Source organism: Anastrepha ludens, chromosome 2 (genome assembly GCF_028408465.1).
Source record: "Anastrepha ludens isolate Willacy chromosome 2, idAnaLude1.1, whole genome shotgun sequence".
Lineage (NCBI taxonomy): Eukaryota > Metazoa > Arthropoda > Insecta > Diptera > Tephritidae > Anastrepha > Anastrepha ludens.
The window spans coordinates 126,151,798-126,207,910 of record NC_071498.1 but is presented as its reverse complement, the minus strand read 5'-3'; the positions used below and the strand labels follow the sequence as shown (position 1 = coordinate 126,207,910).

Genomic DNA, 56,113 nt, shown 5'->3' with positions numbered 1-56,113 from the left:
CCCAATTATTTTGGGAAGCTTCTAAAAGTGATACAACAATAATACAGTTTTTCATTGCAGGACCGAAATAGTAGTAGGCTTTCCGCATAAACACGATTTGCAGAATTGTTGCAAGCCATGTGGTAATAATAAAGTAGTGCATAGAACTTTGCATGGAATAGTCAGTTTCTCCTCCAATCTGTGATGTTTAATAAGAGAACTGGGTCTGGATGAGGTACTGTGATGAGTAGATGGCACAAAATATCATGACGACGAAGTGCGAACCTCCAATAAATCTAATCTGTGCGGAACTCTGTAACTTTTTACATATTCCGAACAAATAGTCTTTCGTGCTTTTTGGTGCCAGAAAAGCAGAAACACTGTATTTAAGATGCCTCATATCCACAATAGCCGTGCATAGAGAACAATACTTGAACTTAGAGCCTTCCACTTACATACATACATTTCATGCATAAGTATGAACAGCTATTGTGGCTACCACACAAACCTTAGGTTGTTTACGAATATATGTTGAATATTAAATAAATTCCATTTATTGTGGGGTTTACATAACATGCATAAGAAAGCCATGTCAAAACATATTTTTTGCCTAAATTTATGCTTTACTCTCAGGCAGAGTTTGAAAATTTCTATAGAAGATCGAAATAGGTCGAAGTCACGACAGTCGGTTCTACGTAACCAGAACGACCCGGATTTATATCCGGCCAAGGACCGTCACTTCAGCAGCATTCCTCGTATATGCACAGGGAATGTTTATGCTGCTACAACAACAACAACAACAACAACAGGCCCAATCAATTTGCATATTGGAACTAATATTCTACGAAGAATATTTCAAATTTGTGTTGCATATTTTGATAGATACATTTGCGCCTGTATTACCCAATATCCGTGTGCATTCTATATAATATTCACTTTATCCGCAAATAAATTAGCAATTATGTCCTTGCAAACTTGAAATCTTATCATTGAACGGAGAGGAAATCACTGACTCATAGTACAATTATGTTGTAATGGCCCATATATTTATACTATGTAAAAAACTAACTTTTTTACATGAATACGAAAGCAATATTAGTTTCGTCACTAAAAAAGTGTGATTTTGTTTTATAAAATATCTTAAATAATAAATTTAGTCGCATTTTTTTATAAAGTATTTTATATTATGAATAGAACTTTTGTAATTACTCTTCCATTACAAATAAAGAACAAGCATAACGACTGTATTCCATCCATTTTACTTCTTAGCGGGGGCTGCCTTTTTAGCGACTTTCTTGGCACTTGCCTTCTTCTTACGTTCAGCCAAAACCTTTTGCAACATTTTAGTGCGGTTGGCTTGTGCCTTAGAAGCGACAGCAGCAAAGTGTGATTTCGCCAGTTCCACATTCTTCTTCTTAGCAACGGCCAATTTTTTGGCAATAGTGCGCTTTTCAGCTGCTAGCGCAGCGCGGCGTCTCAAAATCTCGGCATATGGGTTCAATTTGATCAACTGGCGAACATTGGACAATGGATTCAGACGACGCACACGACGGAACACCTTCTTACGTGGATCACGCAATACTTTGCGGATTTCTTCCGATTTCAACAGACGGGACAAATCAGTATTGGCCATCTTGGGTTGTGGCAAATTGTAACCTTTCTTCAAGGTGGATGGCTTCGTCCATGAACCAAACAATTCGTTTAGACGTGCGAATGCCGATTCAGTCCAAATAACGAAACGGCCAACATGACCACCTGGAGCCAATTTCAACAAATTCATCTTATCCACATTCATTGTCTCAATGCCGGGGATGTTACGGAATGCACGACGCAAACCCTCATCCTTGTAGAAAACAATCAAAGGACCACGACGAGCTATACGTCGGCGATCACGCATTGTACCACGGCCAGCACGGAAACGCTGCGACTTGTATACCTATGATAAAGAGAATACATCACCTTTGTCAGTCATTGGTGAAAAAATAAAATTTATTTGCCGCAATTATCTACGGTGCAAAAGGAAAATTGATTTTTTGATTTTGTTTATAAATGTGCTTTTCAAATACCCCAACTAAAAAGCATTAACTGCTTAGCAGCGGAACGCCTATGAAAAGTATTTATTCTAGCAGTATTTTTCTTCTTATAAAGTCCAGCGAACACAAAATATGTAGCTTCATTCGCATTTGCACGGAATACTGCAATATTGTTCCAATATATTTCAAATTACCTTTTGGATGTCAGCCCAGATTTTCATGCGTCTCAGAAACACTACAGCCTGCTTGGTTTTTTGTAATTTCTGAACTTCATCAGACACCACCAAAGGGAATTCCGAAACACCATCAATGATGTGACCTTTAGATTGTACAAGGGCTGGAACTCCGGACGCAGCAATAGCCGATACAAGGGCGTAACGGCGTTGGTTGACATTCACCTTGCGGTGCCAGCGACGGAAGGTCTTGGTAGGGGCAAACATGCGTCCACCACGACACATATTACCGAAAGCACCCTGGCCAGAACGATGAGTACCACCACCACGAACACGAGGAATACGGGCAACGGCACGACCAGTACCCCATGATTCAGCAGACGTTTGATGACCTATTATAATTAATCAAAAAAAACTATTGTAGGAATTTCACAATAATATATTATTTATCCACACACCTGCTTGTTCACTAACGGCGTACGGCTGACGGTTGTTACGGCGGATAAGTTGGTGCACTTCATTCACAATATCCGGGCGAATGGGGGCTTTGAAAACTGTGGGCAAGGCGATATTTTTATCCTCGACTTGCTCATTTTTGTCCGAATAGACAGAGACCAAAGGTCTTGCGTTGGCCAAACTCTACACGTAAAAAATAAAAAACATACAAATTTACAATTACTAAGTACTGAAATGACAAACGTGCTGCGTCGGAAAATTGACAAATCTTAACACGTGTACCACGTTATTTACTATTGGTAACGATTTCTGTTGAAACTATTATCACTTTAATGTTCAGATTGACGCACTAATCATTTATGAACATGAACTCACCATTTTCCACTTCAATTATTTGGAATATCGCATAAAATACTGCCGCAAAAGCAGAAAACGTCTTCCACCAACCAAAAGGGGAAAGAAAAAGACAGCATTTAAACGGAAGTGCAAGATGGCGGAGAAATTATGCTCATTCGAACTTATAGATGGCTCTACTGCATATAAAACACTTACACAGTTTCAATAAAGTTTACGACACTCAGTGCCATCTAGATGTGAAGCTAGTTAATTTGTTACTTCAATTTTATTAAAAATCGGATCGAAATGTAAAAAATTTAAGTAATTGTGCGGTGCGTAATTAAAACACACTCTATTGTAAACGTCTAAAAACAATTGGCGCATTTTTGACGTGATAACGTCTTATAATTCGATTTAACAGGCTGCACGCACGAAAAAATGTGTCGTTACCTTGCTCATTAGTGTTACCTTGCTCATATGTCGTTACCTTGCTCATTGTCGTTACCTTACTCATTTGTCGTTACCTTGCTCATTGCATTGAATGAACTGCAAGCGAAAGCGCGGAACGAACGACAAAGCAAACAAAGCAAACGAACGGCAACGTTCGACATCTTGCTCTCTCCTACTTAAGTGAGCGTATATATGTATGTATATGCGCATATGTACATATATAAATTCACGTATTTGTATTTGCATATGCCTTCTTATTGATTATTATTAATTTGATTTACTTGAAGAATTTAAAATAAAACCAAGTTTGTTAATAATACCTGTTGTTTTAATGTTATTATTATTATTATATATGAAGGAAAAAATGTATGGTAATATTTACCATATACCTTATAAGATATGTTGTATACTAATATATGTATATAAACATGCATATACATATACAATTTCGCGCAATTTTCAAAACGAACAAATATATATGTAAAGATGCATACAAGTCATATGGACATATCAAATATACGAATCTATTCCGTACGCAAGCAAATGTAAGCTTAACTGAACTGCAAGCGAGAGCGCGGAACGAACGACAAAGAGCACAATCGGCCCCCGCGTTCGGCAACGTTCGACATCTGGCTCTGTCCTACTTGAGTGAGCATATATATGTATGTATATGCGCAGATGTAGGTATATAAATTCACATACTTGTATTTGCATATGCCTTCTTGCTGTATGCATGGTAATGAACCATTTCTCTGTTGAGAATAGGACGATGATAGAAAAAGTAGGAAATGAAAGGGAGTGTTTCGAGTGTAAAGTGTCTTGAAAAAGGCAAATCGATGATGTTGTTGACTTATTAACGTCTGATGCACAATCGAAATTGAAGATATCTTTCATGAATTTGATAAATGTTTCCTAATTTTTCACGTTTGTGTAAATGCAACTTGACCTATTCCATTGCAATTCCATTTACATCCTCCTCTATATCCATACAAAATATCTATCAAACAAATAAAATTAAAATTTTGTTTTGAAAATTGCAACCATTCCATCAATATTTTCTTATGACGTTGTCACGTTAAACTATCGTCAGTAAACCGACTTTACAGACAACCTCTTTTTTTTTAAATGAATTGCTCTCTTAAATACAAAATGTTTTTATTATAGATTTTTGGTAAGCTATGAGCACAGTCGAACACTTTTCTTGTAGAGTCCAACAATTAAAAAAGTATCAGCTAATCGCAAGTTTTATACAAAAATAATTAAAATTTATTAATCATATTTTTTCACAAACAAGCATTTCCAATAAAAAATAACTGTATTACCAATCCTTTCTTGCCAAATTGAAAAATACTAAAATTTAGACAATGTACATACATACACGATAATGAATAAAAAGTATTACAGTTTAAACACAACTTCCATCAAATTGTTGACGATTCCCTCAAACACAAATCTGCAAACCCTGTGTTTGACTTTTGTGGTAATGTATTAATACGAGTAGTATTTGTAGCGACATTTATAAGCGCCGCAATACTGCCGTTTTTTATTAAGTGTCGAATAATCTCTATATCAAACGGAATTAGGACCGACCAACAATAGTGAGCACTGCTTCTTTGCTTGAAAACAAGAATTATTCTGCCGAGAGCTCAACAGTGATAAATATAAGGTGTTTTGCGCTGTAATAATTGCGGCAGCGTCATCTTTTATGAGATAGGACTGGTACTACCACATGATTTCTGCAACAATACCAACGTTCTCTCAATAAAATTTTGACTATCTGATGGATAAAAATTTTCACTGCGGAGTAGAAATGGAAGGGGAAAAGTAAGTTTTTATTTAATAAATATTACTTTGAAGTTTAATATTGCTTATTTATTGTTTTGAAAATTAAGTTCAAATAAAACGAAGTTATTGGTCCCTATTTCCATATTTTCAAACAAACAACACGTTCGGCGCAAAATAGCTTCTTCAATATTGCAACAGCTAATCAGCCGAATATCAGCAACGAGCAGAGTCGCAATATTTATGTAACTATTGATTGCCGTGAACACAGCCATAATTTTATTTAAATATAGCATCGTTTGTTAATACAACTGTCGGGATAATGTTCCTTTTGTTCAAACTTGTCAGCTAATTTTCGTAATTTAAAGCAACAGCAAAAACAGAACAAATCCTAGTATACGATGCGATAACGATTTTCATTTATAAGCAGGTAGAACTATCACTTCGCTGCTTTAAACGAATGTTCATGGTCTGTTAAAACTAATGTACAAGGAACAGGTGGCAGTACAGCAAACATAACAAGAAGTTATTTGGTACCCAAAATGCCAAAACCTGTAAACAAAGATTGACAATTTAGAGGCCAATTAAGAAAAAGCAAAAATAAAATTGCTGCTCTACTGATATGGGTATTTTTTTAAGAAAAATAATAAAAAATCTTCACATTGTTTCAAAATTACTGTACATCTCCCCACTTCTTGAATAAGCGTGCATACTTACTTACTTACTGAAGAAAAAAAAAGTTTATTCTCAATTCGAGTAATTTATTCCAGCGCGATTTGTACATTAATAATAGTTTAACAAGCAATGTGTAATTACAAAAAACATATGTATATGCATATGGTATGTTGTGAGTCCACGTAATTATATATGATACCTAAACTTTATAAATTGATGCGGGAAAATTTATATGCATTTTATGTATTATGTTATGTATTGCTTTCTAGCACAATATGCCCGATTAGCTAAGCCAAGCGATAAATTAATGCGATAAATGGCACACTTGAATGGATTAGATTAATATAAAATTTAAGATTCAATTTGGCGTATGATAGGCTAGAATAATAGGAAATTGAACTTAATTGTAATCTATTTGTTGCAAACATTGTTCTGCTATTTACTATTCTAAAGAGTAGTCTCAGGCACGATCTCTTGTATTTGTAGTTGCGACTCATATGACTGCGATAGTTCTTCTGAGTTTTTTGATTTTATACGTTGTGGCTGCTGTTCTACGCGGTCACAGTCTATAGTACGAGCAATACAGCAGTTATCATTGGCATTACATTTTTCTCCAATAACTTTCTGATCAAGCCCAAATGACATTTCTACAATTTTCTGCTCCAATCTGCGTACTCGTGCTTGATATCTGCGCTTGTTTTGATCCAAAAGTTGTGTTAAATTTCTATAAATTTCATACAAAAAAGTTCCATGGACTTGAGCTTTAATTAATTATCGAAATGAAAATACTCACAAATTTGATTTTTGCAATTCCTGAATATTATTCTGTAGCTGGACGTGTCGTTCATCGGCGTTAAGTTGGGAAGCGCTCACTGATGCTATTAATGTTTGAATACGGCTTTTGAGTTCGGATTCTCGTGTTAGCGCTTCTACTAATTGCTGTTCTGTGAGTGCGACATGTTCGGACTCGGAGTAGGAAATCCGATTTTCTGCGATCTGCTCGCGATGGAAAAGTGCACTGCTGGCATCGATGCTAATTTGTAGTTGCAATTGTAGCTGCAACTGCAATTGTTGCAATGCTTCTTCAAGAGAGCTATTGCGCTCAGTAGCGAGACGTTTTTCTGCTTCAGCTGATTCAACCTTTGATTTTAAAGTGATATTTTCTTCGCGCAAGTTTAATAACTCTTGCATCATTACTGCCATTTCGATATCAAATTGTGCGTTGTTCTCTTTTTCAGCCATTCCGTTACCACTCTCAATAGCTTTGCGGGATTTTTCGTACAAATCGCTAAAAGGCGACTCCAGATTGACAATTGTATTTTGTACGGTGGAGCGACGACCTTTCAATTTTGAAACATGGTAACGCAAAAGGTTATCATCATCAGTAGTCCATGGTGTGTAAACCTTGTCGGGAATACTGAAGCTGTAATTTTATATTGAATGAATTAATTGAGGTCGTCAGTTAAATGGTTTAATAATTTACGTTGATTGCCAAGGTCCCAAGCTATTTTCACAAATATTTTTCTCACTTTCCAGGCGATCTAGGAGGTGTTGTGCAACTGTCTCCACAGCTCTTCTACTCTCTTCCGCGCCAAGGGATTTTTCCGTCATCAAGGCTAATCTAAATTTTTACTACCATTATAGATGACTTGCGTATTTAATATAATATAATAAAGTTCATACTTGCTCTCTAGAAGTGCCAGCATAACATCATAAGCTTCAATGGCCCGATCACTACAATTTACCGCAGTTTGCAAAGCAATTGCGTTTGATTCATATTTACCGCAAAGTAAATACAAATGCTCACAATGTTCTTTACATTCCTCTAATGTAAGGGAGAGAATTGTATTTCGCATTTTTAACTTTTCGATTTTACGTTGCAAACGCTGTAGTTCCGTACTTATTTGGGATACTTCAGAAAAGCTACTCGTCAAACTTTTGTCATTCTGTTTAGAATCTATTACCAGATGCTCAACCATGCCGTCATTCTAACATTATTCATGAAAAGTTGTAGAGAGTTAGATTTTACTATCATTAAAAACATAGTCGGTTATTTGTTATTTACCTCGGTATTTAGTATACCTGTCGCAGTTTTCGACTCCTGTGTGCTATTGATTGACTGACTTCTACATTTTAACTTAATACGTTCCGCAATTTTCGCCACAGGTGGTGTTATTTGGGGTGTAGAAAGTAGCTCGTATTGCTTTAGTGGCGTCACAAAATCTATAAAACAATTTCATAATAATATTACAGCCAAATAAGTTACAATTTGCTAAATCACCTGAATGTGACATTCTTTCCGGATCAATTTCACTATTCTTTGCCTCACTAGGATTCGTTGGGTTCAGTATTTCTGTAGATTGTTTTTGCTCCCGAGAAGTGGTCTCGTTATTTGCAATTTCTGACTGCAGAAGAGCGATTTGCGCTTTTAAACGAAGCACCTCTTCTTGGAGCGCCTTGTGTTGGAATATTAAAATTAGAATGAGTAACCCAAAATACCTAATACTCTGTTCCCACGAAAGTCTGCTTCAAGCTACCGGAACGATCCGGATTTATATGCGGCCAAGGACTGTCGATCCAGCAGCTTTTTCCAAACATTTGTGGACTATGTTTATGTTGTTACAACAACAACAAAAACAACGACAACCAAATATAATTGAATTCAATTCGTACCTCCACTTGTCCTTTACATACGACATCAATAATTTTGGGCTGGTCTATTGAATCTACACAGTGGACATTATCCCCAGTGCTGTTGCCTTCATAGATCGAATGTTCGGCTCCACTCTCAACAAATTCAGTTTGACACTCCGCATCAGGGTTTGTCAAATTTAGTTCGGAATTATACACAGATACGTCTTCTTGAAAACTTATCTCTGAAAGAATTAAATGATCAAAAATTATTTCACTTAGTGGTTTGGTTTAAACTTAAATTTAAAAGCAGTACTTATTCGCAAAAATCGACTCACCACTCTCTTCCGGTTCGTGCTCTTCTAGAATAACAGTTTCCTGTTTAGCTCGCAGTTTCTTACTTAATTCCGCTATAACGCAGTGCATTTCTGTTATGCGACATTCGTGTGCAGTACTGACAACTTCCAAACGTCGTAGGCACAATTCTTTTTCACCATTGCAATCCTCCAATTTTCGCTGCAAGTCCATACGTTGCTGCTCAGAGTCCTGAAGGCGGTGCATTAAGTCTCGCACCTGAACTTCCAATTGTTGAAGGGATAGGTTTTCCACCTAAGAGATAAACACTTTATTTATACACGAAGTGACATTAAGCGTGTAAAATAACTGCAAAAAAATAAACATTAATTATTGCGTTTTGCCTTCCTACTTTAAGTCTACGCATTGGTAGCGGCTGTGAAATCATCGCATACTCCCATTCTGTTGGTAGAATATTTCCATTTTGCTGTTGTTGTTGTTGTCGACGTTGCTGCATTTCACTGCAGCACATACAGCTGAAACTTCTTGCAAGTGGTGGCCAATATTCCATGATCATATTAGTATGATACGGTTTAATATTTACAAGAAACCAATATTTTTTGAGCTGTTGGTATCTAAATTTTTTTATTAATAAAAATACCGTAACACGTACGTCATTCAATTATTTTTCTAAACACTCTGCCTATCGCACTGACCTTGCAGTTTGTTCAAATAGGCGGCCTTTCATAAGCGCACTTGCGCAGTGATATGTCAATAATAAAAAACAAAAACAAGCATACTATTGGCCCACCATAGCCCCCATTCCTTGTAATTATCAGCAAATAATGATTGCATGGTGCATATTTACCTTTCCAATATCCAGTGTAGAACAGGAGCTAATGTTGTTATCACTTTCATTGTTATCGCGTTGAGTGTGATCAGGCGAGTCGATTTCACTGGCAATGACCAAATCTCCCGTTCTGGGGGCATGACTGCAAACAAAAGATGCTACCTCAGAGGCTTTATTTCCTAAATGCACCTCCTTAGGGTTACGCGTTATAGCACGTCGACTGGCAGCATTTGTCTCGGTGTTTCCTTTGGCCACGTCTGCACTGCGTTGAATCTTACTAACGCGTGCAAGATGCACATCATTAAACATGTTAAATTAAGATTAATCGCAACTAACAACTTTGTGGTTTGCAACCACTGTATAAATGTATTTTTGACCGTCCTCTACCAAACCAAATCAAATTAGTTCAGCCCCACGCCTAACAATTACTACCCCGTTATCTTCACATGCTTGTTTCTTTTAGATCCAACCGAACTCACATACATAATTATTATATTCGATAATAAGGAAATATGTTTGGACCTGAAATTTGTTTATTTATTTATTAATAGACTTAAAGTTATAAAAATGCCGTAGAATGAAGCATAGAGCTATGAACTAATATAAACACACAGAAATGAAAAGTAATGAGCGGAAGATAAAAATACAGAAATGTCAAAGCAGAAGTAATAGAAAAGTCAAAAAACATCCCAGTAAACCATTTTTGTAATTAATACTAATTAATTTATACTCGCAAATTTATTAATAAATCGCAATATACCGATATAAAAACACAAATATTTAACATAACTTTCGAGGAACAGCTTTTCCAACCATGTCACCTTTCCGAAATCCGGCAACATTTATTTCATTCTACCTCAGCTTAATTTTGTCACTAAAAGTACGTTCACATATGCATTAATTAGCAATAAATCCACAAAATCACATATGGCAGATTACCTGCAAAATTGACAATCAGCTGTCAATACTGTTGTGAAAAGTTTTTCTTCATAGAAATTATTTTGGTGGAATATTTAGTGAATAATTATTATTCACGATAAGAAGGAAAAGGAATAACTAATTTAAATGCGCAACTGGCTGCTAGTAATAAACAGTTGAAGGAAAAGGAAGGAAAGGTAAACGACGTTTACTGAGGTTTCAAAAAATTATGGCAGCAACACACATGCGAAATGCGATATTACATTTTATAATAAGTAATAAGAGTATAAATAGTTTATGGACACACATGTTTTTTCTGCAACATGAATGCATAATTAATAATATTTAACAAAAATTTTATTAGAATTATGTCTACAAAACCTGTTTTCTTTGGGACACTAATCAAGAACCGCGAGCATCTAGTCTTTAGACTATTTTATTTATTCCAATATTCTTTGTAGGTTGTTTTGTCTGGTTATATGATTGCTCAAGCCCACTTTGACGGAAAACATTAATCTCGCCTCTTGAGATAAAAGAGAGAAGGGCTGGAAAGAAAGGTTAAAGGAAGAGGTTATGTTTGCTGGTTATGGAGAAGATCGACAGAGCCATTCACTGAATTTTCATACACATTTAATTTTTCCTCCTTTTGTTTGTTTGGTATTGGAAAGGGAACTGACGTCAGTCTTATCAAAATCACGAGAAATAAAGTTACTGTTTTTGGAAAACGTCAACTTCTGATTTAATTCTCCTTAGCAGCAAAAGAGGCCACTTTTTTCGCAAGGCGAATACACGGTATGCAAAATATATCATGGCAAGGCGAATCTTTAAAATAAATTCGCCTTGATCTGGCAACACAATGCAAAGCACATAAGCCATTTATAAATTACTTGTTCATTTCATGTTGTTTGGTGTGTTTTCGTGTTTTATCTAATTTTTATAAAAATGATGAGTCGCAAAAGACGTGCAAGTTCCATTTCAAGTAAGCAGGATGAAGATCCTCTACAAATGGATGATTCCACTCCAGAGCAATCACCAGTACTACAAACTTCAGCACGGAAAAAACGCCGGCCAGACCCGTCTGAATTGTGTCAGCAGCTGTACGATTCAATACGAAGCATTAAAAAAGAAGATGGCGCGCCACTATGCGATACTTTTATACGTGCACCAAAACGGCGTCAGGAGCCTTCGTATTATGATGTTGTTGCAAACCCTATAGATTTATTGAAAATTCAACAAAAATTAAAAACGGATTCATATGATGATGTAGATGAATTGATGCAAGATTTCGAGCTGTTGGTAAAAAATGCTAAAGCGTTTTACAAGCCAGATACTGTTGAACATCAGGACGCTCAAGCGCTTTGGCAACATATACTTGTTAATAAGCATAGATTATTAGAGTCGAATGGTATTGTTGAGGAAGAGCCTAAGGCAAAACGTCTTTCTCGAAATCCAAGACGTTTGACTGGGTCAACTGGTAACAATGGTGGAGCCGACGTGGATAATGAATCTACACGCCCCGACGATGATTTAAATCCATATGAAGAACTTTTTGCCGCTGTAATGACAGCAGTAGACCCAACCATGAACGATCGACCCCTTCATCGTATGTTCCTATTACTACCTTCTAAGAAGATGTATCCAGATTACTACGACGTTATTGAGCATCCCATAGATTTAAGATTAATTGCGACTAAAATTCAGATGAATGCATATTCTAGCCTAGTGGAAATGGAGAGAGACCTCCTACAAATGACGAAAAATGCTTGTCAATTCAATGAGCCTGGATCACAAATATATAAAGATGCTAAAACTCTTAAACGACTGTTTACACAGCGACGAGTAGATATTGAGAATGGTAAAGTAAAGCCCTCAAGACGCATAAAAACTCTTTCAAGTGCTGTAATTTCTGGTGAGTTTAGAATGTGTATTTAAAGATTTTTATGTAAATACTTAGTATACTTGTTTTTTTTTAGCCATGAAAGAAGATGTTGACAGCTCTGACGATGAAGAAACGAGTAAAAAAGGGGAAGGCCCCATGTGGACACTTTTTGATCATTTATATACTGCTCCCGGTTCTTCCGAGCACCCAGGCGCAACGGGACCTCCCCTGGGTACCTCACTGTGGAAATTGCCAGTTCGTCGTTTTCATCCCGAGTATTTTGAACTTATTAAGCGCCCAATTTCCATGTGTCAAATACATACTAAACTTAAAAAAGGAGATTATGCAAATATAAGCGATCTTACGGCTGACCTGTGTCTTATGCTAGATAATGCAAAAAAAGCATTTCCTCCAACACATCGCACTCATAAGGATGCTGTAAAAATGTTAAAAATTATGAATACAAAATTAGTCGAAGAATCTTTGGAACCGGAAACCAGCGATATGGAAGACGATGGCGATGTTGACGGGGATGGGGAAGATACTTTGATAAGTAACAATGCACCACGTGAAAAGAAAAAAGGGCGCCCACGTATTAATTCTAACAGCACAAGCGCTCCAAATACACCTAATAGTAATTCACCGAAGTCTAGTCGGATTCCAATAAACGCTGCAATAAAAAAGAAAATTTTAAGTATACAAAAGTACTTGGTTGACTTTACAATAAGTAATCGAAGGCCAATTGAGTTGTTCATGGAGAAACCTCCAAGAAAAATTTATCCCGACTACTATGACATTATTCAAAATCCGATTGACATGAATACGATTGATCATAATATACGTTGCGATAAATATGCTACAGTAGAAGATGTCGTGGCGGACTATCGACTTATGTTTTCTAATTGTAGACAATATAATGAAGAAGGATCCAACATATATGAAGATGCTAATAATTTAGAAAGGGCATTGAATGAAAAGTTAAAAGAATTTCCTGGTTTGGCGGATATAAAGAAACCGTTACAGAAATTGGCGAAACCTAGTGGCCGTAAAAAGACAGCAGTGGTTGATAAACTATGGCAATTTTACGAGACAATAAGGGAATACCAAGAACCAAAAGGAAAACGACAGCTGTCATTAATATTTACCAAACTTCCCTCGAAAAGTGAGTACCCAGATTACTATGACATTATAAAGGAACCAATTGATATGGAGCGTATAGCGCAAAAATTAAAACAAGGAAGCTACGAGACAGTCGATGAATTGGGAGCTGATTTCTTGTTGATGCTTGAAAATGCTTGCAAATACAATGAACCGGATTCACAGATATACAAGGATGCACTGGTACTACAGCAATTGACTTTACAATTGAAACAAAGTTTGCGCAGTGAGCAATCATCCACTCCAGATGTTGCTTTAGCTGTACAGGAATTGTTTCTTGGCTTATTTACCCAGCTCTATAACCATCAGGATGAAGCTGGAAGATGTTATTCCGACTCCTTAGCTGAAGTTCCTGAGTATGATGAAATAACCGATACAAACGGCAAAGTGAATAAAATACGAGGAATCTCATTAGATTTAATCAAACGGCGTTTGGACAAGCTTGTCTACAAGCGTTTAGATGTTTTCCAAGAAGATATTTTTTCATGCCTCGAACGGGCTAGACGTTTATCGCGAACTGATTCCGACGTGTTCCAGGATTCTATTGAACTACAGATGTTTTTCATTAAAAAACGTGATGAGTTGTGCAAAGATACTTTCAGTTCACCAGCACTAATGTACACAGTTGGAAATTTACATGCCGAGGTAGAGGTGATGCGTCAACAGAAGCTTGCACAGGAAGATCAAGATCAGGAGGACAAGGACGAATTGGATACCGCGGCAATGCAAGGCGAAAGTATGACTATTAACCAAAAGGTATTTTCGCCTGGAGACTTTGTATACTTTCAACTACCGGAAAACAAAATACCTAGTATTGCATATATTGAGCGTCTTTGGACCACTTCAGATAATGTGAAATGGATGCACGGAGCAGTTTTCTTACGTCCACATGAAACGTACCATGTGACAACTCGAAAATTTCTCGAAATGGAAGTATTCAAGAGCAGTGTTTCTCAGACGATTCCAATGGATAAGGTACTTGGTAAATGCTATATAATGCATATAAAAGATTATATCAAAATGAAGCCAGAAGGTTTCGCTGAGAAAGACGTATTTGTGTGCGAATCGAGATATCATATGCGAGCGCGATGCTTTAAGAAATTTAAAATTTGGCCCTTTGTTCGCGAAAATGATCCTGTTCGCTTTATAGCCCGAGATCAGCCAGTAGAGCTGAAAAGAGTAATGTCGGTTTTTAAAGAACGCATTGAAAAGCACAAGGGTGAGTTGGAAGAGCTTAAGTTGCAGGAGGCACTGGTGGAAAAGGAGAAGCCCAATGTGGTATGCGATGCACCACCCTTAAATGGAGAGTCGAACAGTGTTTACTACCAGCAATTTAATACTATTTGTAGTGGTGCTGTTAAAATCGGTGACTTTGTTTACGTAGCTACGCAAAGTGGAAAACAGTCAATTGCGCAGATACATCAAATATGGGAGAATGCAAACAAATCTTATTTCAAAGGACCTTGGCTTTTGACACCCAATGAAATAGTGTCTCCATTGAACAAACAGTTTTATCGGCAGGAACTACTGCTGTCAACCGTTGAGGACATTAGTCCACTAATAGCTATTGTTGGACGTTGTGCTGTATTGGAATATGCTGAATATATAAATAGTCGCCCGACAGAGATCCCAGAGAGCGATGTTTATATCTGCGAGTCTGTTTACGATGAATTGAGAAAATCATTGCGGAAATTAAACACGCCAGGCGGTTTGCGTAAATTTCAGCACAGTGCTGAAGTGACACAGGATGAAATATTTCATTTTAAAACCCCTATTAAACCAAGCAAGGAAGTTAGAAACTCTGAAGCTAGTGAGAATTTGGGTATGCTCGAAGATTCATTGGACGGAAATCCGCCTTCTGTAAATTCGGATGTAGCTGCAATATCATCTCCAGCACCTTCGGTGTCTTCTACACCAATGTCATCGAAAGTAAAGAACAAAAGCACTAAAAAGAGTCTTACGGGTTATATCCTTTATTCGAGCGAAGTGCGCAAAGGTGAGTGTACCGAATGTCAATTAGCACAATTAAACTGAGTTGAAATTTAAAATTTTTCCTCTATTATAGGTATCAGTCAGAGCAATCCAGATGCTTCATTTGGCGATATATCACGTATGGTGGGCACCGAATGGAAGAATTTGCCGGCTAGTGTCAAACAGAGTTGGGAAGATCGCGCTTCACGACTAAATGAGGAGTCAGCCGCACGCCGAGAAATAGATGAAAGCTTGAATTGCGCTGGTGGTACCGCTAGTGGTAGTCCGGGTCCCAATGACCAACAGAATGGTCACACATTTGAGTGTCTATGGGACAATTGTGATTATCAATTCGAAGACGCCGTTGATTGTATGGAACATTGTATTCAAGATGGCACAGGTCATATTCAACGTACCGTTTGGCAAGGTGCCGACACCGAGTTCACATGCTTGTGGCGTGGCTGCATTCGCATTAAAAAGAATATGCAAGCGTTTCCATCGCTGTTGCGCCTCATCAAGCATGTACGGGAGGTGCATTTAAGCAAGGGCGGAAAAGTTATTCCCCCAAGTGAACGCAGTAAAAACTTTGTGCCACGGAAGAACCAAAAAAATGCACAAATTATGCAGCAAAATGTACAATCGCAAGGGGCTCAATCAACTATGTCGCCTCGAGGTGGCAGCGTTAGTAATGCAGAGAATGGTGCTGTATCCCAATACCCTATGCAAGTACTGGGACCACCACCGGAGCCAATGTTTGTTACAGTACCACCAAGGCCTCAGCGTGTACTGCATTCTGAAGCATATATTAAGTATATTGAGAGTTTACAAAATAATTCAAAGTCTCAGCAAAAGCCTAACTGGAAAAATTCACTGAAGACGGTTACACCAGCAAATGTTGCCGTCAAGTCCGGTTTACCAACTAATTGGTTGGGCAAATTTGCTGAGAGTAATGCTGAAGATGTAGTGTCAGCCCTTTGTCATTTACGCAATTTTATGATGAATGATGCACTTCAAATTTATCGCAGCTCATATTAAGTATCTCTAAATGTGCAAACTTATATTCGCTTATTTTCGGCATTGTATTTCGATGCCTGTCCTTTGGTTTGCGTTACTCATTTTTTTTTTGCTTACTTTGCGCTGCTTCTTGAGGATGGAAATTAAACTGAACACTAACCAGTAAAATGTGCATACGTTCTATATGTATGTAGTTTGTAGCTTAAAAATACTACGAAGTGTAGACAGCAAATGGAATTATTGTATTCTTTTTCGAATACTAAATTGAACTTTGACAATTTTTCATATTTACCAAACGCTATTTGATACATGAGGAATAAGGTAAAATATATATGGACCAATAATATTAAAATTGTTTTTTGTTTATCGCGTATATACATATATAATCCATATATATATATTGGAGCACATGTACATATATATAAATATGTACGTATATAGGCGGTATAGTGTAAAGCTGACCTTCAATTTTCATTAATTCAATTTTGATGTATTGTTTGTATGAATGTATTTCGATATGACGCTAATAAATAACAATATACGATTATTCTACAAGTACGTGTGTATATGGTTTTATAGATCTTTATTTTGGTAATACTTTTATGTTTCTCAATTTAATAAATGTGCCATGCAGAAAGAAAGGGTGCCATTCCTCACTTTTCTGTAATGATGTGGTTTTAAAGACATTGGATGCTAAACGCCCGAATGTTCAATCACTTGTTATTTTAAACAATAAAAAACAAAAAAATAGGAATTCTGGGCCGCAGTCACTGTGATTCAGACCGTCGCCATCATTTAAGTTGACCCGTTTCTTATACGTGCCAGAAACACCTTGACGCAAGCAGTCGTTTCTACGTACCGGAGTTACTCGAGTTTTTCCTAAACAAGGGCTGCTCCCTCAGGAAACTAGCCCTGTTTAGTAAGATGCATTACATCTTTTGTCGTTGGAGCAACTAAATGCAGCTGGGTTGTTCCAAACACTTCTGATTAGGACTCACATTGATTCCAAACCTATACCTGAACGAATGAGACGAATAGTCATCTCAAGTATTAACACGTTCGCGGACGTGAATGCTATAGCATTCATTTTTATAGTGATGCAAAATGACGTGAATGTTACAGCATTCAAATTTTAAAGCAAAGTTTTGTTTATTTAATTTCATGTAACCTTAAGTTGTTGTAATTAATATACATTTCAAAGTAATGACACCTTGATTCATTAAGTATTTTCATATAACAGTTAAAATATTATGTTCTGACTACTCTTATAATATATGTATGTATAATCAGATTTTGGATATTACAACTAGTCTCAAAAATAATTGCCTGCCTATTTTTGCGGCTCTCTGAAATTTTGAGTGTCCGCGAACGTGTTTCTTTAGTTTAACTGTAGCGGATTTTGGAGTAAGATAACCTGTTACATGAGCCGGCATGGAATATTGATACGATCATGAACTCGAAAAACTATATGCGCACTCATCTGTGATAACCACAATCATGATGATGGGCAGGTCACATAATGCGGTTTAATACGGATTACCCACCTCAGCAAATATTCTTTGGTAAATGCCACAGACAGAGAAGAAGGGGCCCCCCGCCGCTCAGATGGATTGACAGTGTAGAAGAAGACGCAGGTTTATTGGGATTTCGGGACTCTATGCCCGAAGGCACGAACCCGAGACAATTGGAGGCATATGCTACAGCAGGCGAATACCCAACCAGGGTTGCCCATCCAACAATGATGATGATGATCGAAATTAGATATCAAAGAAAATGTTTACAGAAGACTTCATTATTTTTTATTTACTTATTTACCTTCACTTATCTATGCAAAATAAGTGCCAAACATCCGAAAAGTTCCAGCTTAGCATTAGCAACAGGGTTGCAAACGTTGATAAGTCCTGCAATACTGCCGCTTTTATTACGTGCCTCGAACCAGCTCTATATTCATCGTTGCCTAACAACGATGGCTACAACGTGCAATGTGATAGCAAGTGAAATAACGGTCGGTCAGTGATAAATTAATGGCGCGCATTGGATGAAGCTACATACTTGCTAAAATACTACTCTCAGAATAGCGACGGAGGTCTCTCGATGTCGCCTGCTCAGCAAGTGAGCAATAATGTTATAGTATAGTGAAAAATAATGTTATAGGGATTGCCAAAATTATTTATTTAATAAATTGATAAAAGAGAACTTTTGTTCGCGGATTAGTCTGTCGAATGTCAAGTCACTCAAGTCAACTCATCATGGCGCATTCCCGTCGCTTACCAAAATTCTATCTTACTTCACCACGCGAATAACTACATAACTGTTTCAAATATGACAATAAAGGAATCAAATTGTAACCAATTGGTTTGTTGCGTGGTGAAATTAGTTAGGTGAAATTTGTGGGCGTAAGAGACGGGAATGGGGCCGAAGGCCAGACCTTCTTTGTGTACGCCTTCTTTGCTTCAAGCGTTCTTTGGTTTTCTGTTTTGATTCTTCAGTTTCTTTGTCAAGGTTTGTATATCGCGTTCCTATGACATCATGGCCTATATTGCTATGCTTATCTAATAGTTTTGTTACCTTCGGTCCACTCAATGGCTACAGACTACTCATAGAAATACACATGTATTCACATGCGCTGCCTCCCCAACAACAATTTTAAGAAAGAACCGGCTTCTGAAGCTAATATTATTTCACTCTCTTTTATTTTATATATATGTACATAAGAAACAAAACATATTTCGATGTGTCCGTTCGTATTTATGTAGATATGCATGCTTGTGGGCTGTTTTGTAGCCCGTACTGGACGAGGTGCGCGACATACATATGTACATATGTACACACTTCGGAAGAGCTACTTTACCAACCCCGTTTCCACCGCTCATATGTATGTATGTATTTGTACAAAAGCTTGCACAAACAAAAAATTCGATAATTTCAAATCTTTTCAGGTTCTACTTATGCGTTAGACATTAGCTCGTTATTAGTTGTGTGCTGCGTATTGTGTCGAACGGTCTGAAAATAGACGGGCTAAAATTTTTTAAGTTTAAAATTTATATGCAAAAGATAGAATACCTATTTGTCATTTAGTATTTTGCATATAGAGCATACTTACAAACATATTTACCTACCTTCATATCTGTGGGAATATTTAAAACACATATCGCACAAAAATGTCGGACTCAGCGAATGGTGAGTCGAAATTTGGCTTCAAGGACAAAGAGAAAGCGGAGGAGACATTACAGTTGCTCGAAAGTCATGATATGCAATACAGAAAGTTGACAGTGCGGGGATTGCTCGGGCGGGCAAAGCGTGTCCTTACCAGTGAGTACCTTTTACACAAAGTATGTATGTGTACATGTATGTATGTAAGTATGTCCTTACGTCCATATTGCATACATACATATGTACATTTATGTGTGTATGTATAGAAGCAAAATATATTTAAAATATTCGGTTAATGTCATCTAATTAATTAATTTCGTACACTCATTTTCGCCACAGTGACGAAGGCTGAGGAAAAAGTTAAAAACATCGGTGAAGCAATTGAAGTTTTCGAGAAATGGCTAGAGGAGAATGGGGGTGGCGCTGCTAATAAAAATTCCAAAACCGACAAAGAAGACAAAGTGGAAACAGTACCTGGCTTAGGATTTAAGGACAAAGAAGCAGCGGAAGCAACGCTGAGGTAATTGAGAGCGCTTTGCTCTTTTTTTGCTAAGAGACTATTATCAATTCCTTTACAATAAGAGTATAGAATTGCATAGATATGTACATGCATGTGTGTGTAAAAGCACGCCATGGAGCAGTTAGGAATGAACTAAAACAAGGGTTTGAAGCATACGAAAATTAATTCATCCTTACCCGCATATGATTGACCCAAATTCGTTCAAAGCGTTCATTTTTGTCAAATGATGTCTTTCTAAATACATTCATACATACATATATACATACGTACCACGGATGAGGAAAATATATACATCCACCATCCATGCATACGTAGTACAAAAACAACGTAGTACCATACCTACGCGCGTAAATTGTTTGTGTACGAGTATATTAAACAATTAAGTGTATGCATACAAATTTACAAATACACGATGATGGCACTGCTGGTCTGTCTCTTTTACTGAGATCATCACAATAAATACAAATATGAATAAACCCAGCAGGGAAATATATCCAATCTTGTTTTTACATACAAGCAATTTATACATTTCGTACTATTTATGATATCTCAAGAACCGCCAACTGTTCTAAATATCATACGTTTATATAGTAAATATGTATAAGTTGAAGATCATTGGGGCTTGCGGTCTAACCTGTTATTTTTAATTAATTTTCTTAACTAAAAATATTTAGTAATCCTTTTCATATACATATGTGTATGTATTTACATTTATTAAATACATCTTCAATTCATACTTAAATTGAAAGCAGCAAAAATGTGTGATTGCTAGATAAATTATAATAAAATTATGTGAAGTAAAAGGTTCTGAATGCTTTCTGATAGATGTCTTTAGTGCGCCAGGCAAAAGCCAAAACAAAATTTAAAAGGAAAGGTTGAAAATTCAAGGCAATCAAAAAAATTGTCCTTTTTATTAACCTAATACAGTATCAATTGCACTAGCAAAAAGGTAATTCCAACGACGGTAGACCAGTTGTGGAAAATGTCGGTGAAATCATGAAAATTGTCTAGTCGGACCGGCATGTGAGCGCTTAATCCATTACACAGGAAATAAAGATTAGTCAGAAAACTGTTTGTAATCATTTGCATAAGAATAATGCGTAATATTATATATACACCCTTTTTTGGGTGTTTGGCTGAACTCCTCCTCCTATTTGCGGGGACGTCTTTATGTTTTTCAACAAATGAAGGATCTACAGTTTTAAGCGGCAGATGGTTTTTTATGAGAACCCTTTTCATGGCAGATATAAACTCGGAGATTTGCCATTACCTGTCGATGGGCGACCGCAACCATCTAACAAAGTATGTATTCAATTTATGTACATATAAGCATATACAATTTTAAAATTTTAAAATTACACGGTACTAGATTTAGCAAGTTTCTCACTAGTTTAGAGTTAGAAATTCTCTGCAGGGTTTCTTATTGCATTAAACCAAAACACAAATATACTTACATATACACGCACATACCTAAGTATGAATAATGTGTACGTGTTTCCGAGAGGCAGCGAGTATTTTAAGCTTTGTATTCGACATTTGCACCAGAAACAAGAACATTTGTTCATACACACATATTTAGGACTAATGTGTGCACGTGAGTATATCGGCAGAAATAACTTAATGAAGCGTGGATAGTGGAGAACTAAGTTTACTCGTAATAGAAAACTTGTGGAGTAGTTGAAGAATTCTCTTCCTTCTCTTTCTTATTTATAAACACAAAAGTGAAAACAAATGCATACATACATATATACATACATACATATTGAGGCAACTTAGAGAAAATTATTTACAAACATACATACATACACTCGTGCTCACATAATCAAGGCAACTCATCTTTTTATAATATTCGGAATATTTTTCATGCTAAATTTTTTCGTTAATTTTTTATAAAAATATAGCTCATTACGTAACAAATTGTTATAAATCAAAATTCCAAACTTTGTATAAAATTCACAAAAATTTAACAAATTTCAAAAAATTGTGATCAAAATTTTCATCTTTTCAATCAGAAAAAAATTTCTGGGTCTGTAGTTTTATAGCGCATTCAATTTCGTATAATAAAATGCAAGTTTAAAGTCGCTTAACTATTACACTGATTTTTTGACAATTTTTTTGCATACGATACTAAGAGTTTTCTTCCATAAAAAATGCCACCGAACATGTACTTAGTATGGATCCGAGCTTAGGAATATTTTGATGTACGCGTTTCGCAGTTTACCTTGCGTATTCGAAATGTCTGAACTTCGAATTCTAATTCTAAAAAATGGCGTACATCCATATTTCCGGATACCTCTATAAGATGCTATAGAAATCGTTAATCCCAACCGTGGTGTAATCCAAAGCAATGGAATGGACACTGTCAGAATCGTACATATATTTTGTAAATTAGTATTAAATGTAATTACATATACAATAACTAAAATTTAATAGTAATATACTCGTAATTACATATACGTCCCAATGGTAATGGGGTTCACGCTGTGGGAGCGTGACCTCTCTCTGAGGTATATTCGTTCAATTGGGCCCACTACAGTAGCATTCTCCGAAAGTGTTTCTTAGAATGTGCATATATGTATGTATGCCAATACAATCTGCTACTTTGATCACTACCACGGCTAATTTCCCTACATAGAAATGTATATTTAGTGACGAGTCAAAAAACAAACACTCCACGCCTTTTGCCGCAGTCAATATAATGGTCAAACTAATTACATATGTATGTGTGTATATCACTCACTTTTGCTCAGTTTTCACCATGGAAACTGCCGCAATTATTGAAGTAATTGAGTTTGCACTAAAAGCCAAAGCGGGGTATGTAAATAATAATGACCATCAGCAACAAGCTTTTACAAAACCACAATAAGCTCAAATACTGGCTAAAAAAAAAAAAATAGCTCGGGAATACAGCGAAATGAGTATGCTAAGACACCAGAGCTAAATTGGTAACAAGTGAACCATTACATTGCTTAACCTTCATTACGAAAAACGGCATTGATTTGACCAAATCCTACATTGAAATTACTTTCATGAAAAAAAGTTTATCACAGCTACAAATAATTAGTCCAAATAGAGCAAACCGATATACTCGATTCCTAACGAATCTTTGGAAGAGACAAATTTCAGGTACGGTCATGTCGAGAACGAATTAAAAAGAGGTTGTCTGTAAAGTCGGTTTACTGACGATAGTTTAACGTGACAACGTCATAAGAAAATACTGATGTAATGGTTGCAATTTTCAAAACAAAATTTTAATTTTATTTGTTTGATAGATATTTTGTATGGATATAGAGGAGGAGGTAAATGGAATTGCAATGGAATAGGTCAAGTTACATTTACAAAAACGTGAAAAATTACGAAACATTTATCAAATTCATGAAAGATATCTCAATTTCGATTGTGCATCAGACGTTAATAAGTCAACAACACTAAGAGGCACCATCATCGATTTGCCTTTTTCAAGACACTTTACACTCGAAACACTCCCTTTCATTTCCTACTTTTTCTATCATCGTCCTATTCTCAACAAAGAAATGGTTCATTACCATGCACACAGCAAGAAGGCATATGCAAATACAAGTATGTGAATTTATATACAAATGCGCATATACATACATATATATGCTCACTCAAGTAGGACAGAGCCAGATGTCGAACGTTGCCGAACGCGGGGGCCGATTGTGCTCTTTGTCGTTCGTTCCGCGCTCTCGCTTGCAGTTCAAGCACATTAGCTTACATTTGCTTGCGTACGGAATACATAGATTCGTATATTTGATATGTCCATATGACTTGTATGCATCTTTACATATAGATTTGTTCTTTTTGAAAATTGCGCGAAATTGTATATGTATATGCATGTTTATATACATATATTAGTATACAACATATCTTATAAGGTATATGGTAAATATTACCATACATTTTTTCCTTCATATATAATAATAATAATAACATTAAAACAACAGGTATTATTAACAAACTTGGTTTTATTTTAAATTCTTCAAGTGAATCAAATTAATAATAATCAATAAGAAGGCATATGCAAATACAAATACGTGAATTTATATATGTACATATGCGCATATACATACATATATACGCTCACTTAAGTAGGAGAGAGCAAGATGTCGAACGTTGCCGTTCGTTTGCTTTGTTTGCTTTGTCGTTCGTTCCGCGCTTTCGCTTGCAGTTCATTCAATGCAATGAGCAAGGTAACGGCAATGAGCAAGGTAACGACATATGATCAAGGTAACACTAATGAGTAAGGTAACGACATATGAGCAAGGTAACGACACATTTTTTCGTGCGTGCAGCCTGTTAAATTGAATTATAAGACGTTATCACGTCAAAAAATAAATAAAAAATTGGCGCGCACACTTCTGTTAGCTGTTTAACCGAGCTCCTCTTCCTCTTTGTGGTGTGCTTCTTTATGGGTGATTAATTTTGCTCCATTTTATACATATGATAATCTTAAAGATAAAGTTACGATTATGCTGTTGGATATTTAAAAAAATATGCTTACACTATGCCGTGTATAAATTCACATTAACATGTATGTATGTAGATACATATCTACATATGCACACACATATGTATGTAGCAGCGTAAATATTAAAATTGAAGTGGATGTCTCATCGTTAATGATATACTTATATGTATGTTTGTATGCATCACTCATATATTAGTTTTAAATTAGATCATTTTAACGATATAGTCATGGGCTAGCATCTCTTTCAAGCGGAATAGATATTTCATTTTCCAATGTTTTCGTTCTAATATCATATTTTGTAGAAGAAGCCCTACAAACAAGTGGACTGCGATTGTCACTGCGACCATTTTGCCAAATTTTTTTACTGGTCATAATAGTTTTAAATTATGTTATCTGACACATTTGCTTATTTGTCATAGCATACATATGTATGTACATAAATATATACATACATATGTATGTACATAAATATATACATACATATGTATGTGTGTATTTCACCTCAGCATTACTTGACCAAAAGCAGAGACCGACTGTACCATTTGTTCTCACAGTCACCATTTAATACAGTGCACACATCCACATACACTCATATGCGAAAGCAAATTTGCCTAAGCACATGCACAAGCATGCGTTTGAACATACATACATATGTAGATTCTCGTTACTTTTAACGGTTAATTTTTTATTTCTTGATTTTTTAATTTGTTTATTATTGTTTTGTGTGTTTTCTAAATCTTTTTCGCTTTATAACGAAGGCCGTGTGCGGCTAAAATGCATGATGTCATGCCATATAAATATTTAGCAATCGTCACGATATGTCATAAGCGCCCTAAACCACGTTTCTTTCAATGCCTAAACGCCGATTTGGAATACAAAGTTCAGCAAAGTCTTGTTCGGGCTCGGCAAAATATAGGGTGGGCCATGTAAAATTTGCTTTTTGAATCGGCTATAAAAAAAAACTAATCAATATTTTTTCAAACTTTTTTTTTTATTTTGAAGATTGAACATTGCCATTTATGAATGAAAAATAATATCGTTCAAATGACTGCCACGACTGGCTTTACAGTAGGCAATTCGATCAACCCAATTTTTAAGCACATTTTCGATTGTTTGGGCTCCAAGTTCATGAATGGCAACTTCGATTTCGTGTTTTAAAGCATCAATCGTCTCTGGATGGTTCGCATAGCATTTGTCCTTAACGGCTCCCCACAAAAAATAGTCCAACGAGCTTAAATCACAGCTCCGAGGCGGCCAATTGATATCGGAATTCAAAAACGGTAGCCAAAAGTTCGAGTGTAACTTTGGCAGCGTGACAAGTTGCACCGTCCTGCTGAAACCAAATGTCGTCCATGTCATCCTCTTAAATTTTTGGAAACCAAAACTCGTTGAGCATGACACGGTAACGCTCGCCATTCACTGTAACCGCGGAAGAAGAAGAAGACTCACCACTTTGGAAATAGGTTTTCAATATTTCCCAATTTTGTTCAAGCGTATAGCGTCCCATTTCGTAAATGTCAAACCTTTAAGTAAATTATGAACACATTTGACATGTCATTTGTGTTACCATTCTCAAAAAAATAGGTGGTTCAAAAAGCAAACGCTATATGGCCCACCCTGTATGTCCGATTAAGAATTTGGTTTATTAGTAAATAAAATCGAAGCGAAGCTTTGGGGGAACTATGGCCATGCATTGGTAAAATAAGAAGAATCACCTACTTGTATAAGGTGGCACAAAATTACTCACCCTATCAGAAGAGTTTTAATTTTTGTAAATGGCATCATATTTGACACTTGTAGACAGCTGCACTATATACAAACATGGAGAGCGTAAAGGACAAAACAAAGATTTCCATCGCTAAAAATTTTTTTATTTACAGAAATAACCGACATTCATATAATAATAACAATTTTTGCGCTCCTTATATGCAGAATAATCGTTTCGTAATAATTTTAATCGTATGAAAATATCTTCCACAAGATTTCTTCATAAGGGATTACAAATTCATGTATGTGTGTATACATAGGAGTGCCGGAAAGAATGGATTGCTAAATTTTCAATGGAAGAACGGTTATTTTTAAAATTTCAATTTAAGTAAATCAAATTAGGTTAGGTTAGCCTGGTTGGCATTAAGCCACGCATAGACCTTTTGGTCCCTAGCGATACCAGATGGAGACCGACCTCTGTAAATACTGAAAGTAGACACATCATGCAGGATGTCAACGCTTTTGGGGAATCTCAGCAGAGCTGGGAGAACCGCTTTTGAGACGTTCTCCATACGCTCAAACTGTGGGGCTCCCAAGTATTTTAAACGCGTTTTTAATAATGCAGGACAAATGCACAGAAGGTGTTCTAAAGTTTCCTCTCTGCATTTCTTACATTTGTCCGTGTTAGCAATTCCTATTTTGGGAGCATGTGCGGCAAATATATTAGTCAGCATACCTATAATAGCTCTGCAGTCATTTCCTGAGAGCGTAAACACGAACTGAGTCAGTTTTTTATACTTTGTTCTACACATGACTTTTGCTGTTTTGCATGTGGTAAGATTAGTCCACCTAATTTCCACTCGCTTTTTCATGTAGTCGTCCATTTCGTTGTATACAAACAAATTAGTTCCAAAGAAAATATAAGTAATTTTCATAATACAAGATTATTTCTAACAGTTAGCATAAAATTCTTCGAAAGCATTATAAAACGAAAAAACTCGATTATTTCGTTGAACATCCTCGGTTTTCGGCACTGTATCACATCTTCGTTGCATAGAGTCTATGCGATCCTGACAAGATGTTAATGGGATCCCTTTCCATATCTCTTCTACTACCTTCCATAAATCTGGAAGTCAAATTGGAATCATTCATTTAATCACCTAATGGGGATTATATTCCGTGCTGTGTGGGCGCTGAACATACTTTCTGGAGCCAGGACACATGCACCGCAAACTTTATACGGGCTTTCATCTGTTTCTTTGTCAGTCGCGGTACTTTTCGTGGACTTCTTGCGAATAATTTGATCGAAATTTGATTTGATGATTTGACCCTGGTTGATGACCCAGTAACTTTTTATATTGAGATTAACTTTGGTGGATATTTTGTGCTACGTCACTTGCATATGGTACAAAAAAGTTATGCATTCTTACACATTTTTCATGCCCGCACTGCTATTATTTTGTGGACAACTGTATGTCCATAAATACTATTTATCTTATGAATATGTAAATTATTACAGATAAATATAAATAAAATCGTTATAACAGTTTGACAAGCATATAAATATTATAATTTTTTTCTTTTTCAGGATTCTCAAAGATCGTGATCCAGACTACCAAAAATTGGCCATCAAAGGCTTGATTGGTAGTTCGAAGCGTGTACTCTCCGGCACGAAGAATGAAGATAAAATAAAATCAATTCAGGAGGGTGTCAAGATACTAGAGCAATTCTTGGAGAAGTTTGAAACAGAAAATTTAATCAAAAATAATCGTGCCTACCTCGCATACTCCATTATCGAACAATTGCCCGAGGCGAACGATGAGCTGGCAGCTGAATTTGTTAAAGCCTATGGTGGGGCCAAGGCCAAAGGCAACTATAAGCATTTACGCACAATGTATCCAGAAGCGGATGACTCTACGTCATGGGATATTATACGCAATCGAAATATTACAAAAATTTTGGAAAAACTAAAGGCTGAGGAAGCGAAATTATTTGATGCCGAGACTGGTGCACCGACAGAGATCCATCTGGAACTTATACACTGGGCTTACAGTCCACAGCCAGATAAAGTGAAAGCATATTTGGAGAAGAATGCAAAGAAAAAGGCGGAGAAACGTAAGATTGCACAAAAAGAAGACTCCAGCTCTGACGAAGATGACAGTGATGATGACGATGATGATCGTGATGATGGAGAGACACCAGAAAAGAAGAAGAAGATGGAATAGTGCGTGCAGGAGGTTATGTAATTTTGTTAAAATTCAAACATGCAAACCATACCATATTTATATACATACATATGTATGTATGAGTGTCTGTCAATATTTATTAAATACATACATACAAATGTACATATAATAAATTTCTGTACTTACATAGAGATGTAAGCGGCCATGATGAAAAGTATGAATGTACGTGCAGATTTTTTTGCAACTGCAAAAATATTTATATCCGTGTGTAAACATACATGTATATATGTATATGTGCAACATATCAACAACAAAAAATTGAGTGTAAAAATTTCAGAAACGTCAATAAAATCTATGCAATTATCCTACTCGGGACATTCCCGCAAAGATTTGCTTTTATTTATTTTCTTTTGCTCTGCTTCACATAATCTTATTATATAATTTTCTAAATTACATCTATACACACAGATTATGGCTGCAGCATAAGTATTTTGATATCTGTATTTTATTTTAATATTTGTGGAGTGGACTGTTGTAGAAAAGACTATCACTACTCGATCTCGCGCTAGCACCGTTCAACTGTGTCACAAGGCTCCTTTCCCTTTCGCCAACGCTGTGGTCCATCGTGTGATCCCCGTTAATGGCTAACTCACTCCTGCTCAACAGGTCACCGTTACCGTTCGACTCAGACAAATTTTTTGACGACGACAGTGTTACGGCTGCAGCCGCCGCCGCCGCTGCTGCTGCTGTGGACAAGATGTGGGTGTGGTGGTCATTTTTCGTTGCAGTCGAGGCGCCGTTTGTCGCACTCGCCAGATGCCCGTAAGCCATATTAAATAGCGCCTCTGGATCGCATACAAAGCGATACACATAACGTTCTCCATTGACCTTCTGCATGATGCCCTTTTCATAGTAGTAACGTAAACTGCGCGATAATTTATCATAATTCATGGCTGGTCGATTCTTCTGCAAGCCCCAACGACGCGCTACCTCCTCTGGCTCGATGAGCTTAAACTCCATGCCGCGACCCGTCCAGGCAATACAACTTGAGCTATTCAAAATTATGTTCATACATTTTGTATTTTATTTGGGCTCCAATGCATATTTCTTACCTCGTTGTGGGTTCATCCAGTAGAGCCACAAGAAACTGCCACAATTGTAACGATCCACGCCGCTGCGTTACTGTTTGGCTTGTCGAAATCGCATTGTTGTAAAGACCATCGTATTTGATGTCTCCATCGGTTGATGACACAGTAGTCGAGTCCACAGTGACTGGCCGCAGTGCGTAAGTTGATGATATGGTTGAGTTGTAGGGACTGTCATATTTGAGATCAACTTCTGTTGAGCTTGTCGATGGCAGGGATAACGATGCGGTGGGTGATAATGAACCGTTGGTACGCAGGCTATACGAGTTGCTATTTGTTGTACAGTAAGGGTGCTGATGATACATGCTTGTAGCGCCGGTGGTTATAATGGCTCCATGACCGAACTTGTAGGCTGTTGTATGGGCGGATAAGTGACTACTGGGATGCGGCTGATGCAACATGTGAGGGTGGCTAGGTGTATGAGCATGTGTGTGCGTTGGTAGTGACTGTTGAGTGGTGGGATGCGTATGTGTGTGTGACTGTAAATGCATATGAGTTGGATGATGTGTTAGTGGCTGATGAGAATGTCCATTCAAATGTGTCGTAGTCGAATCGGGATGCTCGACTTTAGTACTGTGGTAGTGGTGACCAATTGGAATCATATTTGTTGTCGCAGCTGATGTCGGATTGCTGCAAAACGCTAGAGCTGATTCTGTGTAAATGTAGAAATATTTCATACTATATTTTAAATGATTATTTTTTATAGCATTAACATGATCTATACTATTTGTTCATTTATTTGATTACTGTGTAGTAGTTTCTTAAAGAGCCCTTCCTAACACTTTTCTTCCTAATTCCTTAATTAAAAAAAATGCATTAATAAATCTTAATTCATTTTGCAGCCCTGTATCTTCTATGAACAGGATGGCCGGATAAACGCATGCCTACTGACTGGAAGTTAGGTGTGATCTGACCATTCCAGAAATATTCTGTTATCTGTACCAACTACTTACTGTTTAAGTAATTGAATTGTTCAGCCCGGTAAATCTATTTCTATTTTAAATTTTTTTCTTGGAGTTTATTTTTTTTTTACTGTTATTATTTATTGAATCTATTAATTAATCTTAATACTAATATAACAATAAGGTTTCGACTCTTAACCTAAATTATAGTACCTACAGCTTCTTGAAGAAGTTCAAGGTTGTTATAAGGGCCTCAAATATGCGTCACAGGGTTAGAAGGTCAATTCTTTGGGTGTGTCTCAGTCTTTGGTAGCATCATAGTTTTGTTGGATTCCTGCTGTTTCTGCTGCCACTAATGGAAAATTTAGGTCTTGATGGATATTTTCATTGGTTATGTATCACGGCGCTCCAGTATATATGTATATATAGAATTGGCACGTACACCCTTTTATGGGTGTTTGGCCGAGCTCCTCCGCCTATTTATGGTGTGCGTCTTGATGTTGTTCCACAAATGGAGGGACCTACAGTTTCAAGCCGACTCCGAACGGCAGATATTTTTATGAGGAGCTTTTTTCATGGCAGAAATACACTCGGAGGGTTACCATTGCCTGCCGAGGGGCGACCGCTATTAGAAAAATGTTTTTCTTAATTTTGGTGTTTCCACCGAGATTCGAACCGACGTTCTCCCTGTGAATGTTAGACTAAATACAAGCCTATCCTGGAAAGATCTTAATTTTGAGGACTTGGAAAGGTGACGGCACAAGACTAAATATTAGGGGCGGCATCCATTTAAATGTGCGGTAACTGAACCTAAGTGTATCGCTAACTGACTATCCAAAGTAGCAACCGAATGTAGAACTGCTCTAAATGAGTTGGCTAAGCGAGACATCACAAACGTTGTCTGGGTTTTGAATCAGTAAATTCTACCCAGTATGTGAGCAGCTCTTTATCCTCAAGTAAGCTCTTAATCCAGTCAGTCTACATCACACAAACATTAGATGGACCACTGAGCATACTTGTGAGGCAACTAGATAGGTCTGGCATAGAAGGAAGGAACGCAGAACTAGACCGGCCTTCCATTGGTGCCGTACTCGTTATCATCACCATGCACTGAACGCATGGGAAACGTATGTTGTTTTCCTCTAATGTCTGCTGTCTCAGTTTCAAGTAGAAGGAGGAGGTGAATAGAGTTGAACAGTTCCTCAACCCTTCTCTTGTTCTTGCCACTTACTTTAGATGACTGGTAGACTATAAATCCCCAGCTATCCACAATATTTTATCGTTTATTAAAGAGACGAAGTGGTATCAACACATTAGGAATTACAGGATAAACTTAAGTTGGTGGTCCTCCAGACCTGAGTGGAAAGTGGTAACTACCGTAACCTAGCCTAAGCTTTAAATCCACTTTCGAGTATTATGGTATTTTATACCTCTTTTTTTACGATATAAAACAAATTCAACCTCAATGAATTACTTTGATCTTTGTGACAAGATGGTAACTCTCATTTCAGCAAAAAAACCAGACGCTCTTCTCTTAAAAATGAGTGACGAAGATATTCTTTCTAATCAGCTTATGCGCTTTTTCTGTTAAGCTTTAAGCGCCTTTGACTTCCAACTTCATTTTTATGCAGTTGACTTAAAGGATTGAAATGAGGTGGATTTTTATATTTTGAGACATTTTCTGGAAGAATTTGCGTAAACTTGTACGATTGTCGGCTTACGACTCTTCCTGGCTCACTCAAGAGTCGAATCTACGCTATCGGAGAGACCTGGATTTATATTCCTTCAAGGACTAGTAAGTTTTATTGTAATAAGAGCCATAATTATCTCTGAAAATTGAGTCCTAAACTTGTACACTTGTATGGTACATATGTATGTACGAGGAAATTGGAAAAGCTATAACAAATTTATATTTTGCTATAGAAAACTAAATTTTATGAATTTATGTTTTTTGTTTTTAATTTTGAATATATCAGTATAGTACATTTATAATTATGTTAATTTTAGTTTTGTTTTTTTTAAATAATAAAGTCTCTAGTAAATTAGTATTTTAAAAAGGTTTCACGTTCAATGGCCGTCAGTGGTAATTATATAGTATCCTTCACTCCAAGTGAGTTTGCAGACTAGTTTTTACCTTAATTGTCTCCCACCCTTTAACCACCACTGCGAGTATGAGTATCTTCACTCATTTAATTTCTCATTGAATGTTCACTTAAAAGCTCAATATGTTACAAATTTACACCGAACTTCATGTGCATTGGCCAACAAAACAACAGTTAATCGCAACAACAGTTTACGCGTTTGAAATGGCTTGCGGATGTCTATTAAATATTCAAAGGATACCTTGGCTCGCCGTGCATAATCTATCAGCTACGTAATTTTGTACAGCAAAAGCAAAATCATTTTTACAATAACAGGCAGGAGTATGCATGTAAACAAAACCAAAAAGCCAATATAAAGCATTAAGACTCTCGGAATGGAAGAGCAGCATCATCAAGTCCCTTGAGGGAGAGAAGTATGCACCTCACTATGTTTGCACCGTAAGGGGGTTGAAGAGGGCTTTTATTGAAAAAAGAAAAAAACAAACGGGTGCTAATGTTGATGTTAAAGGTGATGAGGTTTGTTATGATGGGATGGTAAGGCAAAGAAACAATATTCAAATATATGCACGTTTAAATACATACTTCATATGTATGTGCCGATGTGCGTGCATTTACAGTGAAACGCGGATTTATAATAAGGACTCTCTCATGGAGGTACATATGATATATGGTTCTAAGACTCGGTCATGATACAAACTTCAGTATACGTAATGGAACATTGAAGGAGAATGCAGGCACATCTACATATCACTATCGGGACCTCAACTTAAGCACTAGATGACTTCGCGACAACCGTAAAATTCGCATCCAAGTGTCTGTGCAAATCTCCTTGATTTGAGCATCGAAACTTAATGTAACAGTTGATCTAATTTTTAACGCGGTTTTTTACACGGATACTTATCTGCCCCAACAATCCTTATTAGAAGAGGATCTATAGTACTCAGTACGTAAATGAACAGTCACACATTTTAGCCATAAGAGGAATATGGAGGGGCATGAAGGGATATGAATCCATTTCTGATATCACTTTAATCTCTTGATTGAAGTTAAATCCTTTCATTTTAAGAAAAATGGCAAAATTCGCAGCAGCGAATAGGTTAGAGGGATGTGACGTGCATCCAAAAAGGAGGATGACTTTTTTTTCATAAAAAACGTTTATTTATTAAACAATCTCTATTTTACCCCGTCAAAGCAATCGCCTTCCAATCCTCGAAACACCTCTGTTGGAAGAGCTCTTTCATATAGCCTGAGCTCTTCCAGCGATGTGGACTTTATCTCGACAATTGTGGCAAATCTACGTCTTATCATAGGTATTTTTGTTTTGAGCCAGTTCTTTTTTTTTGATATCGGAAAATCACCTAGCACTCGAAAACACGTATAATCTCTGTATCTGTCAAAAACAAACTAAATATGTCATATAGTGGAAACTTTAAAAATATGTTAAAAAAACGAAAATCGAATGCACGTTACCCGCGAGACTTGAAAAGCCACCTCGTGCCATTAGAGGGAAAGCAAAACTATTAAAAAAAAAATTATGCCCGACTGAACATTAAACTGATTTCGGGATATTTATAAATACTGGTAAAAAGTCATCATCATCATTTGGCGCTACAGCTTTGTGTGAGCTTTGGCCAGCTGCACAATATGCCGTCATTTTACCCGATCCTTGGTTGATTCCTTCCAGTTGTTCACGTAAAGTCTCCTCATGTCGTCTTCTAGTTCGTCGATCCATTTGATCTTGGTGTGCCTCTTGATTTTGTTGCAAATAGTTCAGCGTCAATTATTTTTCCTTGAGGTCTCGTGAGGTCCATTTTTAGTGTTTGAGCTTCGTTTTAACTTTGAGCTTAGTAGTTCATCTTCTGGTTGAGCTTAGCTGGCGTTGCTCAACATTCCGACCCGTAGAGCATTACTAGTTTCACATAGGTTTTGTATATCTTTCCCTTAATCGTTAATAACATTTTCCTTTCATATAAGACGCCTGTCAGGCTGCGCCACTTTAACCACGCCGTAGTAACTGTGTGTGTCACATTGTCGTTGGTCTGTTTCTACTTCGCAAAACGGTAGGTTCAGTTTTCTCTCCAGGAAAGCGGGGTCCTCATTAATTAAGACCGTAATGGATATTCTATGGCGGTTTGTCTTGAACTTAAGCTGTCAGATGATCCATAACAAGATCAGATCTTCGAATGAAAAACTCTCAGAAAATTTTTTGGAGCAATCAAAGATCACGGTGATTGGTGTATAAGGTGAAACGACGAGCGAGATCAGCTTATAAATGTCGAAAAGGTTACACGTTTCATCAAAGCGCAACAGTTAAGATGGCTGGGTCATATAACAAGAATGGACGGTACGAGAGAGCAGATGAAAATTGTAGAATCCAAAGCGTTCAACACAAGAGCAAGAGGAAGACCGAGAGCAAGATAGGCCGACGAACTAGAGGATGACATCAATAAACTTCCGATAAGGAATTGGAAAAAAAATTGCAAGCGATCGAGATGTATGGAGGTCCCACGTGCAGTAGGCCAAAGCCCACAAAGAGCTGTAGTGCTAAAATATGATGATGATGATATCGAAAGAGGTCTGTTAGCGTGCCATATACCGGATTCCAGTCCGGCTTGCTTTATTTATTGTTTTTGTCATTTATGTTAGTTATTACAAGGTGAAGTTCAAAATAAATAAGACTGGCGTCATAAGAATGTTTTTGATGGTGCCATCTTTTTAATGCGTTAATGCATTGGGAGTTATATCCCTAGCTGACTTCTAGTGAAAGCTTGGTGACATTCGGTTTAGTGGAAGCGAAGTTATTGCGTCTAAAGTGTCAGTTTCGAACAAAAAGCTAATATCGAGTTTTGTTTTAAAATCGGTAAAACGTTTACCGAGACATTTGAATTGGTGAAAAAAGTTTATGGCGATGATTGTCTTCTCGTGCCAGAGTTCATGAGTTGTTTACACGTTGCAGAGATGGTTGTGAGGACATAAATGACAATGAACATACGAGCCGCCCAAAATCAGTAATCACCGAAAGCTCCAATGGAATTTGTTCGTAAATTTATCAAAAATGAACCGAAATCATCGTTGAAATTCATGGAATCGGAGTTGAAATTCTCCAAAACTTCGATTTGTCGCATTTTAACTGGTCATTTGGGCTTACGAAAGGTCTGTGCACGTTTCATTCTGCAAAAGTTAACTGAGGACCAAAGATTGCTCAGAATTCAACATTCGAAAGACATCATTAAAGAGGCGAGAAAAGGCGAGGACTTCCTTTACAACATTGTAACGGGTGATGAAACGTGGTGTTTCCAACATGAACCTGAAACTAAGCGTCAAAAAGCCGAATTCGCCTGATAAGGCTCCCTGTGACTTCTACCTATTCGGAAAATTGCATTTGGCCATGAAAGAAAAAACGTTTTGCGACCGTAGAGGTCATCCAAAAGGCTTGTACCAACATCCAGAAGGACATTCCGGATTCCGGTCAATGACTTGAAACACTCTTTCGAAAAGCTATTAGATTGGGCAAAACAGTCTATCGAGGCCGGAAGGGACTATTATCAATAAATAAACTCGAAATTATCAGAACAAAGCTCCTGTCGTTTCTATTTTAGTTCAGTCTTGTTTATTTTCGACTTCACCTTGTATAATGTTTCCTATATTATATTTGAGCTTTCTTGTGTATCAAATTTTTGTTCCTGCAAGTTTAGCTACTTAAAAAAGAAAAATTGTATTCGTTTGAATTGTCTTCACCTAATTCTTGTTAGTTCAGGTTTTACTGTATTTATTTAAAATAACTTTTCTTCAATTCATGATTTATACATAAATTTGTTACAAAATTACTAATTTTTTCTTGTAGAATTATTTAGCATCTCTTCACCGGCTACTCTGCAGTACTACTTCATAAAAAACTCTCAGTATTGAAAAACTATACAAATGTACAATAGTTCAGTTAAAATCCTTAACTTTATGACTCCATAGCTAGCATTCCAACGTTTTGACATTCCGATATGCCAACAATATCGATTGTCAATTGGATTAGCGATTATGCGGCTGTTGTTACAGCATAAATATATTACACACACACATACATACAAACACACAAACTCCTTAATAGGCGCTGTGTTTGTTGTTGAATTTGTAAATCGTGCCGCGTATTTTTTATTAGACGCAAATTAAATAAAAACAAATTGAATTATAATCGCACACGCCACAATATCTGCGGCGTAAGTTGCAAACATGAGCCTGTTGACAGGCAGCTGATAGTCGCGGTGCATCCCGATGCTGGATGCCTCCACAATGTGTAATTTAAATAAATGAAGCTCTTCGTTAGATGCCACCAGTGTAGCTGTCTCTACCGACGGTTTACTTTTATAAACGCATTTGCTCACTCTTTTTCGCTTTTCTGGTTTATTATACAATATTTATGTGGTGTATTTATGTTAAGGATGTATATGTAAATTCGATTTATTTGCTGGTCTCTTACCTTGGTCGTTCTTTTTAAGAATCCCTGCGGGCGGTGTTGATGGGAATCTTGAAGGGTGGCAGCGTTTTCAATAAAATACGATACAATACATGTACATTTATATTATTTATAAATATTGTGAAAATTTGAACAACGACAAAAATGCATGAAAGACGTTCACGCGTAAGAAAAATTGTGTTTGTTGCAATTTTTCGCGGCAGCTTTAAATGATGATTAAAAGATCTGTTTTATTGAACTACTTGCTGTGCTTAGTTTCTTTGATCTTCTATCGATGGTATCTTTTTCGATAAACTCGAAATTAAGCGACTTTCACCAATCTGTGCATGTTCGTACTTAAAAATGCATGTACATGTGTACATAACAACATACATGCATACATAGTTAAATATTTTTTCTAGTTTGACTTCTGCCTTATTTGTGAGGCTTTCATTAATTGTATGTACACTCACTCCAATGCTGGCTTTGCTTACCTGTAGCAATAAGGATGTGTCACAGCGGGAATGTCGAAAAAAGCTGTTGAGGAAGTTCTTTCGTGACGCACTCCTTTGGCGATTGCTGCAATAGACATTAAAGATTAAGAAATGAAATAAAGATTATGTAATATGTGTGTATGTATGTGCATAAACCTATATAGGCATTTCATTGAGTACGTCTGTATGTTTGCAAATAAGTAGATTATACAATAACTCTGCAGAGGGAAGTTATACTAGTTCGATAGTGACCCAAATTATACCAGTTGCAAATTGGACAGTTAAAGTTGTTGTTAAGTTGTAAAATAAGTATTTTCATATTGAATAGGAATACTTCAGTCATAAATGAAGGTTAAATGTAGATGGAGTCAATTCACCTGGGAAGTGAATCTTGCAATTTTAACTTATCACAACTTCAAAGCCTGCGCGAGCAATCAAGTAAAATACCAAGTATAGGGTTATAGCCGGGAGTACCGGCGCAGTTAATTTTGATTAAAATTGTAGTGTGACAGACGACTGTTACGCAGATTAGGGAACAGCTGATTTGTTTATTGAATAGTTTTGTCAGTAAAAAGTGGATCTCAGGTGACAAACACGGGTATTAGCTGCCTTGATACTAATAAATAATTACTTATTTAAAAAAAATTTTAAATTGAAAATTCTCAAACTGCTCCGGAATATCAAAACAATTGAATTATTTGCATTAGTTGCAATTAATTCCTGACACTAAGTCGTGACGAATTAAGGCTTTAATCGTCAAAAAAATCAATAAAGTCTACTTTCCCATCAACCATTGTTTCACTCTTACACTCTTAAAGGGCATTAAAAAGACGCGCCTAGTAGTTGTTTAGCAAAAAACAAAAAAAAAAAAACGTGTACAAATTTAGACTCTTTCAGGTTTCACTATTTTGATTCAAAATACGGTTCTTAACAATTACTTGTGAAGAAATTATATTATGTACAATGAACAAATCTACAGATAAAAACCTTCTTATTAAACCCATTTGCCATTCCAAGCCGGCTTAAAACTGTGGGTCTCTTCATTTGTACAACAACATCACCACAAATAGGAAGAGGAGCTCAGCTGTCCATATGTAGAATTGCACAAAGTATGTAAGGTCAAAGAATAGGGTAAAAGGTTATTTAAAAGACTTTACTTCTTTATTAAATTATATAATATTTCTTCTCTCTATGCTCGTATGCTGCCTTGAAAAAGCTCCTCATAAAAATATCTGGCGTTCGGAGTCGGCTTGAAACTGTAGGTCCCTCCATTTATGAAACAACATCAAGACGCACACCACATGAATATATATGCTCGTATAAGTACGACATATATATCCCCTAGTATATATGTTTAAAAATAGATGTTTAACAAATTAACCTAATTCTCCTTATTATGAAATAAACTATTTTTGAGACATTAATTTAGCAATATTAATTTATTTTTCTAGCTTCCAAAGCTCGTGATTTTCGAAGTAGATTTTGTATTGAACTAGAATTTGTTTTATCTCCCATGATTAGTTCAATAGCTTCTCTATATACATAACTCTGATGCATGTACTGGTTTTGCATTGGCTGGTAATTGACTTTTCAAGGGCATCATTATATTAAAAATACCAGCTGCTATCATTGTAAAAAGGCAGAAGAAGAACAGTTGAGATGCAGAACAAATTGGTAGTAAGCTAATTCAGACCTAATACATTTGACTACAGGGATAAAGGGAGCCTGCATGCACATACATAGATTAAACAAATAAAGAAGTGGTTTCGGACAAAACCGGTCTTTTTATACCTGGTGCGTGTTTTTTGTGAAATGTCTTATTCAAAGTCACATTCATAGTAAAATTGTCACATAAGAATTATTATCAATTATTACTTCGATGATTGCATGTGTGGACGAATGAATGGTCGGAGGTAGGCGACATACGTACAGTTGCAAAAACGAAAATAGCAGTAACAAAAAAAATTAGATATTTTCAATATTTTTATTAAATATTATATTGAAATATTTTTCTATTACTTAGCTGAACACATATTTAAGTCAATGCTATACAGAAAAACAAAAATTTGTATAACAAAAAATAGAAATTCAGGGTTAACAATAAAATAGCAGTGACCATATAGGTAAAGGATTCTGACCAAGTTCATTAAAAAATTTAAGGCAAAACGGCAAATAAAAAGTTTGCAGATACAAAGTTGTAACAATATCCAATTGAATTTCGCAAATTTTTTATTGCGGCAGCACAACGTGTCGGTATTGAGTACACCAATCGCGCACTTCGTTGCTTCGGAATCTCCAGTCACGCATCTTTAACAATTTCCTAAAGTTGTTGATTGCTACTCGGTTTGACATTGTGTACAGCTCTTTTTAAGTTTCCCCTAAGATTTCCTACAAGATTGTGGTCGGGGGTCTGAGCTGGCCATTCCATAGCCTCAATTCTATTTGTGCAAACTCCTCTGCAATACGGCAACATAACATTCTGTGTTACTTCCGATTAAATAAATATTAGTGCCCATTTTGCCATCAATTTTGTGTATAAAGCCTGCGCCATGGTATGAGAAACATCCCCATACCATTATTTTTGAGCCCCTATGTTTAATGGTTTTTAGAGTGTATTGTGGCTGATTTTCGGTCCCAGGTGGACGTCTAACACATTATCGTGACTATTTTAGACTATAAAATATTGCGTCACATCTCAGCTGAACAGCTAGCATGTTTGCTTGCAAATCTTAAACGTTTTGCCTTGTGTTCTGGTGCTAGGAGGGGCTTTTTTTGAGGGCTACGAGTTGCTAATCCATCTTTGCGTAGTCTTCTACGTACAGTTATGTCAAAAACATTTAAGTTTACCGCTTTTTTAATTTGTGTGGCTGACTTCATGGGATTCTCTTTGGAGTACCTTACAATTTTGCGATCGTCTTGCAGGGAAGTGTTTCGTTCGGAAGTTTTATTGCATTTGAAATAATTTTTGCTGAACATGAAAGAATGGTTTGAATTTCTGTGTACGTTCATCTAAGTCTGTGCAAAATTGTAAATATTAGTATTCCTTGTACAACTTTAAGGCCAGATTCCAAGAGTGTATCCGATATTTTTGAAAATAAAATCCGCCCTTGTTCTCTTTGAAACAGTTACCGAAAAAACTTTTATCGCTAGAAATTTTTTTAAATTTTGCTTTTAATTCAAAATTCTGCCACTGGACAGTAAAAATCGGTTTGGGCCCAGTTTAACCTTCCTTACTGGTTTTGCATTTAAGTTGGAGTGGTTTTTGTTCTACAAGTATTTCAATAATTTTGTTACATATGCCTCATAGGATTAAGTGCAATATGTGTGCAAATATAAGTATATTTAAGATGGTTTTAAAGATATAGTCATTTATTTAAGAGTTGGTATCACATTATAAGACTTTTTTTTATATCATTCTTCCATTCTTCTTATATCATTCTCCTTCAGTAGTTACGGAAGTATCGAAGTTTTAGAATTTTGAAATTCAAAGTTGTTGAATAACATAAATAAATGGAAATTGGTGTGCCATTACTACGCATATATAGGTATGAGCATACGTCTCTGCCTTTTCCGTCAGGCTTTTTCACGAAACCGTGGAGTGAACAGAATTAGGTATGTTAACCCACTGTACTTGTGTGAACGGGTATAGCCATATGTAACTGGAGAAATTATCTGCGTATACTTTTATAGAAACACATATGTATGTATGTATGTATACATATCAATGTATATGAATGAAAATAAAACTCTGCAATGATAACAATGACTGGCATTCAGTCATTCTTGGCTTTGTATAAGAAAATTTAGTAAAATTAATGCACAACGGGAGATATTGCTATGCATTTGCAAAAATTTCCCATACACATGTCCATACATGTTCGTGCTGTGCCACATACCCATGAAGTCATAAAAATATTTACAAATACCTATACAAGGAATGAAGTGTGTGAACAATTCTATTATGTGAAACTTGTGTCGGAACAGAGCTAGAGCTACATAATTTAATCTGAAAGGTGCAATATCTAGTAGACACGGCGTAGACCGGGTGATAGTGAATTTAATTCGTTCGATGCTGTATAGTGATTGATCCTCTGTTCACCACCTTAAACGACTCGGAAGTCTACGCACAAGCATATGCGGTCGACGTTGCTTGTTTGGTAACAGGCTCTTCGCTTATGGACATCTGTAGTAAAGTGCAGAAAACTTTGGATATGATTGACACTTGGTGCTGTGCATTGTCCTCTTCACTAGAAGGAGGAAGCTTGATGGATTCGTTCTGCCTAAGCTAAAAGGAGTCACAATCCAGCTATACAAAGAAATAAAACAGCATTTGCTCGAATCAGTCTTTAGCACTGATGTGCCACCTTAGCTCCTTGGCGCCACAAGATCTACTCAGATTTCTTCGGAGAACGAGTAGGTTTAAAGATAATTAACAAGGGAATCCGAGTGCAGTACAATGTACTTCATTGTGTCTGAGTGATGTACTTGCTAGTCTGCCCCGACAAAACAAAAAAAAAAAAACAAAACAAAAAAACAAACATATTTCAGGAGAGCATGAAATTTTTGACATGCCCTGAGGCCATAGAGCTCGAAGATCTCAGCCCAAATTGTAAACTTAAGTAACTGCTTGTAGATATACCTATTTTTTATATTTAAATTTGAAAGTGCTTTTGCTTGCAGTTTATATGTTCCTGTGCAATTTACCCGATCGCGATGGAATTTTGCACAGTTGTTGTAAACATGCTTGGAAAGTACAATATTTATGAACCGATATGGTTTGTAACTAGAATTTATGTATACTCGTATAAGACACATGAAACTCAATCCCTTTGCAAAAAAAATTGGTCCGATAGGTGGCACGCGGGTCGATATTTTTATAGAAATCGTATTCATGGTCCGATTTGGTTGAAATGCAGAATATATTATATATAAATTAGTCAAGTAAGAAAAAAATATTTTGCTGCGGTCGAAATATTTACAGAAATCCAATTTATCAAATCTGATAGTTTTTGTTTGTATGTTTTTTAAGACTTTAAAGAAATTATAATACTTTGCCGATTTCGCTTTCAATCGGACACGCGTATAACACATGGGCTGAAAAGTCCCGGGCGTAACAAAGAAAACACTTTTTTTTGTTCATGCTTTATTCATTAACGTAATTTCCATCAAGAACAAAGCAATCACTCCAACTCCGCTCTAACATTTCAATACCATTTTTGTAGAACGATTTATCTTTTGCCTCAAAATAGGTCTCAGTTTCAGCAATAACCACTTGAGCGAAATTTCTTACCGGCGAGCATTTTTTTAGGTCTGTAGTAATCGCTGGAAGCCAAATCTGATAAATACGGTGGATCAGGGAGTAATATATGAAGTTTTGCTATTGTTTTGATTGACTTGTGTGACGGTGTGTTGTCTTGATAAAACAAAACAGTGAGCAAACGCGGCACCCACTTTGAACAGAGCTTTCTCATGTCAAAAGCTCATGCAATATAAAACCAACATTTTCTTTTGATATCTTTACGATGTCAGCTAACTTACGCAACTTCACTGTCCGATCATTTAAAGCGATTTTGTGAATTTATCTGATGTTCTCTGGTGTTACCACCTCAAAGGGACGTCCACTGCGCTGTGCATCACCGGTGTCTCTACGACCACGTTTGAAACCATCGTTTTATTGTTGTTTCTGATGGAGCGGTGTCCCTATAACACTTTTCAAGCCACTGCTTCGTTTGAACGGTATTTTTTCCCATCAAAAAGCAGTGTAAAATTAAAACCCGAAATTCTTTCTGTTCCAGTTTGTGAAAACAACAAAAGTAGCATCACTCTTAGCAGAATAATTCACGAACAAAGGAATAGAATATCTTGAAATTTTAACAGCTGTCTTTTTAAGGTAAGTATTAACTGAAAAAGAGGTGAATGCAATAAAACTAGTTTGTGTTTTTTGTAAATAAATTAATTGCTGTTGCTTTCCAACATTATTGAATACTTTTTTAAACCCAACTTCGATTATTCGTGTGAAATAGGGGGAAAGGGGAAATAATTACATCGTGCTTACGCTTCATTATCATTGGTATAAAAACACGAAGGCAAACTACATAATTTGCATATTTTTGACGGCACTATTTTTATTTTTCGGAGTTTACTTTTTGACAAGTGATTGCCCTATTTTAATTAATCCTAAGGCATTTATTGACCATTGATTGCATATTTTAATTTTTTTGTCGTGCTATGTATGATGAAAAGTGGCACCTTTAATTGGTATCAAACTCTGAAACCTACTGCACTGAGATATCCATTTTAGTTGAATATATTTTGTGTCTGCCGGGGATTAAGGCGTCAGTGAAATCGGTGTTTTCAAGCGTCAATAAATTGTGGACAGATAAATATATAAGTAAGCATTAAAAGTCGATACGCTGAAAAATATTCTTATGGTTAAATGCAATTTGACATATTCATGTGCAGAGTTTTATGACTTTTTGAAAGTAAAACCTACTACTCAGGCAAATTCCTGCAAAGGACACGAAAAATTATGACAAAGCTGACAATATGTTTGGCATCACAAAGGGCTTCAAAGTGCAATCTAATGGTGGATCGCAAGAAATGATACCGTCCACCTCTTCCTTGTGTTCGCTTTACCGTGGTGATGCTGTTAACCAAATGTGCCTACTACTCTTTCCAGAAGTTGTAAACCTCGGTGGAAGCACTAGAAACAAAATAACAACAAGGAGACACTTCTGAAAAGGGACTGGTCTTTAGGTTGACACCCTTATATCAGTCATATCAATAAAAATCTGTCACGAATCAAACACACCCTCGGATAAGGAATGACCAACAATGACACCGACCCTCGCAACGCTTAAAGGAACGATATGAAAATAGGTAAATGCAATTTTTGAACAATGTTAATATATAATCCAGCAAAATGGCAGAAATGCAGATGAGCTTACACGGTATAAACTGAATATATGTTCCCTGCAGGAAATACCATGAAATGACTATGGCGAGATAAGAAAAAGAATTTACTCTGTATATTATAGAGGCGCTTAAAAACAGGACTTTATGGGAACTGGCTTCTACGTCGACCACAAAGCAAGAAAAAGCAAAATGGAGTTGTTGCCAATAAATGAAAGAATGTGCTACCTAAGATTGAAAGGAAAATTTCAAAACTTACTGCACTGGTCAAAATTTACTTGAGTATCAAGAAAAAAGAAAATATGCAAAAATGATTATCAAAAAGGTGAAAAAGAGCACCTGAACAGACAAGTCGAGCAAATAAAAATAGACTATAGAATAAAAATGTGCGAAATATGTACCAAACCATCAAACAACAAACGAAACCCTTCTATCCAAGAACTAATAACTGCAAGGACAAAAGTGGAGAGATGATAAGCGACAAAGAAGGCATTTTGCGGCATTGAAAAGAACGTTTTAATGAAACTCTAAACATGGAAAATGAAGAAAACGTGAATAAAGAACTACACACTGCTGAAATACAGATAAGTGACCATAGTTTTGCAGAAACAAAAACTGCAATTGCTAAACTAAAAAATCATAAATGCAATGGGGCCGATTGTATAGCTGCTGAACTATTGAAATACGGCGGGGAAGAACTGCATACACAACTACACAGCCTGATGTTAAAGATACGGCAAAATAATAGCATGCCTATTGAATGGTTATCAAGCCTGATAACTCCTATATACAAAAAAGGGGATAAAGCAAACTGGTGTAATTATCGGGGTATCTCGATAATAAACGCTGCATATAAAACATTTACACACATACTACATGAAAAAGTACGCGAATATTCCGAACAAATTCTGGATGATTACCAAGCAGGTTTCGGAGCCAACTGGTCTACAATAGATCAAGGTTTCATAGCGACAAAAACTTTCGAGAAGTTATTCGAATATGGCATTGACGTCTACTGCTTATTTGTGGACTTTAAACAAGCATTTGGCAGCATAGACAGAAGGCATATTAAATATTTGCTGCAGTCTATAGGCATCCCGCTAAAGCTTATTAAGCTTTCTATTATGACGCTTTCAAATACCACGGCGAAGGTCATTGAGCAAGGAGAGTGTTCTGAATCATTTCCCATTACATTGGGAGTTAAACAGGTTATCAACATTGATATTCAATGGTCCTGCACGCAGCAATTACCGAACTAAATCCAAATGGCACTTTATACCACAAGCCGTTCCGGCTTTGTGCATACGCAGATAATATACTTATCGTGGCGAAAAGCAAGCTAAGAATTAATACACAAAAAAAGCGAAGTTTATGGTCCGGTCCAGCTCCGGTTTAAGAAATGATGACCTGTTGATCGAAGACTATGCATTCGAGATTGTGCAAGAATTTACCTACTTGGGTACTTGGGTATCAAAATATCAGCCAATAAATATGTCATTGACAATAACTGACAGAGTTTTAGCAGTAAGTAAATCTTATTACTCTAATTTGAAACTGCTTAAGTCAAAGTTATTATGTCGCGACCAAAATTTAAGGATATACAAAGCTTTGATCCGCCCTGTGTTTACCTATGGTTGCGAAGTATGGACGCTAAAAACCATTGACATTAATCAGTTAATGGTCTTTGAAAGAAAAATTTTACGAAAAATGTATAGACCAACAAGACTGCAGGAGTAAGATATTAATATATAATCATGAGCACACATGGGATTTTTAGCAAAACACGAAACTGTGATAAGATTTATAAAATCTCAGAGGATAGGATGTCTTGGATACGTGTTTAAAATCCTTAAGAAGAGAAGAGGAACGAAGAAGTGGACGCCCCAGAAAGAGATGGTTCGAAGGCGTTGAAGATGACCTTGCAAAGCTGAACGTGCGGCGATTGAAGGAAGTAGCCTTATATAGAAACGGCTGGCGAAAGGTTGTGAATGAAGCAATGGTTCAACTAGGACTGTGATGCTAAGAGGAAGAATGACGATATGTAAGTTGACAGTAAAACTGCTTAGCTTAGTATAGTTTAGCAGAGGAGTGTAAGTTCCTTGAACGAATAAGAACTATTCGCAAATTTTATCAACTTTTATTAAATATTTTTCGATATCTTGCGAAATTGGTAATTATAGTGGCTTTTTCCTTTTTTCCGTAAAAAATTATGACATACTTAATAATACATGATGTATTATAGATACATATTCTTATTCAATTGATCATTTCTCTTTGTTTGCCATTTTTACAACATTTAATAAATCTCGTAGCGTTCATTCTTTACCTTCCCACGCACACATCAACATCTATGTTTGCTTTAAAATTCATTTAATTTTAAAGTCATAACCATCAAATAGCTTGGAGCAGTGTTAGTAAAGCACCGAGAAAATTATTTAGGGTGGAAAAATATTTATGTACGAGTAGCAAACAAACGAACCAGTAAATATCAATAAAAGTTATACACACACTCACATAAAGCCAAAACAGCTAAATTAAAGAGAAGCAGAGGATACTCGTGCTCATAGAGCTTATATGTATGTGTTAGGCAAAATGTTTGCTAATAAAAAGACGAGTTAATAATAATATTAGAATTGTGAAGATTTATAAGTAAATAAGTATGTACAGGTATTGTGCATACACACGGATATTTGAAACTAATCCGTTATTAAATTTTATCGAAAAATAAGCGATCGCATGTATGTGTATATGCACACAAATACTATGACTTATGTATATATGTGTGCTTCTATGTATATTTTAACGTTTGCAAGTGCACTTGCCTGACGATGTTGTTGTTGTTGTTGCATGTATGCGGGCACTAAGGTATCCATCGGTGGAGCTATCGATTCCAAGTTTCTCGATTGGAGTCGGACTTGCCGACGCTAACGCCGTCGCCGAACCGGATGTGGTGGCCGAGATAACTGGCGGTGTATACACTACCAAATCTTCGCTCAATTGCTGATGATGATGATGGTGGTGGTGATGGTGGTGCGAATGCGGGTGCGGATGCGGATGGGCGTGTACATGGGCGTGTGCATACCAGTGCTCTGCTCTGCTCAAATCTGCATTGATGATAATAGGAGTTCGTTTTGAAAATACAAACATACATGTAGTAGACATTTATACAGTGAAAACTCCCATAGACGGACGCTTTAATAAACGGATACAATATAAATTATTTTGTTTTTTTTCCTAGAAAATACTCTCTCAATATATAAATTTTCTCATAAATGGACGCTTACATACAAACTTGTCTATTGTTGAAATGAAAAATCCCATAAGTGGACGCGGAGTTCTTGTTTCATTATAAGTATTACAGATTTTCCTTTTCTCCTGATTTTGAGTTCTTTTGACAGTTCGATGGTTTTGTTTCATTGTTTACGAATTTACTCTTAATTTTTTTGCGAGAGTCTAATTTTTTAAAAGGGAGTCTAATGGCATATAATGAAATTAAATTTTGTGTTCCAAGCATTCAATCATATTGCCCATGGCACTTAAGGCCAAGAGATAAGATGCAAAGGATAGGGAATGGTTGATGAGATGGGAATTCACTTCTCGTCATCAAACTTCCTAGATTTTTTTATGAATTTTACTTGTAGGAATTTGTCGACGAAAAGAGAATGTAGCTCGTCTATTCTCAATACATCCCACCCACAAAAAGTACCGTCTAAGTTTGGCGAAAGCCGCTCAGCGTCAGAGAAAATGCTCTATACTACCTTCTTCCCCAAACAATATGCACATAGTGGATCGTCGATGCTGCATATGTTATCACCATTAATTGTGTCCCGACTGTGTAACTCACTCTTCTGTCTGAGACGGGTTCTTGCTATGCTCCTGACAGGCCTCTTCAAGAAACACTTGCTTGTTTTGTAGGTGTCGGTACTGATCGAATGGTTTTCATTAAATTCATTACTGCGAGCCTAAATGTAGCCGACTATTCTCGCTCCGGTCAAATTGGACACTCTAACCGCAGTATGCCAGTTTGTTATCCTGAACACTCCAGCGCCTCGGCATCTGCATATGTTCAAGCTCATTCCGCCTTGCTTCAACTTATATTCGGGAATAAATTCTGAAGAGATGCAAGCGGTTTAAGGCGTAGTCAATTTAATAAATCTCAGGGCTTGCTTTAGTTTATGGATAAAGCATTGAAATATGTTGTAAGAAGAATCCAGTTCAATGTTGATTCTGGCATATACAAACTTGCGTTCACGTTATATTATCCAGTAACTTTCCAGCAGCTAATTTTCCTGGAATTTATAGTGCCAGCGATCAACACCTAACCTAAGCCAACTACTAAGAGTGATAGATTACAAGACTGTGGTTAAAAAATAAGCGTGATTTTGCTGTGAAGTGGAAGAGAACTGAAGCGATTGTATCCAATGCGAAATAAACAGAGATTGTAAAGAAATAATAAAAGTGGGGCTAGGTTTGTATAAACAAGGATTCTAATAGGAAAGTAAAAAGTGGTTTCTAAACACACATAAATATGAACGAAACTCTACAATTATATTAGCTCAACAGCTGATTCTGAAAAGTGCACAGCGAGCCGAGTTGCGGTACCGAGTTTCTCCTCCAATTTGTTGTGGTAAAACTCTTTTATTCCTCTTGGTTATAGATATAAATTAACGGCATTGCCCACTTATATCCATGAGGTTATAGATCCCTAAGGTTCAGCCATTTTTCATTAGCTTTCTGAGAAACTTCCAAAGATTTATCAAACTCATTTTGAGCGTGACACCGATCCTTTGTTTGACTCAGACTTTTGAACTGTAGGATAGGTTTCTTAAAAGCCTCACAAATGTCCTTCGGTATAATTCTCTTCCTTCAATGAGCTAATCAAACTAACACATTTATGTTCGGTTACAGTATTTGGGAATATTTAATTACCTCAATGAAATATAGTTCGTTTTTATTAAAAAATGCAATGATTAATTTCCACGGAAATCTTTCATTAAGTCATGCTACCTAGTACACTAAGCTACTTTGATAGGTTCAATTATGTTTTGTTTTTTTTTTTGCCGATATAATTAAACGGGTTTCACTGTATGTACAATTATATTTCTGTTATAAAGTTTACCATTGGTGGCCGACGACGCCGCTGCTGGAAGGGGTGTTGCGATTGCTAGGGTCGGTGCGAACGATTGCATTTGCATAGGCGGCAAAGGAAACGTTAGGCAGCAGGGTGATTTGTACGTGGTGCTGGGTATCTCTGCATTTTGCTCGGCTTCCATATGTGAGTGTGGCGAGTCGATGCACTCTTTTTGCTCTACCCTTGTCGCGTTATCTGTGGTATTATTGTTGGTGTGGCTGTATGTAGTTTTTGTCATTGCCTGAACACTAGTTGTTGTAAGCGGGGGCGCATCAGCTATAGACGGAGCCGCACTGCTCATAATTTCATTATTCGTTCGTGGAAATGTCTCACCATCGACAACATCCTCTAATTGCAAATTCTCCAGGATACCAACATTCGGCGCATAATCCGTCTGAAATATGAAAAATAAGCACAAAATAATACAGATAAAAAATTTACATGTGTATGAAAATATTGTCTATCCAAGTACATATACATATATATACATTCTTATTGAAAGTAAAGTTGTTATGAGCAAAAAGTGTTAGGGATTTCCAGTTCGTAAGTGCTAAAAGGATACCTGTGAAATTGCGAGTGCTCTGAATCAGTTCTGTGTACACGAAAATAATTGAGGAAGTTAGTCAATCCACAGCAGGAAATTGTGCTAAGTTACTGTAAGTCATGATGAGGAAGTTACAGCACGCAGTCTTAAAAAAATAAGGGTAAATATATATGTAGATATGTATGCAGCTGCCTGCATTAAAAATGTATTGGCTTTGCGCATAAAATTGCCAATGGAAATGTGTAAATTTTGGATATCTGCATAATCCTAGTAAATACGGCTATAATTTTACAGGTATGTTCAGGACAATAATTAGGAATAGGCTATTTATTTATGAATTTGGTCAACGAATTTGCTATTACGATAGGCATAGGAAGTCCAACGATGTGTACTCAGAAATTCATACAAGGATGGGTAAAAATTCATCATAAAATCTATGAAAAACAGCATAAAAGTTAAAGGAAAATCTTTAATATGAAGTTAAAGGAAAATCTTTAATATGATATGTCAAACCATCACCAAAAGTGGCAGATAAGTAGCAAAAGAGGTTTGGCAAGTAAATTGAAGTCACCTCATTAGAATGACCGCTGGGAGGTGCCGCCAATACAGTCGTGTAACAACTTAGCGGAGAGGACTTCTCATGGGGTTTCAAGTTGGGTCTGCCGGCCAACAAAGCTATGATGTTAGTTTTTAGGATACGTAGGGGTCGCTCCCATCGATCACCGTAAAGAGGATAAAACGATCCGGCATATTATGTAATACTGCTGATTGATTCGAGTTCAATTTCAGACAAAATCGCATGACTTTGTATAAAATTTAAAAAATAAGAAATTTTTAAAATTTTCGGACAAATTTTAAGTTTGTCGTTTTATAATCCATTGCATTTCGGTATGATAAAGTGCTAGCTTGTCGAAGCTCAAAGTTGACGTGTATTTTTTATATTATTTTGTTTTTTCTTTTTCATTTTCATCTAATTCAAATGCATTAGGGTGTCTTAATACTCTCTCATCGTTTATTATAATGAAATTTCGTTCCAGACACTCGTAAATTTCATTTGCATTTTCTTAAAGTATAATATCTTAAAAATATTGTGCCAAAATTTTTAGTGAATCCTACAAATACTTTTTGAGTTATTCAACAATTAACAAAGGGCGCTTGGGCGCTCGGGAGCGTTCGTATGCTGAAAAAATGGATGTTGCACGTATGAAAGTGGCAGATAAGCGCGCTAACGATAACACTCGAGGAGGTAGAATGCTACGTAGGCAACAGCAAATCGATATTTTGGAAGCTGCTATGACGGCTGAAGAACTATTATATGGCCCAGGAATAGATGACACAGTGTAAGTAATTAAATATAGTGTAAGTAATTAAATAATTCGTATAACTACATAATTCGATAGCAAAACTTTAAATGCGTTTTTCTCAAAACTATGTTTTTTGAATTGGTAACTGTAGCTTAAAAAGCGATTTCAATAAAATTTATACTGCTTTTGAAAAACATATAAAACTCGTGCCTGATCGAAGGACTTTTTTTGTTAATATCGATTTTTTTAAACAATCAATTGTCGGTTTTTTTCTTGAAAATCTTAAAAATATTTCCTGAGGCCGCCATATTGTTAATTTAAAAAAAAAGCTTCGATCAGGCACAAGATTATCTATTAATAACACTAGTTTCTCTTGTCCGATTGATTTTAGATGAATCTCCAAGGACTTGTGATGATCACCGGAGAAATCAGCTCCACACAAACAGCGATAACTTTTACAATTATAATTTTTTTTTTGAAATTTTGCTAAAGTCAAGTCGAAAATGATGTATTAATGCTATGTTTTTATTTTTGTAAAATAAAACAATTGACTAGCAAAAACTAATTTTTTTGAGCCCTTATTTTCTTTTCTGTGCTTAACACCAATTTTCTTACATCAGAAGATACATATTTCTTTTTTCGGGCTCATTATTTTATCCGCTTGACAAGACCAGCGACAAACCACGATACCATACAATATATGTATGTAATAGCAATGAGGATTTATCAACTGAAATTTTTGAATAACGGCACTTTACAGCAACTTTTTCAATGCTTGTTTTGCTTGAGTGAACCAAATCATATGGATGCACATATAGATTCGGCTTTAACTTAACTATGATTATTATTGCGCGCACTTGTAGTTCTACTTACGTTACACTGTGAGTTAAAGTGTTCTACAAATTATCTTGTGTATGTATTTAGAAAAATCTAAGCAAAAGTTGTCAACACAAAATGTTATAGTAATTAAGTTAACAGCTGCTGAGTTCATTCCACATATCATTTCTTGTATGGGTGGATGGCCTGCAACAATGGCCAATTAAGTAATGAGATGTACTCGTATAAACAATGCGTCTGACGGTGCGGCACAGTGTCAATTGCAGACAAAGTCAATGTGGTGAAAGTATCACTTCCATATCCAAGGTGTTGAATCGGTGGCAAATGCAATTGTGGCAAATTGACAGACCATTTGTGGACTAACTCTGCTGACAGACAATCACTACCTGCCACCCGTTGCTCTACGAAAGTTGGGGTCAAATTGGGTATATGTTTGTACATATGTATATAAGTATATGTGCATGTGTGTAATTAGGTGTGCTGCAGTTTCAATGCATAGCGAAGTTAACGCCCTTTGAAGTTAAGAAACTTCGTAAAGTTTGTCATTTGAAACCAATGGATGAGTAAAACAAGTCAAAGCTGTAGAAGCATACATACAAACATTTCATATTGTGCACCTTTTAAAGGGATATTTATAATATGTAGAAGTCTCTGCAATACCTTTCTCAGCACTGAATATAGTAATTTGGGAATAATTTCCATTCAGTGCTAACCAATGGCAGCGGCCCTAAATTCTGCAGTACAAAATTCGTTTGGTTGAAAATTCTGGAAAAATCTGAAACAAATTCTAAGCAGACTAAATTTTTTTGGATCTATTGTGCATTTTGAAAATTCTGTGAAGCCGAAATTATGTAGAATTATTATTCTGGGTATTAAAATTTTGTATACAAATTGGTTTTGTGCCGTAATTCTGTATTTTTTAAGGCACTGTGAAGAAAAAATTGTATAAGTAAAAACATTAGTATTTAGTAAAAACATTTAAAAAAAGAAGTGAAAATAATTGATAGGTCAACAATAAAATATTAATGCTAAAATATACACCTGTACGAACACATTCCCCATTCTACAACTGCTGGATGAAAAATGTTGGTATTGTTTACAATGAAAATAGTCAGAGATATTAAATGTGCTTGAGAAACTACAAAACCCAAGGGGACAGATACCTGTAAACGGCTATATTTTCCCTGATTTTCATTAGAATTATTTAAAATGAAGAAGTCAATATTTTTTTTTTTAAATTGGCACACAGTTTATTTATATACGGGGCTTCTCAATCGGCGGGCATTGTAGCATCGGCGTCAGTGACCTGAATACAAAAAACTAAAAATTTTTTTGTTTTTAATGCCATAATTTCTATATGAATTAACAAAAATGAAAAAAAATCGCGGAATAAAATGCTTAAAAAAAATTAATTTTGGGGCGAACTTTCCTACTATTTTTGCTTCGAAAAAATGATGTAAATTCACATAGAAAGTAATATCATAAAAAAGATGTGTGCATACTTTCAGGGAGATCGGTCAATAACTTTTCGAGTTATCGTGTACGCCAATTCGAAAAATATAGTTTTGAGAAGAACGCGTCTAAAGCTTGAATACATAACTATACCTCTCCTCTCGAACGCAAAGAATAGAATCGACACGGTTGATAATCTATAATATAAGAAATACTTAAATTTACGTTCTCAAATTTTGAGATATTTTTAAAGGATTGTATTAACATTTTGTGAAAAAACAAAGTTTGTTTTTCGAAATTTTACAGTTATCTGCCCCTTTAACGTCGTTTAGTTGATTTTGTGGTTTTTTTTAGTATGTGTGTGAATTACAAGCTGTACAGCTGCTCTGCACAAATTCAATGTGAACTGTTTCTGCAATTAGCACTAGCTACTTTAATAATATTACCTTATAGTATGATAATATAACCTTCTGCATTATTCGTCACTAATAATCGAATATTCTTATTCGTCACTAGTAATCGAATATTTGCTTAAATTTAATCTAAAAAATCTTAGTTTTTCCTATTTCCAGCTATTTATAGCACACTCTAGACTTCATAATCCGCATAAGCTGTTCAACTATGATCCAAATGCAAAGTTCAAAAACGGTTTGAAATAGAAAATTCATAAAAATAATTTTGCTTGATATTTTTCTGATTGGTTGTTTTGATTTTATTCAACGAGGCATAGCAACGGATGCCTGGTATTGAAATATTATGGTTATTAATAAAAAATTATTTTCTATGAAATTATTGTTTGTAATTCTTTTATATACAGTAGGTTCTGTTTTTATGCGGTAGATACGTTCCGCAAGAAACAGCATAAAAAAAGCTACTAGTTCTATAGTAAAACTATAGATACGTTTCAAATGCTAAAACCGCATAAATCTGAAATAATGTAATAAAATCGCATAAAAAAGGGCACTAGTCCCATATTATAACTATAGATACGTTCGATAGACCGCATGAATCTGAAATAATTAAATAAAATCACATAAACAAAATATTGTATTTTTGAAAATTATATCTTTATTTAAGAAACGTCAGAATCGAAAATTAAATTTAAGTCAGAAATAGAATCAGACAATACCCACATGTTGCGCGTTCGTTTAGGATTTGGCGTAAAATCACTTTCGTCACTTTAGGAAATGTACACGTCTGATCTAGATAGTTATGCAGGCGGTTCCATACTTGTAGGGTTAGCATTTCTGATGTAATCTGTGATGAGTTTTTGCTTAGCTGGTTTAGAATCTTGTTTATATGTACAATTCCCGATAGGTCGACATGCATTTTGTAATTTAAAAAAAAACCGCACTATTTCAAAACCGCATAAAAAAAAGCCGCATAAAAACAGAACCTACTGTATATACATATCCTAAATCCCTCAAGACTACTCCTTCGCGAGCGGGGTCGCGGGTTAAAGCTAGTTTATAATATTTATTTAATAATATATTATTTGAATATATTTCTTGTGTTATATTTTGAAGTTTTATTATTTTTCTTTTATATTTTCTTTTATAAATAAAACTCATAGAAATTTTAGAATTCATTTTTTTACTTAATCATATTTGACACATTTTCCGCTAAATGTCCACCATAACTCCTCTGGCGAAATAGGATGCGCATATAAAAAATTTCTGACTTTTTGGCATAATTCAGGCTGTATATCATTCATAACGCGAGTGATTTCGTTCTTCAGCGCTGGATTCGTCTTGGATTTATAGGCATAGGCCATACTTCTCACATAGCGCCATAGCTGGGCATCTTTCTCAGTGGTGTCAAATCGTAAAATCTTGGGGGATATTTGTTCTCGTTGTTTCGTGAGATATTGCGCCATTGTATCTTAAGCTGTGTGAAAAGTGGCACCATCCGGTGGGAATCACTTATCATTTAATTCAGGAATAACATGTTTGCTATTGTACCACGATAATGCTCACCGTTCACCGCAGTAGTATCACCAACCGCGTTCATTGTTATCGATATCCTTTTCAAAGAAGTTCGATGCGATGACTCCGCTAGCCCAAAAGCCATTCAAAACAGTTCCTCGTTGTGAGTGCATAATTTTTCTTGAATGACGTGTGGATTTTTAATATTTCGAATGCGGAGTTTTGCTGCTAAATAACCAATTCGCGAAACGCACTTCTTGCAGA

General features: G+C 36.1%; 5 protein-coding genes across 5 annotated transcripts; 2 read left to right on the top strand and 3 right to left on the bottom strand.

Annotated features, from left to right (window-relative positions):
- Window positions 1-1,003: 1,003 nt before the first annotated feature.
- LOC128855290 (60S ribosomal protein L4) lies at window positions 1,004-3,127 on the bottom strand. Its single transcript, XM_054090049.1, has 4 exons — window positions 3,017-3,127; window positions 2,644-2,824; window positions 2,207-2,577; window positions 1,004-1,915 (listed from the first exon to the last, which is right to left on the bottom strand). The coding sequence occupies exons 1-4, from the start codon at window positions 3,017-3,019 to the stop codon at window positions 1,238-1,240; spliced, it is 1,233 nt and encodes a 410-aa protein (XP_053946024.1). The 5' UTR covers window positions 3,020-3,127; the 3' UTR covers window positions 1,004-1,237.
- A 2,828-nt stretch (window positions 3,128-5,955) lies between these two features.
- Window positions 5,956-10,298, bottom strand: LOC128855287 (colorectal mutant cancer protein). Its single transcript, XM_054090043.1, has 9 exons — window positions 9,678-10,298; window positions 8,854-9,124; window positions 8,558-8,760; window positions 8,166-8,340; window positions 7,950-8,107; window positions 7,568-7,872; window positions 7,368-7,505; window positions 6,678-7,307; window positions 5,956-6,608 (listed from the first exon to the last, which is right to left on the bottom strand). The coding sequence occupies exons 1-9, from the start codon at window positions 9,966-9,968 to the stop codon at window positions 6,332-6,334; spliced, it is 2,448 nt and encodes an 815-aa protein (XP_053946018.1). The 5' UTR covers window positions 9,969-10,298; the 3' UTR covers window positions 5,956-6,331.
- A 1,128-nt stretch (window positions 10,299-11,426) lies between these two features.
- Window positions 11,427-17,154, top strand: LOC128855286 (protein polybromo-1). The gene is made up of 3 exons (XM_054090041.1): window positions 11,427-12,486; window positions 12,551-15,610; window positions 15,680-17,154. The coding sequence occupies exons 1-3, from the start codon at window positions 11,520-11,522 to the stop codon at window positions 16,618-16,620; spliced, it is 4,968 nt and encodes a 1,655-aa protein (XP_053946016.1). The 5' UTR covers window positions 11,427-11,519; the 3' UTR covers window positions 16,621-17,154.
- Window positions 17,155-19,562: 2,408 nt separating this feature from the next.
- Window positions 19,563-29,041, top strand: LOC128855285 (uncharacterized protein DDB_G0283697). Its single transcript, XM_054090040.1, has 3 exons — window positions 19,563-19,911; window positions 20,092-20,272; window positions 28,057-29,041. Exons 1-3 carry the CDS (start codon window positions 19,761-19,763, stop codon window positions 28,691-28,693), a joined length of 969 nt encoding a protein of 322 aa, XP_053946015.1. The 5' UTR covers window positions 19,563-19,760; the 3' UTR covers window positions 28,694-29,041.
- A 123-nt stretch (window positions 29,042-29,164) lies between these two features.
- LOC128854874 (ETV5-related protein Ets96B) lies at window positions 29,165-55,800 on the bottom strand. The gene is made up of 7 exons (XM_054089324.1): window positions 55,708-55,800; window positions 49,776-50,181; window positions 47,499-47,760; window positions 37,745-37,825; window positions 37,275-37,321; window positions 29,767-30,451; window positions 29,165-29,705 (listed from the first exon to the last, which is right to left on the bottom strand). Exons 1-7 carry the CDS (start codon window positions 55,798-55,800, stop codon window positions 29,165-29,167), a joined length of 2,115 nt encoding a protein of 704 aa, XP_053945299.1.
- Between the last annotated feature and the right edge of the window lie 313 nt (window positions 55,801-56,113).

Coding starts and splice junctions, on each gene's coding strand:
- LOC128854874 (XM_054089324.1), bottom strand. CDS start 55,800: ATGGCGCAATATCTCACGAAACAACGAGAACAAATATCCCCCAAGATT. Junction 47,761..49,775: donor GGCGTCGTCGGCCACCAATG/GTAAACTTTATA, acceptor TCATCAATGCAG/ATTTGAGCAGAGCAGAGCAC. Junction 37,322..37,744: donor ACACATCCTTATTGCTACAG/GTAAGCAAAGCC, acceptor CCACCCTTCAAG/ATTCCCATCAACACCGCCCG.
- LOC128855285 (XM_054090040.1), top strand. CDS start 19,761: ATGTCGGACTCAGCGAATGGTGAGTCGAAATTTGGCTTCAAGGACAAA. Junction 19,912..20,091: donor GGCAAAGCGTGTCCTTACCA/GTGAGTACCTTT, acceptor TTTTCGCCACAG/TGACGAAGGCTGAGGAAAAA. Junction 20,273..28,056: donor GCAGCGGAAGCAACGCTGAG/GTAATTGAGAGC, acceptor TTTCTTTTTCAG/GATTCTCAAAGATCGTGATC.
- LOC128855287 (XM_054090043.1), bottom strand. CDS start 9,968: ATGTTTAATGATGTGCATCTTGCACGCGTTAGTAAGATTCAACGCAGT. Junction 7,308..7,367: donor TTGGGACCTTGGCAATCAAC/GTAAATTATTAA, acceptor ATAAAATTACAG/CTTCAGTATTCCCGACAAGG. Junction 6,609..6,677: donor GAATTGCAAAAATCAAATTT/GTGAGTATTTTC, acceptor TGAAATTTATAG/AAATTTAACACAACTTTTGG.
- LOC128855290 (XM_054090049.1), bottom strand. Junction 2,578..2,643: donor CGCCGTTAGTGAACAAGCAG/GTGTGTGGATAA, acceptor TAATTATAATAG/GTCATCAAACGTCTGCTGAA. Junction 1,916..2,206: donor TCTGGGCTGACATCCAAAAG/GTAATTTGAAAT, acceptor TCTTTATCATAG/GTATACAAGTCGCAGCGTTT.
- LOC128855286 (XM_054090041.1), top strand. CDS start 11,520: ATGATGAGTCGCAAAAGACGTGCAAGTTCCATTTCAAGTAAGCAGGAT. Junction 12,487..12,550: donor TTCAAGTGCTGTAATTTCTG/GTGAGTTTAGAA, acceptor GTTTTTTTTTAG/CCATGAAAGAAGATGTTGAC. Junction 15,611..15,679: donor TTCGAGCGAAGTGCGCAAAG/GTGAGTGTACCG, acceptor CCTCTATTATAG/GTATCAGTCAGAGCAATCCA.